Below are 59047 nucleotides of genomic sequence, written 5' to 3' on the forward strand. Positions count from 1 at the left end.
GGGGATGCCAGGGCTGAGCAATGATCACACGGAGCAGAGACGACACCCAACAATGGAGAAGAGATGTCTGCAGCACCGACCCAGCTCTCAAAACCCACCTGGCATTACCCTGGAACACAGGAACATTTTGTCATCCTCCTGGCACAGGGGAGGGGGTTCTCTGCTGCCAGGCCTCTTGGAGCTGAGGCAAGAGGGTCAGCAAGAGAGAGTCCAGCACAGCCAGACCCTCCCAGGAACACCGAAGACCCCTGGAAAACCAAGAGGCCTGAAGGTGACTACTTCATCTTACCAATTTCAAGCCCATCCCCCAGCAGGGCTGAGCTCCCAGCACCCACAGGTCCCTCCTTACCAGTCAGTCTTTCTCACTTCTCCTGGGTCTGTGGAGAGCTGTAGTCAGGGCTCCCTGGGATGCCTCAGCCCCCTCTGCCCGGCACCCCCCAACATACCTGTGATCCAGCTGCAGTAGGCCCCGCTCCAGCAGCTCCTGCACTTCTTTGTTCGCTCCAAACATGTCCCACAGGGTCAGCTGGGGCTCAAACTGCTGCCAGTGCTGGGGAAGCCAGAGGGTCAGAGGTTGGGAGCTGGCCTGGCTACTCTGGGCCACGTAGTTGGGGTGTGGTGAGAGGTGGGGGAGGGTCCAGTCCAGCATGGAGATCTCAGCAGCTGACACGCATGAAAGCAGAACCAGGCCAATGGGCCAGCAGGGAGGAGGGCACCTTCACTCCTATTCCACTGAGACTGGAACCCAGCTTCCAGCCAAGCCAAGCCTTCCTCTATGCCTCCTCTCTTCCCTCCCCTCTCAGCCAGCTCTAGCCAGGGCTTTATGGCTCTGCTTTATCCAGAGCAGCTCTGGGTTTGCTTGATTGTTATCTACTGTGCTTCCTATGAGAGATTTCAGTGCTCCCTAAAAACAAGTGAAAACCCTTTATCTATCTATTGCTTCACAGAGCTCAGAAAATTGAGGTTGAGAGAGGTGAAAGGATTTGTGTCCAAGGTTGCAGTAAAATGAGGGCTGGAACTTGGGTCTCTGCAGCCCTGGTCTAGGGTTCTTAGCTATGCACCACTGCTCACTGCTTCTGCCCAACAGGCCTCAGCTGGACCTGGGCCCCACTTCTAGCTGCCAATCTCACAGAAATTGGAGGTATATGTGTGTGGGGGGTGGGGTGGCAGGGAGGGGGCATTGATTCTGCAAGATTAGGAGGGAGTGGTGTGCAAGAATCCCAACTCCTTACCTGGTGAGTGATCCCCACATCGGTGCGTAGCCCCAGGGCCAAAACTTCCTCCAGCCTCAAAGAAAAATGATCAAGGGGTCTTAGAGAGGAGGCCTGTGCTCCTCCCATTCTCCAAATTCTACACTGGGATGCATTTAGAGGAGGCTAACAGGGACCACACAGTATGTGGCAAGGCAGGGGCCAGGGCAAGACAGGAAATAAAAGATGTACAAATAGATATGGTCTTGGGGTGTGGGAACCCTGGGGGAGAGCCCTGTGTCCTTGGATGCTCACAGCTCCAGCCTGCCCAGGGGGACACGCTTCCGGGTGCCATGGCCAAACAGCATCACCTCCTTCATCCAGTTGTCAGGCTCCAGTGTCTGGATCCGAGCCTCCCGGGTGTGGCCTCCAGCCCCCTGGGGCATAAATCGCCCATGGGCCCCTGACAACATCAACAACCATCCCCACATTAATGGCTGTTAATACTATGTGCTTACCAGATTTAAATCATGTGGTCCCTGGAGCAACTGCCTCTAACACACTGGAAATGTAAATTCTTTTTCTTTTCTTTTCTTTCTTTCTTTTTTGTTTTTGTTTTTTAGGTGGTGTCTCACTTATGCTGCCCAGGCTGGTCTTGGACGCCTGGGGTCAAACGATCTTCCCACCCCAGCTTCCCAAGTAGCTCAGATTAGAGGCACGTGACACCAGGCCCTTTTTTCTTTTTTTTTAATCATCTATCCCAAAATGCCAAGACATATAAATTCTTGGGCTCTCCTCTAGCCCTGTCCAATTGGGAATTCTGAGGGTGGGGCCCAGCAGCCTGGGTTTTAACAAGCCCTCCAGGAGATTCTCATACACACTAAAGGCTGAGAACCCTAGTGCAAGGTGCAACATTAAGCCCCTTATAATTCATGCTCAACAGTTCTATAGGGAGGTATTATTTTTTGCCACATTTTACGTATGAGAAAATAGAGGCTTGGAGAGGTTAATGTGGCCCAAGTTCACATAGCCACGACATTCCTCTCCTGAGTCATCCTTTCTGTAGTTCACGGGACTCACCAGGCCCAATGCCAAGGTACTGACCACACTGCCAGTAAGTCCAATTGTGGGTACTGAGCGCCCCCTGCGGGGAGGGAGGAAATAGTGCAGAGTGAAGAAGGCGGGCCTCGTTTTTGACTCAGGTAAGGGGCCCCAGGTTAGAATGTCCCACCATCTCAGCCAGGATCCTTCTCTTCAGAAGGTCACAATGCCCCGGTCACACTGCAGTCTGCCCATCCTCCACCTCCAGCCATCAGCCCCAGAACTTACATTCCGGGCAAAGTTGGAGACCTCATACTGGTGGAAGCCAGCCTCCCGAAGGAGGGCCCGGCCCCTTTGGTACATCTCAGCTGCGAGCTCCGGGTCAGGGGCTGGAAGGGCACCCCGCTGCACCTGGGCGAAGAGTGCGGTGCCCCGCTCCAGGGACAGCTGGTAGAGGGAGACGTGGTCATCACAGTGGTGCAGCAGTTCCTGCAGCTGCCCAAGCCACGGCCCCACCTGCTGTGCCGGCAGCCCCAGCATCAAGTCCACAGACACGCGCCCGGGAAAGAGGCGCCGGGCCTCTGCCAGCGTCCGCAGAGCATCGCAGGCCGAGTGCGTCCGTCCCAACAGCCGGAGCTCAGTGTCATCTAGGGACTGGGAAAAGAGGGTGGGTGTAAGCATACCAGCAGCTCAGAGAGAGACAAGAACGCTCCACCCCATTGTAGACACAGATACAGGGAGAACGCAGCATGTGGCAGGCAGCTGGAAGGCAGGAGGGGGAAGGTCAAGCTGGCACCAAGAGCTGCCGTTCACAGAAGGGTCGCTATGTGCCAAGCACCTTTATGTAGTGTCTAGTTTAATCTTTGTAACCCTCCAATATTAGTTCTACTTTACAGATGAGAAAACTGAGGTTCAGAGGTGTTAAGTAACTTGCCCAAGGCCATACAGTTGCAAAGTTCGACCTGGAGTTTAGGACTGTCTGACTCCAAAATCAACAGTTTTTATTTACTTTACTTTTCAATTTTAAATAATTCTAACCTATAGAAAAGTTGAAAGAAAATCACAAAAAAAACCCTTCATTTGGATTCACCATTTCTCCATATTTGTTTCTCTTTAAACATACATACTTGTTATTATGCTGAATCATTTAACAATAAATTATAAACCGGCACTGTCCAAAAGAACTTTCTGCAATGGTGAAAATGTTCATATCTGTACTGTCCAATATGATAGGTAGTAGCCACATGTGGTTATTTAAATTTAAGTGAATTAAACTTAACTTACCACATTTCAAATGCTCACTAGTCTGTGGCTAGTGGCCACTATATTGAATAGCAGTTATAGATATTATACTCCCTAACCTCTAAATACTTAGGTGTGTATTTCCTAAAGAACAAGGACATTTTCTTACATAACTGCAATTCAATTACAGAGCTCAGGAAATGCAACACTGACACAACACCATTACATAATACATTGTCATATTCAAATTTGGCTAATGGTCCCAATAACATCTACTGTGGTAATTTCCTCCTTCCTCCCCAGTCAGGGGCCACACATTGTATTCAGCTGTTTCTTTTGTCTCCTTTAGATTCTCAGCCTTTCTTTGTCTCTCATGACACTGGCATTTTTGAAGAATACATGCCAGTTGTTTAAAATGAATAATTTAATGAATTTAATAAATTATTATTATTTATGAATTATAATTATTATTTAAATGAATTATTTAAAATGAATAATTTCTAGAGATTGGCTGTATAACATTGTGCTTATAGTTAACAGTGCTGTACATTTAAAAACTTGTTAAGATGGCAGATCTCATGCTGTCCGTTCTTACCACAATAATTTTGTAAAAGTTTCTTAATTCAGGGTTTCCTGACAATTAGATTCAAGATATGCACTTTGGGGTAAGAATATCTTAGAAGTGATGTGTTTCTGTCAGCATATTCCATCAGAACAAAGCCCACAACCTGGAAGTCCTACGGAAATGTCAGAGGTCAACCTGAGAGGACTAGGTTTCTCCCTACTTAAAAACTTTCAATGGCTCCCTATCATTACTAGGACAAAACCCACACTCCTTAGTAGGCACCAAAGGTTTTGGACCCTACCTTGCAGCCTTGTCTCCAGCCTCTCCAGTCACAAGGAATGACTCACAGCTCTCCCAAAAACATGCCAGGCTCTTCCATGTCCTGTGTTGTTTCCCCCACACCCCCTCAACCTGGTGAACTCCTCCTCTTCATTCAAACATCATATCCTCCAGAGAAGTTTCAGTGATTTCATCAGAAATCACTGAATCTAGATCAGAAATCTAGAAGCCTTTTATAGAGACCCCCCTTACAGGTGACATTTACCATGCTGCAATAATCTGGCTACATGTCTGCGTCTCCCGTGTCTCCAGTCATGTAGCATATCTTTTTTGACCACCTACTATGTGCCAGGCACTATGGTAAGTGCTTGAAATAGAAAAGCCACACCTGATCCCTTTCTCATAAAGTTTGTGGTCTATGACAGCAGCAGACAATTAAGGAGTTACAAAAGTGTCGCACTAGGCCCTGCTGTGTCCCTGGCACCCAGAAGGTGCTCAATCAATGTTTGCCCAATGAATGAATGTGACCAAAGAGAAGATGGCACTGAAGGGCGGGCTGCACTGGGATGGGGTGGGTGCCATGGGTTACCTGGAGGCCTATAGACAACCTGTTGACCCCTGCTGCCCCGAACTCTGCCAGTCTGGAGCCCGGAGCTGAAGTAGGATTAGCCTCCAATGTGACTTCCGAGTCTGCAGGCAGGTGGGCTGTCTGTGCCACAGCCTCCAGGACAGCAGCCACCGTGTGGGGACTGGCTAGACTGGGGGTCCCCCCACCAAAGAACACAGACTCCACTCTGGGGAAAGAGGATGGAGAAATGAGACCTGGGGGAGCCCTCTGGGATGCCTGCACCTATCCTCCACCACTCCTCCAAATATTTCCCAAAACGCTGCCTACAGCCCCCACTACCCACCGTTGCACCCCGCTGAGCCGCAGCAGCGTCTGCGCTTCGGTCACCAGACACTTCTGCATGGCAGCCTCCTCCACGCGGCGAGGGATGTACTTGTTGAAGTTGCAGTAACTGCAGCGCTTCTCGCAGTAAGGCCACTGGGGGCAGTGAGTGCACGTCCGCGGTGAGAGCTGCACTGGCCACTTCCAGGGTTCAGTCGCACACATCCCCAACCCCACCCTCACCCCTATCCCGAGGTCCTTCCACAGTAGCTAGGACATCTAAGCCACACAACTCCCCAAGGCAGGTCGCAGTGGGGTTATTACATCCACTTCAATGTGAGAAAACTGAGGCTCACTCCTTTGTTACGCTGCCTCTTCCAACCAGCAGACGTCAGAAAGGAACTCAACCCAAGCTCTTTCTGGGATCATAGAATTTTCATACAATTTTCCTATGGGCCATTTTCCCAGCTACCGAATCAGAACACTGCTCTTAAAAAAATTTGTCTTGCTAAGAGGAAAACTGTCATGAAATTTGAACCATTTGCTCAGTCACCGAGCCGGTGAGTAGCAGAGACTTCAGGTTTCTGGACCAAGTCATTTCCCTGCCAAGGCACAGGCTCCCATCCCAGACCTCGTACGGGGGCACGGAAACACGGCAGGCGGGTTCATAGAGTGACAAGCCGCCACCTGGGTTTTGGACCGCCACGGTCACGGCCACGGCCACGGCTGCGGCCACACACCGTGGGCTCCGCCCCCGCCCCCGCCCCTACTCACGTGTACGTAAAGCGCCGCGCGCCGGCCCGCAGGCTCAGGACTCGGGGACCCTCTTACGTTCTCCACGCGGCGGCGCCTCTGGGCCGCTCTGGCTGCTGCCGCCCATACGCGGGCCCGGGCTCCGGGGAGCGCCATGGCGCCCAGCGCAGCGCGTGGAACTGACCCGAGCAGGAGACGCGCGCAGGGATCACTGTGAGTGCGCAGCCGGCGGAAGGAAGAGGGGCTGCGTGACCGCGCGACGAGAGGGCCCGGGCCCGGGGCTGCGGCGCCACCTGCCGGGCGCCCGGGCGCTCACCGCGGCCGCCTGTCGGTTCTTTCCCCAGGCCGCGGGGCGGGCTGCCTGCCTTTTGGCACCTTGTGCCCGGGCGAGTTCCCGGACCCATCCAGGAGCTCTTAGTTCGTTAATTCCTTGACATTTGATGTGCCTGGCTCAGAACTGGGCGCTGGGGACATCTAGGTGCATAAAGCCAGGTTGCATTCTGACAGGAGAGAGGCAAGCCAACCGGCCAGGGCAGGCAAGGCGTATTAATTCCGTGCCTGCTGGACACCGGAGCCGTCCGCCTCAGTGCTGTGAGGTCATCTGTTTTAAGAGTGTGGGAGTCAGTAGGGCAGAAGAGACACTTGGGCTGGATCTTTCTTTTAATTTCATTTACAAATATTTGGGAGAGGGGAGGTCTTGAACTCCTCGGCCTCAAGCGATCCTCCTGCCTCAGCATCCAGAGTAACTAAGGATTACAGGCATGAGCCACCACCAGGGCTATGCGCGGGATCTTGGAGGAGCAGAAAATCCCAGGGGCAATTGGCTTGGCCGGGAGAGTAGACTGTTTTGGGTCAGGCCAATCCAAGCATCTGGAGGTGTACGTGCTGGAAGGACAATCAGATGGTATGTGCAGGAGAAAGGGGGAAGGCGCAGGGGAAGGCCTGGGGAAGCAGGCACCTGAACAACTGTCCCACAAAGCAGAAACATCATGAGCTTCAGAGGCAGGCGGTGCAGGACAGTTCTCCCAGTGGCCTTGAACTGACCTGGTTCTCCCCTCCTTTCTTGCTTGTAGTTCTCAAGAATAACGGTAGAAGCCTGTAATCCCAGCACTTTGGGAGGCCGAGGCGGGCAGATCGCTCGAGATCAGAAGTTCAAGACCAGCCTAGCCAACATGCTGAAACCCCGTCTCTACCAAAAATACAAAAATTATCCAGGCGTGGTGGTGGGCATCTGTAATCCCAGCTACACGGGAGGCTGAGCAGGGAGAATCCCTCGAATCTGGGAGGCGGAGGTTGCAGTGAGCTGAGACAGTGCCACTGCACTCCAGCCTGGGTGATGGAGCAAGACTCTGTCTCAATAAATAAATAAATAAAACTGTAGAGTGTGCAGAGAATGCAACATCCTGAGGGAAGGAAGGACTGGCCAGCACAGCCATGCTCTGTTCCTGTCCCCCTAGAAAAAGCATATCCTTCAGCACTTCAGCCCAACATGCCACATGGCCCCAGGGTATAAAACCCAGGGCAGAAGCCGGGCGCGGTGGCTTACTCCTGTAATCCCAGCACTTTGGGAGGCTGATGCGGGTGGATCACAAGGTCAGGAGATTGAGACCATCCTGGCTAACACGGTGAAACCCCGTCTTTACTAAAAATACAAAAAACTAGCCAGGTGTGGTGGTGCGTGCCCGTAGTCCCAGCTACCCGGGAGGCTGAGGCAGGAGAATTGCTTGAACCTGGGAGGCGGAAGTTGCAGTGAGCCCAGATGGCGCCACTGCACTCCAGCCTGGGAGACAGAGTGCGACTCAGTATCAAACAAACAAACAAACAAAAAACAGGGCGGGCTGGTTTCTGGGGTCTCTCAGCTCCAGTACAAGTCCAGCTGGCTGGGCGTGGTGGCCCACGCCTGTTATCACAACACTTTGGGAGGCCGAGGCGGGTGGATCACCTGAGGTCAGAAGTTCAAGACCAGCCTGGCCAACATGGCAAAACTCTGTTTCTACTAAAAAAAAAAAAAAAATAGCTGGACATGGTAGTGCACGCCTGTAATCCCAGCTACCAGGGAGGCTGAGGCAGGAAAATTGCTTGAATCCCGGGGTTCACACCACTGCACTCCAGCCCAGGTGAAAGAGTGAGACTCCATCTCAAAACAAACAAACCAACAAAAAAAAAGTCGGGCATGCGCAGACAACAGTCCATCCCCCATCTGCCTCAACAGCTTTCCTGAGCCTTAGGGGTCCAGCTCCAAATGAATCCCAGCCTTCTGTTGTCCCTTAGTGCCTACCTATAGGTAATAAACACGTTGCATGTCACTTGTGTTTGCCTCACTGGACTCAGCGTTATGTAACTTGTGGGTGTTTGCCTCACTGGACTCTGACAAGTTGGTAACCAGTGTGCAGTGAACCTGCCTAACAGACAGCTGGGTTCTGATCCAGCTGTGTGACCTTGAGCAAGATACGGAACCTCCCTGAGTTTCTGTTGGGTCATTCGTGAAGTGGGACCAATGGCTACTTGAAAGGATTATTGGGAAGATTTGGAGAGAAAATAATGTGAAAGTACCTAGCGTAGAGCCTGGTACTGAAAATACCTTAAACCTATGTTCATTTCTTAAAAAGTCAAGAGGAGGCTGCTGCTGCCTTGGGCAGGCACGCTGGGAGGTAAGGGGGCAGGCACGCTGGGAGGTTAAGGGGGCAGGCACGCTGGGAGGTAAGGGGGCAGGCACGCTGGGAGGTAAGGGGGCAGGCACGCTGGGAGGTAAGGGGGCAGGCACGCTGGGAGGTAAGGGGGCAGGCACGCTGGGAGGTTAAGGGGGCAGGCACGCTGGGAGGTAAGGGGGCAGGCAGGAGTCAAGTTTCCATTCCCGTGAACTGGGAATCTATGCGCCTTTTGGAACCCAGCTGTTTTTATTTCTTGGGTCAAGGTACAACCTGCTTTATCTGGCCCTGCCTACTAGGGATGCCCCAGGTTCACCATTCAAAACAAATAAAAAATAAAAATGAGGTTGGTTGGGGAGGAAGGGGGCTGGGGGATGGGAGATGATAGTTAAAGAGTATGGAGTTTCTTTCTTAGGTGATGACAATATTTAAAATTGACTGTGGTGATAGTTATACATATTTGTGAATATACCAAAGACCACTGAATTCTATACTTTAAATGGTGGATTGCCCCAGCACTTTGAGAGACTGAGGAAGGAGGATGGCTTGAGTCCATGAGTTCTAGACCAGCCTAGGCAACATAGCAAGATCCTGTCTCTATGTTTAAAAATTAGTTAAGACATGGTGGCACATTCCTACAGTCCCAGCTACTCAGGAGGCTGAGGTGGGAGGACTGCTTGAGCCCAGGAGTTCGAGGCTGCAGTGAGCTATGATCATGTCACTGCACTCCAGCACGGGTGACAGAATGAGATCCTGTCTCTAGAAAATGGGGGAGGGGGGGGTGAATGGATAGTATGTGAATTACATCTCAATCAAGCTGTTACATATATATAAAAAAAATACTTCTTGCTAGACTAATCTGGCAACAATGTGAAAAAGAATTAAATTAGAGTAGCTTAAAAATAAAAAATTGGGGGTAGGCGCAGTGGTTCATGGCTGTAATCCCAGCACTTTGGTAGGCCGAGGCAGGCGGATTGCTTGAGGTCAGGAGTTTGAGGACCAGCCTGGCCAACATGGTGAAACCTCGCCTCTACTAAAAATACAAAAATTAGTTGGGTGTGGTGGTGGGTACCTGCAATCCCAGCTACTTGGGAGGGTGAGGCAGGAGAATCACTTGAATTAGGGAGGCAGAGGTTGCAGTGAGCTGAGATCGCACCACTACACTCCAGCCTGGGTGACAGGGCAAGACTCCATCTCAAAAAACAAGAACAACCACAAAAATGGGTTGGTATCTCAAAGGGATACCAAGGGTGAGGGTTAAATTAAGTAGATAATCCACATCAAGGTGCTCTGCACTCTCAATGACAAGGAATAGGAGGAGGTCTGAAAATGCTAGTTTCCCTCAGTGTCTTCCCTTCTCCAACCCGTAGTAGCTGCCAAGAGAGCCCACCAGCAAGAGGCCAAAGAAAACAGAAGCTCTTTATGCGAAATCACAAGGACAGACAGGGGAATGTGGGGGATGGACAGGAGGAGGGCCTGGGCGGGCTGCCTGCCTTTTGGCACCTCGTGCCCAGGCGAGTTCCCGGACCCATCCAGGAGCTCTTAGTTCGTTCAGTCAATTCCTTGACATTTGATGTGCCTGGCTCAGAACTGGGCGCTGGGGACATCTAGGTGCATAAAGCCAGGTTGCATTCTGACAGGAGAGAGGCAAGCCAACTGGCCAGGACAGGCCTCCCGCTTTATTCACAGATTTAGATGCCGTTCCATCTGCTCTCGAAGTTTGAATTTCTGGATCTGGAGGAAAGAAAAAGGAGTTAGGGTGACCAGCTGTCTTGGTTCACCCAAGAATAAGGGGTTTCTCAGGCTCTTAGTGCCAAAACAGGGAAAGTCCCCAGGCAAACCAGGATTAGGTGACCTGGTCACCCTACTGCCAGCATCTCCACACCCATTGCTGAAGGAAATAGAGGTGGGGCCCCATGGGTCCCCAGAGCCCAGGCTGCCCTCCCCAGTCTCCTCTACCTTACACACCTTTCCTGAGATGGTGAGGGGGTAGTTTGTGACAAACACGATGTACCTCGGAATCTTGAAGTGAGAGATCTGCAGACCAGAGGGAGGGAGGTAAGGCGTGAGGCTGGGCAAGCTCACAGGGGTATGGGTAGGCGACCAGGGGCTGGCCTGGCCGGGAGTCAGCTTCATCAAGGGCAGAGCAATCCCCGCCCCGGGCTGGTTGGCAAAGGAGTGGGTGAGCAAAGAACCGAGCAGCATCAGCTTGGTTGGGCGGAGGCTCCCACCTTCCCTTTGCAGAAAGCTTTGATCTCCTCCACCGTGGTCTCCTCCCCCTCCTTCAGCCGAATGCAGGCACAAATCTCTTCCCCCATCCGATCGTCCTTCACTCCCACCACCTTCCAGGGCCAGAGAAAAATATCAGACATCACCGTGTTCATGTGTGTTTCTTGTTTCTGGGGGTTCACCTGAGCCAGGTGCCTCACCTGCACTTCCTGCACCTTCGGGTGTGTGTGAAAGAAGTCCTCGAGCTCTGCGGGGTAGATGTTCTCACCACCCCGGATGATCATATCCTTAGAGCGGCCCACGATCTTGCAGAAGCCCTGCTCGTTCATTGTGGCGACATCTCTGTAAGGAAAGCCCAGGGGCAACCTGTCATCTCTGCCTTGTTCACTCACTTGCTTGCTCACTCGTGAAACATTTATTGACCAGCCTACTATATGTCTTCCACTGCTCTAGACTCTGGGAGACATAGCAGGAACAAGACACAGTCTCTGGAATTAATAGTCTAGTAAGGGGAGGGGAGGCAGACAAAAACAAAACAATACCTATAACATATTCTCTCTCTCTCAACATATCTACACATAGCTTTTCACGACTGGCTTCTTTCCAGGTCTCAGCTCAAATGTCTCCAGACATCTTCTCTGTCCACTCAATCTAAGGGAAGCTCCCCTCCCCACCACAGCCACTTTCTCTCCTATAACCCTATTTCATTTTCTTGGTGTTTTTTGTTTGTTCGTTTGTTTGTTTGCTTTTGAGATGGAGTCCTGCTCTGTCGCCCAGGCTGGAGTGCAGGGGCACGATCTCGGTTCACTGCAACCTCCATCTCCCGGGTTACAGCGATTCTCCTGCCTCAGCCTCCCGAGTAGCTGGGACTACAGGCACACGCCGCCACCACGTCTGGCTAATCTTTGTATTTTTAGTAGAGGTGAGGTTTCACTGTGCTGGTCAGGCTGGTCTCAAACTTCTGACCTCAGGTGATCCACCCGCCTTGGCCTCCCAAAGTGCTGAGATTACAGGTGTGAGCCACCGCGCCTGGCCTATTTTCTTGGTGTTATTTATCGATGTTGGGCATCATAAGTCTTCCTCCAAAAAGCAGGATCCTTCTCATCTTACTTTCCTCTGGACCTCCAGCAGCGAGAACGGTGCTAGCACATAAGGAATTCTAATAAGAATTTGCTGAGCTGACAAATGAGTGACTGAATCTGGACTCAGATTTTGCAGCTGCTGGTGTAGGGTGATGACCCAGTTACTTTCTTCTGTGCTACGTATGATCATCCCCACCATGTACATTTTGGAAAATAAGACTCCAGCATGTGAGGGGTCATCTTGATACCCACATCCTCACGGTGCCAGGTTAATGTTCCCGGCTCAGCCTCAAGATCTCCAGTCTCCCCTGAGCAGCCAGAGCCTCCACCCTGCCCTGCCTTCTCACCCTGTCCGATACCACTTGTCCTGATCCACTGCTTCCTCCGTCTTCTGAGGCTCGCCCCAGTAGCCCAGCATGACGCAGTACCCTCGGATGCACAGCTCCCCGGGTGTGTTCAGCTCTGCCAGCGTCCCCGCCTCCATGTTCATGATCCGGGCCTGGGACAGGATGGCCTCAGGTTGGGGCTTCCTATCCTCTTGCTTCAGGATAGGTGGTCCTTGGAAATGGAGAGAGCTTTGCCTGCCCCCAACCCCCCAACCCAACTGCCTGGAATGAGGCCCCCTGGCTCTGCTTATCCCCATCCAGAGAAGGGAGACAAAGGCTAGAGTCAACCCAAAGCCAGTCAGAGACCTGAGCTGGGCATGAAAGAAGAGCTGAGTCCCAGGCTGGGAGTGCTGAGGAAACAGAGCGGGCAGGCAGCTGCTGCAAAGAAAGAGGTTTGTGGACTGCAGAGCCAGCTGAAGAATTATAAACCGTGCAGAGGAGAAGGGAGTCTCCTCTTACTTCCCATTAAGGAGCAAATAAGCCAAAGAGGGTGGCATGGCAACACCATGTGAATAGGAGAGGCAGAGTCTGAAAGCCTGGTAGAGAAAAGAGCCATGGCCACCGTGCCAAGGAAAGCTGAGCCTCTGTGTGCCTCAGTGTCTGCGTCCGTGAAATGGGGTGAGTAATGCCTGCCCCTGTTTCCCTTCCATGTGGGCATCCTAGTGAGAGTGGCAGTGCAGCTGTAGCACACACGGGAGGGGGCTCACATCCCTACTCAATCCCTGGGTACACGGCTGCTCTGGTGGGAGGGCAGGGCAGATTCACGCCAGGACAGCGGTCAGCCCCAGGGGAAGCAGCTGCTTGTGCACAGGGGCAGCGATCCCCCAGGGGCGGGAGCAGAAGGGTGCAGGGGAAATCAGGAGCCAGCTGGCACAGCCCCAGTGTTGGAGCAGGAAAGGAGGCATGGCTGGGCATTTGAGATTGAGATGTACTCTGGGGCAACCTTTGAGGGGCAAAGAGACCCCCCCAAAGGGATAGGCTGCTTGGGAAATGAAGTGTTTACGCCAAGCAAGAAGAGGAACTCTGCTGAAGTGAGAGGCGAGGACCACTGGAGGAAAAGAAGCTGTGTAGGAAAACTCTCTGTGCTCTGGCTCCTCTTTGAGGCTACCCTGACTGCCCTGAAACAGACAGTGGGCTTGGCAAAAACACACCTCAGACAGGAAGGGAGGCCGCGGAGAAGTTCAGCTGGCAGCCGCTCACAGCCACTGTTCCAGCTCTTCCCCTTTCATGCTTAGCCCACAGAGAACACTCCGGGCCAGGCTTAGCACACCCCTGCTGCTGGGGGCCTCTAGGCATCCTGAGTGAGCCATTTGACTCTCTCACTGAAAGCAACAGATGTCCCAGCGGGGTGCACCCCAGTTGGGTGACGAGAGGTGGGACTTCCGAGTCTTGGTCGGGGGCTCACCTCCGTGTGAGGCATAATTCTGCCCACGCTTTCTGCCTTCTGCTCCACAGTGTCCTCAGGGAAGTGGGCAAATGTCACGGGACTGTTCTCTGTGGTTCCATAAGCAACCTAGAGGGTCCAGAAAGGGTGTGTGAAGAGGGCTCAGCACGTGCAGAGGGATCAGGTGAGCTATCTGAGGAAATGGGAAGGAATTCATAAAAGAAAAGGAAGTGGAGGGCAGCTGAATGGTGGAAACAGAGACATCATTGGTAGGGGCCTGGGGTCAGGAGGCAGAGGTGCTGGGAGTGAGCAGACTAGATCTCTGCAGGGCCCCAGATCTGAAAGAAAATTGAGAGCAGGGACACCATTCTCTTCCAGCTGGAGCTCTCTCAGTGTCCCGTTTCCCTGGAGCAGCCACCTGTCTGTGCCTGTGGCTCCGGTATTACCAACACCCCACACTTCTTCCCCCATCCCCTGGCTGCCTTAATCCCACCTTCCTGATTTCAGGCCACATCCCCTGCTCCTCCCTTCCAAGCTGAAGGCCCCATAAACTTGATGAGAAAGCCAGCCCGCCTTGGCCCAGCTAGGAGTGGCACAGACACAACCCCACCCCTGCATTCTGCAAACCCTGAACAAGTGCCTGGCCTTGGAGCAGGCGTCCCCCAAGCTCTGGAGAGTTTCCCGTGAATGTATTTCCATCAAAATAAAAAAACAACCTAAGCAGTGATTTTAAAAACCAGTGGTACCCCCGCCCCACCTCCCCCATTTCCAGTGGTTGGAAAGCCTGAGCAACAGAAAAACCAGAAGCCAGCCTTGGAGAAGCCTAAATACCATCAAGGAATGGTCTAGGCCAAGTATGACCCCCCTATCCTAGAGGCAAGGGGCAGAGAGGTTTGGGAAAAGGGCAGGCCCTGGAAACCAGGCCCCAACACGGGGGTACTGGGTAAGGGAAGAGAGGCTAGTTACCCCGTATCCTAGGTCCCCTTTAATCAACGGACACCAGATCTCATCCATCCTCCTCCCTGCACCAAGCTTCCCCCATATCAGCTGCTCTGGCTCTGGCACGGCTGGGGTTTGGTTCAATGTGGGTTCTGGTTTCTCCTTCCACCCCTCATCACAGACAATATCCTGTGCCAGGCAGCTTGCAGCTCACCCTGAGGCCAGAGCTGTGACCCTGCCTGCTCACCCTCCCCTTTCCACAGGAATCCGGACATCGTGGCTGGCAAATGGGCACACAGAAATCTGGCGGGCTGGGGCGGGACTGCCCACAGAACTTAGGGTCTGGCAGCCAGAGCCGTCCAGGGCTGGTCCCTCGACCTGCCCCACCCCCTCCCGCACCCTTCCTCACAGTCCTGGGGCCACTGCCCGAATGTGGCCTCTGCCAAGTACACCTCGGCGCCACTCAGCCGCCACCCTGAGACCCCTCAGGGGCGGGTCCTGACCACTAGGGTTGGGGATGAGGGATGGAGATATTTCGGGGCGATGAAGGAGGGGGGATGGTGCGACTGTGCTTGTGGCCTGTGGTTTCCAGGTGTGTTTGCCATTCCTGTGGGCCACTCTCCCCCACTTCCCACTTTTCTGCTTAGCCTTCAGCGGTGGAAAAAGGGGATGAGAGCGCCGGGGACAGAAACGCAAGCGGGGTTGGGAGAGAGGGGTGGGGGCGCGCCCGAGGGTGGGGAAGGAGCTCGGGTCTCCCCAGGGCCAGCTTTGGCCCGTCGAGTCCGAAGTGGGTGCCCGTCGAGTCCGAAGTGGGAGCTCGACGCTCTCACGCTCGGCCAGCGCCGCACAAGCGCCCCTTTAAAGCGCCGCCAGCTGGCCCACCGCAGGGAGACGCGTCCGGCTGTCCGGCCCCGCTTCCTCCGGCCTCGCATCCAGGGCACCCAGCCGAGCGCGTGTGGATGGCCCCGCGTAGAGGCTCAAACCTGAGCAAACAAATAAGTTCAGGGAACGCCTCCCTCTCTCCGATGTAAACTCGGGGCTCCAGACATAACCATTCCCCCTTCCCAGAAAAGCCCCGGGAAAGGCGGTAGGCAGAGGAGCACATAGGAGAGCAGGGGGCTAGAGCCGGGGCTCGGGGGCCACGGTTCCATCCCCTCATGCACGGTCGCCGGCTGGGGGAAGGGCCCCGCCCCCTTCCCCGTGGAGGGCGGGGGCGCATCTTTGGGCGCGAGCGAGTTAAGCCCAGTGGCCTCGATGCTCCACGTAGGAGCTGGCTCGGCTGCCGGCTGCGGTCAGGGCCACCGTATAAAGAGGGCGGCAGACCCGAGCGCCCAGGACTCGCCGCTGCCCGCGCCCCGCCGCCGCTGCTGCCCCCAGCCCCGGCCCCAGGCGTCCCAGCCATGGTCCGCCCAATGCTCTTGCTCATCCTCGGCCTCCTGGCTGGTCTGCTGCCGGCGCTGGCCGCCTGCCCCCAGAACTGCCACTGCCACGGCGACCTGCAGCACGTCATCTGCGACAAGGTGGGGCTGCAGAAGATCCCCAAGGTGTCAGAGAAGACCAAGCTGCTCAACCTACAGCGCAACAACTTCCCAGTGCTGGCTGCCAATTCGTTTCGGGCCATGCCGAACCTCGTGTCGTTGCACCTGCAGCACTGCCAGATCCGCGAGGTGGCCGCCGGTGCCTTCCGCGGCCTCAAGCAGCTCATCTACTTGTACCTGTCCCATAACGACATCCGCGTGCTGCGCGCAGGCGCCTTCGACGACCTGACCGAGCTGACCTACCTCTACCTGGACCACAACAAGGTCACTGAGCTGCCCCGGGGGTTGCTCTCCCCGCTGGTCAACCTCTTCATCTTGCAGCTCAACAACAACAAGATCCGTGAGCTGCGCGCAGGCGCCTTCCAGGGAGCCAAGGACCTGCGCTGGCTCTACCTGTCGGAAAACGCGCTGAGCTCCCTGCAACCCGGGGCCCTGGACGACGTGGAGAACCTCGCCAAATTCCACGTGGACAGGAACCAGCTGTCCAGCTACCCCTCGGCTGCCCTGAGCAAGCTACGGGTGGTGGAGGAGCTGAAGCTGTCCCACAACCCCCTGAAAAGCATCCCGGACAATGCCTTCCAGTCCTTTGGCAGATACCTGGAGACCCTCTTGCTAGACAACACCAACCTGGAGAAGGTGAGCTCCTGGCTGTGGGCTCTGCCCCGGTTCCTTCTTCCCTTCCTGGAGGCCCCAGGAGCCAGGGCCACAGCTGGCACCATCCCCTGTCCCCAGGTTCCCTGTCCCTCTGGCTATCTCCAAGGTGAGCATCTCTGCCCTCTCCCTTCCTCACCTTGTCACATCCCTACCCTAATCCCTGTCTGCTGCCAGTCTCGGCCACTGCCCTCCTAGGATTCTTACATATAAAAGGAGTGGGGCTGCCCTGGCCCCACAAATGGCCCCCTAGTGCCATCTCCAGTGCTCCCAAACCCCCAACTGTGAGCAGCAGCCACCTCTTCCTGTTGGGCCTTCCACCCCTCCTCTGCTGTTTTTCCCCGTCTCCAGTAAACCTACCACCCCATAAAGGAAGGTTTGTTTATTGAGGAGCCTTCCAGAGGAGCTGGGCAGATCAGGCCCACAAAGAGACCCTGTTCCTGGTGGGGGCTGTGCATGTGTGCTAAGGGATAGTGGGGGACTGGGGAGTGAGGCGAAGCAAATGCCTGAGAAAGACGTTCTCCATGCCCCATAGAGGCCCCGGTGGATGGCCCTGCCCAATCCACACAGACACAATTCACTGCATTCTCAAGTCCATTTGCAGCTCAGTAGGCATGGGACCAAGGGCTCCCCCAGGATGCAAGCATCGTGCCCATGGGCTCCCTGAAGGGGCAAAGGCAAGACCACTATTGTCAGTCCTTGGCACAAGACCCCAGGTGTCTCTCCACAGAGAAGACTGGTGTGACTCACTGTCTCCAGACTGCTAACTGCCCTTTGCCCTCCCCTGTCACTAGACCCATCTCCTGTCTGCATCCTCACTCATTCCTTTCTCCCCTGGGGTGCTCAGTGTCTGGCCAGGTGGGACTACCTTGGATCAGAGCAGAATCCCTTCTCTGGGACTGGAAAAATCACCCTGGTACAGAAGCTTCAGCCAGGAGGTTTGGGTGGGGACCAACAAGGTAGAGGAGAGTCTGGTTACTGGAGACCTTCATACCTCAACGTGGGCCACAGGAAAGGGTACGGGCGTGGAGATGTGGGCAGAATCTCACTTGGGCAGCAGCCAACCTTTGTCTGGGTGGAAGGAGCCTGCTCAAGCCTGCCCTTCTTCAGCCCTGCCTCTCCCCAGCTGAAGTTGGAGTCCCCTGTGGCCCACCAGTGCCAGAGTGGTCTTTCAGTGGGCAGCAGAGCAGCGAATCAGGGGCTGGTTTGGGGCAGGGGAGGCCAGACAGGAATTGTGGCGCCTGGGCAAAGGTGTGGGCACCAATATAACATTTCCTCTGGAGCCGTCCAACCTGGCCAAAGGCTCCACCAAGGTGGCTTCACAAATAGCGTCTGACTGGCAGTGGGGGAGCAGTGAGGACAGAGCTGGGGGAAGTCCTGGGACCCTGGGACTGTGGGGAGCCTGGGCCCACTGCCCACTCCACCAAGCACAGACCAAGTTCACCGTGTACCAGTTTGGGTTGCTGGGGCCAAACTCTGGCAGCCCCACAGTCCCAGTGTTTGTGCAGGGATTGTGGTGCCAGGGGAAGAGGAGCTGGGTGTGGTCCTGTGGCTACTGTTTACCCACTGCTGTGACCCAGGGCAAAGGACTGCGCTTTTTCCGTTTCCCCATTTGCATATTGAAAATAACACCACCTGGCCGGGCGTGGTGGCTCACACCTGTAATCCCAGCACTTTGGGAGGCTGAGGCGGGCAGATCACGAGGTCAGGAGATCGAGACCATCGTGGCTAACACGGTGAAACCCCGTCTCTACTAAAAAAATACAAAAAAAATTAGCCAGGCATGGTGGCAGGCACCTGTAGTCCCAGCTACTCAGGAGACTGAAGCCAGAGAATGGCATGAACCCAGGAGGCGAGGCGGAGCTTGCAGTGAGCCGAGATCGCGCCACTGTGCTCCAGCCTGGGCAACAGAGTGAGACTCCGTCTCAAAAAAAAAAAAAACAGAAAAGAAAAGAACACCATCTGTCTCAAAGGGGGTTGTGTAGATTGGATTATCTGAGACTACTTGGTCATACTGCTTTGAAAACTGGGAAACTCCTTAAAGTGCTATGGCTCAGGTTCAGGGAAGGATCTTGCCCCTCTGGCGCTCGGGTGCTTACTCATTCACTTATGACCACCTTGCTCCCCAGTTCTCAGATGGTGCCTTCCTGGGTGTAACCACGCTGAAACACGTCCATTTGGAGAACAACCGCCTGAACCAGCTACCCTCCAACTTCCCCTTCGACAGCCTGGAGACCCTCACCCTTACCAACAACCCCTGGAAGTGTACCTGCCAGCTCCGGGGCCTTCGGCAGTAAGAACAACCCCACGTCACTCCCAGAGCCCACCCATATGTGATAGAGGCACATTAGCCCTGCATTAAGACATGTTGGACATGCATCCTAGATTTGCTACCTAATAAGCATGGGACCCTGGGAACCTCAGTTTCCCCATTTGTAAAATGAAGATGACAGCTTCAGACTATCCTGTGGCCAACTCAATGCTGGCCCCATAGTTCACTGCCCTTCCCCCCAGCACTCCCACCTTCTTCCCCAGCCCCAGCAAATTTCTGTCTCTCCAGGTGGCTGGAAGCCAAGGCCTCCCGCCCAGATGCCACCTGTGCCTCACCTGCCAAGTTCAAGGGCCAGCACATCCGTGACACGGACGCCTTCCGCAGCTGCAAGTTCCCCACCAAGAGGTCCAAGAAAGCTGGTCGCCATTAAACAGGTAGGGGCTGAGTAAACAGGTCCCCTATGTCCCTCTTTGGCGATTCCAGCAAGTGAGCTGGTATCTTCCAGGATACCCCCTGCCCCTGGATGGTCAGGCAGACCCTCCATTTTTCCAGAGAGAGGAGGGGAGGACTGGGTCCCCTTTCGAAGGGAGGAAAAGGTCCTGCCCAGGACTTCTACCATTTTCTCCAAGCATCATCTGGGTTGTTGGAGTACTGACATCGATCCTTGCCTCCTTGCAGGTTCTGACCCAGCCAGTCCTGGTGACTGGCCTCTGCCTTCCACCGGAGAGACTACTGACCTTCCCACCTCCACCCCTACCTTCTCCCCACAGCCTCTGCTGATGCACAGAGCTGCCTACACCTAGACACGTCCTGGCAGGGGGCCTCGCGCACTCCACTACCAACCCAGCTCCACCCAGCAGTGTCCTGGGGAGAAGGAAGGCTGAGCCTCTCCCCAGGCTTCATGCCTTCCCCACCCTCCAGCTCCTCTCAGAGAAGCTGTTGCTGAGACCCCCGCAAGTCAATCAGAACCACAACGGGTTGGTCATCAGGATGGCCACCCTCCCAGGATCATCCTTCCTCCGTTCCTCTTTCCCTGCCACGTGGAAACAATCATCAGGTCCTTGCCCCACCCCTTGCTTCCAGAAAGGGTTTTAAGGCCCATGCCCCAACTCTGCCAGCCCCCACCTGCCAGGACGTTCTAGCAGAACATCGGTGCTTTGCTGCCCGTCTTCCCATGCTACAATTTCTTCCTGAGATTTCTATAAATATAAATGTATGTATGTATTATATTCACTCCCCTGCCACCTATCTCCTTCACCCACCAGGTGCTGATGAGGTCAGACTATCTTTTCTCACATCTGCTTTCTGGAAGGAGGGCTGGCTGAGAGGGTCTCCTTTGAACATCTGGCCTGGGCTCATCCCCATGTCTGTCAATCTGTTGTCATCCCAGGCCTGGCCTGCCCACAGCCCGGGCCCCGGTCACCACTCACCACCAGGTCCTTCATATTTATCTTGTTGATGATGGCTCGGATCAACTCTGGAGGTGCAGGGGACCCAGCAATGACACCTGAATCAGAGAGAGGGCTGACACAGCTCCCCAATTCTCCAGGCCCAGTGGAGTCCTTTCACCTACAGCTCATCCAAGGGAGGAACATTCCCTTTTCTCCCCTGACCCCGAGCCTTTCCTACACCTGGCAGCTGGCCCTGGGCTGGTGTCCAGGGACACTGGGGATCTCCCTCCCTCCCACCCACATTTTTACAGTGTCCTTCTTGCCCCCTAAATAAAAGACTGGGAGCATAGCTAACTCACCCGGGCCATTCCTGTTGGGGAAGCAGCCCCCTCCCCAAGCCTGGCTGCCCTTGGCCCCACCCCACCTCCACACATGGTCGAGATGTCATAACTGGAGAAGTCTGGCTGGTTCAGAATGTCCACGAACATCGTGGGGGTACCATACAGGAAGGAGCCTCTGTATAGGAGGAGGTCTCGAAATTAGGCTTGGAAGTGGAAGGGAACTCCCTGTTCTCACCCACCCCGCCATGAAACTGCAGCAAAGGGAACAGGCAGGAGAAGCTCCTGAGGCAGGAACTGGTCCTCTCCTGGGGTCCTCCACTGTCCCCATCCTCAGTCTCCTGGCTGGAGGGAGAAGGCAGCTTGGAAAGGTGTCAGGGCCCAGGAGTGAGGAACAAGAGGGTTTTATCAGCCCACAAGTAGCCTGTCCACCAGTGCCCACCTCTCTCTGCTGATGGCCTCCAGTGCCTTCTTGCCATTGAAAACGGGAGAGGCCAGGATGAGGGTGGCACCGTACATCAGACACATCATTGTGCCTCCCACGGAACCCAGGCAATGGTACAGGGGGCTGGGCAGGATCATCCGCAACTGCTCTGGTGTCTGGTGATGGAGACAGGAGGCTGGGTCTGTCTTGGAGCCAGAAGCCAGTTCCTCCAGCTGGCAAGGGGAGCCCAGCCAGCCCCCCACCCCTGCCTGAGCCACCCCTCCTGCAGCCTTACCCTGGGCCTAGTGCTGCCTTACCTTCTCATGCAGTTTCAGGCGCTCTCCTAACATGTTGGAGTTGTTGACAATGTTGTAGTGGGAGAGGGTGGCCCCCTTGGGGCTGCCTGTTGTCCCCTGACAAGGCAAACAGGGCATGGCTTGGCCTCCTTCTCATCTCCTTCCCACCCTGGGCCACTGCCTTGAAGAGTACTGGACTGGGAATCAGGAGACAGGGATTGTTGCCCCAGATCCATCTGTTCAGTATATTTGCAAAAGGTCTACCACGATGCCAGGTGTCAGGGTCCAGCAATGCAGAAGGTAAGGTCTCCGTTCTCGTGCCACTTACATGGCCCAGAGAACTCTGCCACCCACAAGCTGGCTTGGGCAAATTCTCTCTCTGGGTCTCTGATTCCTCATCAGCTAAATGAGGGGCAGCCTGTAGCAGTTCTAACCTGTGTTGGTTCAGTGAATCTGCCACTGCACCAGGAACAAGAGGGCTGGAGTGGAGAGGGCGGGGAGCTAGGGGAGGAAATGTGACAAGGACACCAGGTGCTGATATTTTCCGGGGCACAGAGGACAGCTGAAGGCCAGTCTCAGTAAAGAATGCATGCTCTCCTCTGCTGTCTCCCCATTCCCACGGAAGTGTCACAGGGGCAGGGGGCATGTGTCCATCTGGGCTTGGGGCCTGGAGACCTCTGCCCTACCGAGGTGAACTGGATGTTGATGGGGTCATGGCAGGACAGGAACTGCTGGTTGTACTGGAGCTGGTCCAGATGCTGCCGTGTGCTGCCAGCCGCCACCACTTCATCCAGGAGCAGGGTCCCCGGCAAAGGGGCATCCACCGAGATGACTGTGGTCAGATCTGGGAGCCTGGGGGTGCGGACGATGGTGAGAGACGGGCTGAGGGAGGGGGCAGGGTGGATAGGAAGTGAAGGAATCAGGGATGCTGAATGATGCACCACCCACTAACCCGGGACACACCCACCTCTGACTCTTCAAGCCCCCTGGCTGGGCATTGTCCACCTCTGGACAGATCTGCTTCAGGATGTTGTAGTATTGCTGGGTCTTGAATTGCTTGGGGAACACAAGGGCCTTACAGCCCACCTGTGGAAGGGGAGTCCCCCACCTGCAGTCAGCAGGGAGCCCCAGACTAGAGCTCTGGGGGAGTCCTCACTAATCAGCTGCTCTCATACAGATGCACCTGCTTCTGACACACACACCTCCAGCACACTCACAGGCACCACACTCCAAGACAAATGCACACATGTACCAGCCCCAAGACACACACACCACACCCTGAGACACATATGCATCACGTATGAGGATGGACACACACACACACACACACACACACCTCTGCCCTGACACACACATGCCCCCGTCCCCGCACACTCACGCCAGGTTTGTGTCTGACCAACCACCCTCTCCATGGAGTTGGGGCCACCTTCCAACCACACATGGCGTAAGGAAGGACACTGTGCATGCCACCCATCCATGCGTGCCCTAGCTCACACCGCCAGACTCTGACAAGCAGAGCCTGTGCAGCCCCCTGTGCCAGACCCCAGCCGGGCCCCTCACCGACGAATGAACTGTACCTTCTTGAGGACATACTCCAGTTCCATAGCCTGGTAGGCTGGGTTCACAGACACCTGGTGGAAGCGGCGAGGGCATATCAGTATTCTGGGCAGACCCTGTCCCTCCTGCTGCCCCTCCGCCACCAGGAGGCATAGAGGCAGCACTCTACACCCGCCTAACTCCCAGAGGCCTCCTTGGTGGGCCTCAGGAGAAAGCACTACCTGGTTTGAAACCAACAAGGCACTGGTTTGATCCTGGGGCTGAGGGTCTGAGGGGCTCCCCTTGAATGATGTTCCCCCACGCACACCAAGCTGTGCCAAGCAAGCCCCTCCTCACCAGAATGATGCCCGCCTGGGCGGTGGCCAACTGCATGAGCACCCATGCATAGGAGTTAGGTCCCCACATGCCCAGCCGGTCACCTTTGCAGAGGCCAATGCTCAGGAGGCCAGAAGCAGCTTTGTCCACCTAGTGTAAAAGATGGGGCACAAGGGGTGAGAGGGGCAAGCAGGAAGGGGCCCAAGACTCCCACCCTCAGCCCTTAGCCCAGGAGTTCTCATCACAGTCACTGGGGACAAAGGGACAGGCAGATTCCCAGCCTCAGTGGGTCTGCCCTGGAGCCTGCAGTTAAGAAGTGCCCCAGGAGCTGCTGATACAGGAGGCGTTGGACCCCTTGTGCCTCAGTCCTGTCTCCTTCTCCTGCCATCCCTTGGGGTTCTCTGGCAGCCCTAGCACATTGCCCCATAGCCAGGTGCCCACGCTCCTGGTTCTGCCCAGCTAGGGCAGCTTGGGAGCTAGTACTTGCCCACTTTGAGGTTTCCAGGTCAGGACCCACCTCTTCCTTTAGTTGGCCAAAGGTCAACCTGACGTCTTCATGGAGGACGACCAAGGCCTCTCGTTCTGGGACCCTCTGTGCTGTGGTGTCCAGGCACTGGCCCACGGTCTTGCTGTTAAGATGCTTTTTGGTGCACCCCTGAACGTAGCTGAGGCCTCCGATGGGCAGGGAGACCATGCGATCCACCTCTCTGGAACTGTAGGGAGAGGAGCTATGGGTTTGACTGTCCCAGATCAGCCTCCCTGGAACCAAGGGCATGGCACACCCAGCCAAGCCAGAAGGTAGGCTGCTGACAACTTGTTAGAGACCACTAGGTTTTCTCCAGATCTTCTTGTAAGCCTAAAATCCCCCAGACCCTTTTCCCAACCTCAAGCCTAATCCCAAGGCAGCAGGACAGGGACAAGGTTACACCAAGCTGGAGCAAAGGGCCCTACTTCACCTTCCCGGGAAAGGTGAGATGCCCTAGTGAAGCCTGGGAGAGCCTGCCTGTGCAGACAGACAGATCTTACAAAGCAGGATCATGCCTTCACCCCCAGCCCCTGCCTCCTGGAGAATAAACAGGTCACTGGGGTCCTTCCTGAGGAACCAGGGAAGCGTGCCTGGACCCTGGGCTTGAATCCAAGGCCTTAGGATTTTAGACTCCTTGGTGGGCCAGTTTTTCTCCTGAGGGCCTGAAAGCCAAAGACAGAATAGGAAAGGGATAAAGGAGAGAGCAGATGGAGGCCCTAAGAGAGGCAGCTGGGAGGCCCCTGTTATTCCACAGGCTTGTAGGTGTCCAGTGCCAGGTGCTAAAGATCCTGGGCACCTGCAGATGAAGAAGAAAGCCCCTATACGCCAAATGGCACCTGGGCTCCAGCTCCCACTCTCAGATGATGTCACAAGGCAGGCAGTTTCTATCTCCAGGGAATTAAGAAGCTGGCTGAAAGCAGCCAGTTAAGGCAAAGGGGCCAGATGTCAGAAGAGCAAGGGGCACCAAGATCCTGAGATTTCTGAGCTGGGGATGTTGAGTGGAGGAAGCAGCCAGCTCGGGACCTGGCTCAGGTTCTAGTCTGGGGCCGGGACTCTTCACTTCTCACATGTGGCTGCCTATCCATCTCAGGGCACAGGTGGAAGCAGGTCTGGGTAGAGGCCTGGGTGGTCACGGGAGCAGTAACCTACTCCCCACTTTTTTCCATCGGCCTTTCAGGAACTACCCATCTCCTCCCAGCCCTGCCAGGTAAGAGACGACCCCTAAGTAAGGGCACGTCAAGCTGGAGGAGAACCTGCACTTCCATTACTGCTCCACTGAACTTTCCCCACCTTTTATTAACTGTGGCACCTGAGCCAGGCACAGCGGCTCACACCTGTAAAGTCATGCCAGCACTTTGGGAGGCTGCAGCAGGAGGACTGCTTGAGCCCAGGAGTTCGAGACCAGCCTGGGCAATATAGGGAAACCCTGTCTCTATGAAACATTTTAAACAATTAACCAGGTATGGCGGCGCATGCCTGTAGTCCCAGCTACTCTGGGGGTTGAAGGGGGAGGATCACTTGAGCCTGGGAGGCAGAGGTTGCAGTGAGTCATGGTTGCGCCACTGCACTTGAGCCTGGGTGACAGAGAGAGGCCCTGTCTCAAACAACAAACCAATAAAACCCAGTGGGACCTGGCAAGTTATCTGTTTACTCTTTGGCTAGAAGGGGATGAAGAAACTGCCTTGCCTATTACACAGCGGGGCCATGAGGTTTAAGTGTGAACAGGCCTGCAAAGGTGCTTTGGGAATGGTGAAGTGCTCTGTAGTCGACAGGCATTTTACCGTCCATTCATGGCATTTATTGACCACGCATTCAACACACATTCAGTGAGCACCCGTATGTGCCAAGTACTATGCTAGGACTAGAGATAGAACAAGCCACAGTCCTTCCTCTAAGAAGCTCCCTGTCTCTGGGGGAATTAGACATATTAGCTCTTCGTGGGTGGGAACAGCCTAGAAAATCAGGAAATGGGAGCCATGAGGCAGACTGTGGGGGGAATCCCAGCCCATCTGAGGCCCATTCTCTGTCCCCTCAAAGCTGGGTTAAGGTAGCCTCTCTTAGACCTGGGCCCTGGGGCCCCCCACACTATGGCCTCCTCAGCCCTACAGAGTAATTAGCCAACATTTATTCCTCCAACAAATATTTAGGAAACACCCACCACAGAGAAGGCCCAATGGTAAAAAATGAACAAAACCAAATACAGTCCCTGTCCTTGCAGAGATAACGGTCTGGTGGGAAAGAGAGGAGTGCAGTCAACCTTAGTAATGATGAATGTATGTTTAGAAAGCTGAGATAAGGAAGGGGCCATGGTCCTAGGAGCACCTGTAAGAGGGAACCTGGGATCACCTGGGGCTCCAAGGAAAACTCCCTTAAGAAATTTATGCCTAAGCTGAGAGCTGAAGGGTGAGGAAGTATTAATCATCAGAGAAGGGAGAGGAGGGCTTTTCCAGCAGAGGAGAGCTTGTCTCTGTGGCTGGGGCACGGAAAATGAGAGGGAGTGCTGTGAGAATGGGAGGGTGACTGGAACTTGAACCCAGCTGAAATCAAAGGGTCCAGAGCAGAGGACATTGGGCCTTGAAGAATGAGGAGAGCCCCCAAACTCCAGGTTCTGGGGTTGGAGTTTTCTCCACCCATGGGCCCAAGTGGACCCACATCATTTATGAAGTGAAGAGGGATGGATGGATGTTGGAACCAGGATCTGTGTTTATGGGCTGATCCCTCCCTTGTCCCTCCAGGGACATCAGAAGGAACCTTCTCAACCAGTGTCACTCCCTCCTCCAAGTGACAGTTTTTCAAGATGTGGTCCATGGACAGCTGCTTCGGAATCATCTCAGGATCTCACAAAGAATGCAAATTCCTGGGCCCCTGCAGTGCCTACTCATTGCAGAGCTTCTGGGGAGTGGACCAGGGGAATCTGAATTTTTAACAGAATCCCATGTGATTCTGATGTGGGACTGGGTGAGAAGGATTCTATGAATCACACTTTGACAACCACTCTCTTGGCCATCTAAGCCACCCCAACCGCCTTTGACTCATCTATTCAAGCAAGCTTTAGTGAGCACCTACTATGTGCCAGCCCTGTGCCAGGTGCTAGGGATACAGGGATGGATAAGATACTGCTCCCAGCCCTCTAAGTAGTCACAGTGTGGTAGGAAGAGAAATGTATGTAAACAAATCATTTCAACTCTCGGATTAAGACTATTCGGTAAAGAAGAGAACCAAAGGAAGATAACCTACTCTCTCCTAGGGGTACATGGGACAGAAGTGGGGTTTCTTTCCCTACACTCCCCACATCTCAGCTACCAACCTTAGCTCCTCCTGCTTCTCCCCCTTGTAATTTCACTCAATTCCATATGTCTATGAAATCTGTGGGCCCTCAGGGTCTACGGAAATCTGCCAAAGTCTAGAGTGGAAAACTGGTCCTCTTCCCATCCCACTAGTGATGAAGGAAGATGCTGCATGTCCCTCCAAACCTCCACACCCTCCTGGCCAGAGATGGCTACCAATGGTGTGGTCCTCAGCCTAGGGGGCCCAGGGAGCTTCTACCTGGAGTCCACCAGGGACTGCCTAGCACATATCCAGTGATGGCCTGGAAGGTCTGGAAGCCAGAGCACACCTTCTCCTATGGGAACAGAATTTGCTCTGTTCACATTCCCACCTAGGTCTGAGTAAGAGCTCAGAAACTGTCACCTAGAGCAGGCCAGCAAGGACACGCAGTTCTAGGAATAGGGTGTGACACCTGGACTTCCCAGAGGTCTTTTTTTCATTTTTTTTTCTTTGTTTGTCTGTTTGTCTTTGAGAAAGGATCCCACTCTGTCATCTGGGCTAGAGTGCAGTGGTGCAACCACAGCTCACTGAAGCCTCGACCTCCCAAACTCAAGCAATCCTCCCATCTCAGCCTCCCAAGTAGCTGGGACTACAGGTGTGTGCCACCACACCCAGTTAATTTTAATTTTTATTTTTTGGTAGAGATGGAGTCTTACTATGTTGCCAGAACTGGTCTCGAACTCCTGGGCTCAAGTGATTCTCCCACCTTGGCATCCCAAAGTCCTGGGATTACAGGTGTGAGCCACCGCACCTGGCCACCGGGCACCTTTTTTATTTTATTTTATTTTTATTATTATTTTTTAAGGCAGAGTTTCGCTCTCGTTGTCAGGCTGGAGTGCAATGGCGTGATCTCGGCTCACCACAACCTCCGCCTCCTGGGTTCAAACGATTCTCCTGCCTCAGCCTCCCGAGTACCTGGGATTACAGGCATGCGCCACCATGCCCGGCTAATTTTGTATTTTTAGTAGAGACAGAGTTTCTCCAGGTTGGTCAGGCTGTTCTCAAACTCCCGACCTCAGGTGATCCGCCTGCCTTGGCCTCCCAAAGTGCTAGGATTACAGGCGTGAGCCACCGCGCCAGGCCACCAGGTACCTTTTCATCAGAGGGTGCAGTGTTAAGGATGAGGCTGTTCCCACCTCTTGCAGATCACCTGTCTGCTTGGCCAAAGCAGTGTGATTTATCTCAGCTTCTCTCTTCAGGGTTTCTGTGCCAAGGCTCCAGGTCATTGGCCCTGAGTAGAAACTGAGGAGTACACTGTGGACAAGAGCCTTCTCCTCCATGAAAGACAGGAAGTCAGCCTAAGGGTTTGGATCTCCCAAGGGTGAGGCAACCCCTAAATTAAATGCATGATGATTACTGGGGTTGGGGCGTGTCAGGCAGTTTCTAAAGGGGAAAAGTTTGAAGCTGTTCAGGACTCCTGATGGGGCACTCCACAGCTCATTCTGCAGCTGTTGTGCTAGGAAGACCACGTATATCTTCCATTGATTGTTCATGCCTTGTGAGGGACAGTTTCTGGGAGGAACAAATTTCAGGGCAGAAGTAGCAAAACTGGGTTGCCCTGTAAATGGGCGAGGCAGCCACTACCATCCCACTGGAGGGTCTGTCACGACAGGGGCTGATGGAAAGGCTGTTTTCTTAGACTCCTCACCTGGGAGGTGAGGACAAGCGTCACAGTGAAAGAGGAACACTGCTGATGCTCTGAAGCTCGGGGTACAGGGGGAGAATGCACCAGGCCAGGGACTCGAGGACCCGAGGTCTCATTGCAGGTGTGCCACTGGCTGGGTGGGTGATGGGTGTCTCATGTCACAGCTCCTCCGCCCACCCTTGATTTTAGCTACAGCTGCTGGGGTGGTTCCTTGGGCGTCTGCTGCCTGCTCAGGAACTTCCTCAATGTGGGAGTCCCTAGTTCTGCAGCCCAGCCTGGAAGAGGAGCTCATGCCTCCAGGGACAGCACTCAACCCCGTGGGGCTGGAGCTCCAAGTCTCCCCTTTTCTGGGAGGTATCTGTACCTTCTCAGAGGTCCAGGTGAATGAAGCTCTTGTTGCCTAGGGTGATGATGTTAATAACATCCCCTTATCAGCTTCCCCACTCCCTATTTGCTCTCTCTACTTCCTATCCCCACTTCCTGGGATCACTCTCCAAAATAAACTACCTGCACCCAAGTCCTTGTTCTCAGGAGAATTCAAATTAAGACACAGGATTTCTCCTTTCTAAAGCTCACCTTCCCCACCTATAAAGTCTGGGAACTGGCCAGGCATGATGGCTCACACCTGTAATCCCAGCACTTTGGGAGGCTGAGGCGGGTGGATCACCTGAGGTCAGGAGTTTGAGACCAGCCAGGCCAACATGGTGAAACCCCATCTCTACTAAAAATACAAAAATAAAACAGGCATGGTGGATCACACCTCTAGTCCCAGCTACCCGGGAGGCTGAGGCAGGAAAATCTCTTGAATCCGGGAGGCAGAGGTTGCAGTGAGCCAAGATGGTGCCACTGCACTCCAGCCTGGATGGCAGGTGTTCAGCCTCACAACAAGCATCCTCCTATTCTCACAATGACCGGGAGTCCCATTTAGTTTGGAACTTTGTTTTCCATTATTCACCATGGTTTTCAGACCAAACAGTGGTCTCCTGGAAATTCTAGTTGGGAAATCAGCAGGCTGATTTATGGGGGAAAAAAAATCCAGTTCAATTGGCATGTGTTTTCTCCTGTGTCTTCACAGCAGCTCTGACAGGTGGTGTGACAGAAACCCCAATAGGTCCTTCTTCTCTCATGACATACCCTCAGACATCTAGCTGGCCACGTTGTGTGGAATAAAGACCAGGTTTCCATGCTTCCCCGGCAGCCGGTCTGGCCAGATGGTGAGGTCCTGGCCAGTGGGGTTTAAAGAGGGGTAGTGTGTGCAACTTCAGAGAAGAAACTTTCAAAGGAAGGGACATCTTCTCTTTTTTTTCTTCCTCAGGCTGGAATGCTGCTTGTGACGGGAAAAGAATGGTAGCATTTTGGACCACATAGTGATTTGGGGCACCACAGAGCAACAAGAGAGGAGCCTGGCGCCTAGACAGCAGGAGCTACCACACCAGTCACAGACTGGCTGTCTCCTAGATAAAGAAACTCCCATCTCCTTTCTTTTTTCTTTGCTTTTGAAAATTAAATTATTTATTTTGAGATATTTGTAGATTAATATGCAGATATAAGAAATAATATTGAGGCCAGGTTCGGTGGCTTATGCCTGTAATCCCAGCACTTTGGAAGGCCAAGGCAGGGGAATTGCTCAAGCCCAGGAGTTTGAGACCAGCCTGGGTGACAGAGCAAGACCCTGTCTCTAAAAAAAAAAAAAAAAAATTTCGAGACAGTCTTACTCTGTCGCTCAGGCTTGAGTGCAGTGGTGTAGTCGTGGCTCACTGACTGCAGCCTGGACCTCCTGGGCTCACATGATTCTCCCACCTCAGCCTCCTGTGTAGCTGGGACTACAAGTGTATGACCCCATGGCTGGCTATTTTTTTGTATGTTTTGTAGAGATGGGGTTTTGCCATGTTGCCCAGGCTGGCAATTTTTTTTTTTTTTTAATTAGCTGGGCATAGTAGCATGCACCTGTACTCCTAGCTACTTGGGACGCTGAGGCAGGAGGATCTCTTGAGCCTAGGAGTTCAAGGTTGATTACACCCACTGCACTCCAGCCTGGGCAACAGAGCAAGAGCCTGTCTCAAACAACAACAACAACAACAACACACACACACACACAAACCCAAAACAACAATAACCACAAAAAACTACAAAAAAGAAACAATACAGAAATATCTCATGCACTCTTCAGCATCAATATTCAAATTTTCCCAATGTTAACATCTTGCAAAACTATAGTACAATATTATAGCCAGGATATTGATATTGATAATAGTCAAGACACACAACCATTCCCTTACCTCCATCTTCTTTCAGTCACTCTCAGTTTGGGTTTCTTTGAGACACACTAATATAATCCTAGAAAAATGCAGGTGAGGCCGGGCGCGGTGGCTCACACCTGTAATCCCAACATTTTGAGAGGCCGAGGTGGGTGGATCACCTGAGGTCAGGAGTTTGAGACCAGCCTGGCCAACATGGCGCAACCCCGTCTCTACTAAAAATACAAAAAATTAGCGGGATGTGGTGGTGTGTGCCTGTAATCCCAGCTACTCAGGAAGCCAAGGCAGGAGAAGCTTGAACCCAAGAGGTAGAGGTTGCAGTGAGCCGAGATTGCGTCACTGCACTCCAGCCAGGGCCACAGAGTGAAACTCCGTCTCAAATTTTAAAAAAATGTTTTAAAAAATGCAGGTGAGTATCATGAACTCCCATTCCACCGGTAAAGAAGCTGAAGTACAAAGAGATCAAGTGGCTCACATGGCTGATGAACACCCGAGCCAGGAGCAGAGGACCCGGTGCAACTGCCTCAACATTACAGCCATGCCTGCCCACGCCCCACCCTCAGATCTGGGAGAAAGGAGTGCGCATAGGTGATTCCTGTTCCTTCTGGTTTGGAATTTATCTCCTATCTGATCATCAGAGATAATATAACCTCAATTTTATTATTCCACAATTTCTACTAACTGATCTCAAGAAACTGGGACCAGGGTAGGGCAGGGTTGAGTTGGAAACAGGCGGCTCTTCCAAGGAATTAAAAGAGTTCTACAAACTCATATCAATGCAATGTGCTCATAAACATAGGAACCACCCATCATTTCGAAAGAGGAAGCATAAACAAACCAATTCTCCTTCCTTGCCCACACCACAAATGCCTGGGGCATAAAGGGTGGCCACTTCTTTTTCTTTCTGTCTTTTATTTTATTTTAAGTTCTGGGATACATGTGTAGAACATGCAGGTTTGTTACACAGGTAAACGTTTGCCATGGTGGTTTGCTGCACCTATCAACCTGTCACCTAGGTATTAAGCCCTGCATGCATTAGCTATTTACCCTGATGCTCTCCTTCCCCCGGCCCCATCCCTCGACCCGACACTTCTTTTTCTATTTTTTCGTTTTGTTTTGAGACTTACTATGTCACCCAGGCTGTAGTGCAGTGACACAATTACTGCTCACTGAAGCCTCAAGCTCTCAGACTTAAGAGATCTTCCCATCTTAGCCTCCCAAGTAGCTGGGACTATAGGTATGAGCCACGGTGCCCCAACTTCTATTCTTAAAGGGATTTGGTTTTAGGAATTTTTTTTTTTTCAGTGTGACATGGGAAGCTTAAGGAGTTAGAGGAAAAACAGCAGTGCCAGTTGTTCTCAACTCAGAACTAAAGTAACTACTTGGAGAGGCATCAGCTAGTTAGCATGGGTGTTGTAAAATCCAAGGCTCTCGGGGCCCAGGTGGGACTGAGGCCAGATAGGAGCCTTGAAGAAACAAAGCACAGCCCCGCCTTAAAGGTGCCAGCAGAGGGCTGGCTCCTGACAACTCAGGCCCAGATCTGAGTAGAGAAGTCAGGAACAAGAAATTTTATTTTTTAAGAATTCTCTTGACTTTTCAGTGTCGGCAACTAACGTGTTCACTGTTTTATCCCAAGTGCCTGAGTGCCAGGAACATAAGAGGTGCTCAGATGAATGATCAAAGGAATGAATTAAAAATAATGCACATAACGACTTAATTAAAAAATAGTAGACATCTTGCTGAAGGTAATCTATGAATGGCTAACAAGCAGATGAAACGCAAATTAAAACCACAATGAGGTACCACATCATGCTCACTCGGAAGGCAAAAAAATAAAATAAAATCAAGTGCCAGGCACGGTGGCTCATGCCTATAATCCCAGCACTTTGGGAGGCCAAGGCGAACAGATCACCAGAGGTCAGGAGTTCGAGGTCAGCCTGGCCAATACGATGAAACCTTGTCTCTACTAAAAATACAAAAATTAGCCGGGTGTGGTCATGGGTGCCTGTAATCCCAGCTACTTGGGAGGCTGAGGCAGGAGAATCGTTTGAACTCGAAAGGCGGAGTTTGCAATGAGCCAAGATTGTGCCATTGCACTCCAGCCTGGGTGACAAGAGCAAAACTGTCTCAAAAAAAAAAAAAAAAAAAAAAAAATCAAAAAACAAAATAACAAGTGTTGGCAAGCATGTGAGGAAATTGTAATCCTTGTATATTGCTAGTGGGAATGTAAAATGATTCAGCTGCTTGGAAAACAGTGTGGTGGCTCTTCAAAAAGTTAAATATAGAATTAGCATATAACCCAGCAATTCCACTCCTAGTTATAATATATGCCCAAAAGAACTGAAAACATGTGTTCAAACAAAAACTTGGGCCAGGCACAGTGGCTCATGCCTGTAAGCCCAGTACTCTCTGAGGCCAAGGTGGGACGATCGCTTGAGCCCAGGAGTTTGAGACTAGACTGGGCAACATAGTGAGATTCCATCTCTACATAAAAAATTTAAAAATTAGCTGGGCATGGTGGTGCACACCTGTAGTCCCAGCTACTCTGGAGGCCTAGCTACTCTGAAGGATCACTTGAGCCTGAGAGGTCGAGGCTACAGCGAGCTACCATCACACCACTACACACCGGCCTGGGTGACAGAATGAAACTCTGTCTCAAACAAAACAAACAAAAACCCATACATGAATGTTTACAGCAGCGCTATTCACAATACCCAAAAGGCGGAAACAAACCAAATGTCCAGCAACAGATGAATGGATAAACAAAATGTGGCATATCCATCCATACAATGGAATCTACTATTTGGATTACAGGGGTCATCTGGGTATGGAATGTCAGGTTTGGCAGAGTGGAGACTTAGATTCAAGCTCATGGATTTAAAACCTGAAGTTCATTGCCAGGACTATGATGGCACAGGAAGGGAATGTGGAAGGCACATACAGGACCCTAAAGAGAGTCCTCACCGTGGATGAACTCATTAAGGTCATTAAGCGTCGGTAGTACTATAAGAAGCTATGCCGACAGTGACAGCAGGAGAGTTCTGAAACCTGCCAGCAAATCCACAACATGGAAATGGCTCGTAGGATCACTTTTTTTTTTTTTTTTTTTTTTGAGACAAAGTGTCACTGTATCTCCCAGGCTAGAGTGCAGTGGCATGATCTTGGCTCACTGCAGCCTCCGCCTCCTGGGTTCAAGCGACTCTCCCACCTCAGCCTCCTGAGTAGCTGGGATTACAAGCGTGTGCCACCACACCTGGCTAATTTTTGTATTTTTTGGTAGAGATGGGGTTTCACCATGTTGGCCAGGCTGGTGTCAAACTCTTGACCTCAAGTGATCCACCTGCCTCGGCCTCCCAATGTGCTGGGATTACAGGTGTGAGCTGGATCAACTTCTTGATGCCAAAGAATCGGGCAGATCTGCGGCGGGGCTGCTGTGGCCTGTGGATAGGACACTCAGTATGAAAACCCTTGGCCAGTTTGTTTTTCCACCTCTTGTCTTTCTACAACCACATTTTCTGTTACCCGTTTTTAGGATAAACTCAATCGCATATATGCAAGAAGGCCTCCACTTAGAAAAGGCCTCCACTTAGAGAAGCAATCCCGTTAGTCAGCAACGGACCCTCTCATTTATTAAGTGAAAGAAGACACTGAAGGTAAAAGCTGTCTAGCAGTAGAGGGGGCTGGGGAGGGGGCAATGGGAACTTATCGTTTAATGGGTACAGAATTTCAGTTGGGAAAGATGAAAAAGTTCTGGAGGTGGGTGGTACTGATGCTTGCACAAAAGTGTGAGTGTACTGTACTTAATTCCACTAAACTGCAAACTTCAATAGTTAAGATGGTAAATTGTATGTTATGTGTATTTTACTATAATAAAGCAATTTTTAAAAAGGAAATGAAGTAGCCAGGAGTGGTGGCTCACGCCTGTAATCCCAGCACTTTGGGAGGCCGAGGTGGGCGGATCATGAGGTCAGGAGATCGAAACCATCCTGGCTAACACGGTGAAACCTCGTTTCTACTAAAAAAAAAACACAAAAAATTAGCCAGGCATGGTGGTGGGTGCCTGTAGTCCCAGCTACTTGGGAGGCTGAGGCAGGAGAATGGCGTGAACCCGGGAGGCAGAGCTTGCAGTGAGCCAAGATCGCGCCACTGCACTCCAGCCTGGGTGACAGAGCAAGACTCAGTCTCAAAAAAAAAAAAAAAAGGAAATGAAGTACTGATACATATTACAACATGGTGGAACATTGAAAACATTTATAAGTGAAAGAAGCCAGTAACAAAAGAATATATATTGGGCCGGGCGTGGTGGCTCATGCCTGTAATCCTAGCACTTTGAGGGGCCGAGGCAGGCAGATTGCCTGAGCTCAGGAGTTCGAGAACACCCTGGGCAACATGATGAAACCCTTTCTCTACTAAAAACACAAAAATTATCCGGGCATTGTGGTGGGTGCTGGTAGTCCCAGCTACTCGGGAGGCTGAAGCAGAAGAATTGCTTGAACCCAGGAGGCAGAAGTTGCAGCAGGCCCAGATCGCACCACTGCACTCCAGCCTGGGTAACAGAGCGAGACTCCATCTCCAAAAAAAAAAAAAAAAAAAAAAAAGACTACATATTGTATATGTTATACAACTTTGAAATAATTCCAAATACATACAAAGTTTGTGAAAAAGTTGTTAGAATAAAAATGGAGTCACTTGTGTCAAACCCTGACAAAATGGAGCCAGGTAAGAACATGCAGGGAGGTTCTGGTGCATGACTACCTGATAACAAAAGATATCACAAGAGACTTTGCCAAAACCACAACCTTGCACAAAGGCCACCTCAATCTTACACACACACAAAAAATGCTTCTGTGAGGACATTTGCCCAGCAACTGCCTGTGCAGCCCTGGACTGATGCCACCCTTGTTTTTGATCCTTGTAGCCGAGGATAATTGTTTCAAGACGACATATGTAACCCTCATTTTACCTTTAAAAATCCTTGTCTTCGTTTACCCCCGTGAATATGCCTATAGTTTACTGTGGCGTACGTATTCCTCATTGCAATGCTTATTCCCAATTAAACTCGTTATAGTTGAAGACTTTTTTTCTGTTTGTTATTTATGTTGACATTTGCTATGGGAGTGACAAGTTTTGCTGTGACAAGAACATGGAGTGCACTCCCCTCCCCTTGAGAATGTGACACCATCACACCTTATCAGACCCCATTTGTGAACTATTGACCTCAACTACTGGACTCTAAAATACAGTCATGCACTGCAAAATGACATTTTGGCTTATGATGGATGGCATATACGACAGCGGTCCCATAAGATTATACTGTAATATTGTATTTTGACTATACCTTTTCTATGTTTAGATATGTTCAGATACACGAATACTTACCCTTGTGTTACAATTGCCTACAGTCTTCAGGACAGTAACATGCTGTACAGGTTTGCAGCCTGGGAGCACAGGCTCTACCACATAGCTTAGGTGTGTAATAGGCTCTACCATCTAGATTTGTGTAAGTGCCCTTGATGATGTTTGCACAACGACAAAATTGTCTGATGTATTTCTCAGAATGTGTTCCCGTTGTTAAGCAACGCCGGACTGTACATATAAACCCAAGAGTTTGACAGACAGTTTGAGACCTTAGGCTGTGGCAGGGCTACACTCTGTCTGAGCGCTTCTCTGAAGAGTGAAAGCTCAGGCTGAGCTAAGGCCACACCCTATTAGCCTTTGAGCTAATTTCCAAAGCTTCACCCAACTCCGGTACACCCTCTAGCATGGTCAAGCCATCTAGCCGAGAATCTCTCTATAAAGGTACGCCTCAAGCTTCAGTCAGACTACTTTCCACAGAGGCTTGCTTTCATCCTAAGTGAGCAATTAGACTTTAATAATTGGATTCTATCAGACTGGAACTCACTCACTATGTGGCTAAGGGACCTCCTCTATTGAGTGTATTCCCTGTGAGATTTGTTTTCTTATTCTCCCCGCTTTAAGCACTGTGAACAAAAAAAGAAAAAAAATCTCTTTGTATGGCAATAAACTGTGTGACTCGTGAAATCATACTTTGATCATTTCATTATTATTATTATTATTTTGAGACAGAGTCTCACTCTGTGGCCCAGGCTGGAGTGCAGTGACGCGATCTCGGCTCACTACAACCTCTGCCTCTGGGGCTCAAGAGATCCTCCTGTCCCAGCACCCCCCGAGTAGCTGGGACTCTAAGCGCGCACCACCACATCAGGCTAATTTTTGTATTTTTGGTAGAGACTGGGTTTCGCCATGTTGCCCAGGCTGTTCTCGAACTCCTGAGCTCAAGTGATCTACCTGTCTCAACCTCCCAAAGTGCTGGGATTACAAGAGTGAGCCACCACGCCTGGCCATCCTTATTTTAATCATACGAGACAGTAGGATTCCATATATATGTCCAGAATAGGTAATTCTATAGGGACAGAAAACAGATTAAGTGGTTGCTTAGTGCTGGGAGGGATGGGAAGACAGAGAGATAATAGCTACAAGGGCATAGGGTAACTCTGTGAGGTGATGAAAATGTTCTAAAATTGGCTATAGTGATGGTTACACATATCTATGAATATACTATAAGCCATTGAATGTACACTTAAAAAATAATGTGCATAATCTACTCCTAGGTATATATCCAATAGAAATCAAACATGTGCTCACCAAAAGACAGGTACTAGGATATTTGTATTATTTCCAATATTTAAAATACCCAAATGTCCATCAACAATGGAATAGATAAATAAGTGGTGACTTATTTGTAATTATACAATAATGAGAGCAAAGGAACTATGATTATGCCCAGTGATCTGAATGAATCTCATAAAACAATGTTCAATGAAAGAAGCCAGATTTTAAAAGGTATACTGTCTAATTCCATTTATACATACAAAATAGGCAAAACTAATCTATGCTGTTAGAAGTCAGGAGAATGGTCAGTTGGTGAGGGTCAGTGACTTAAGGTCACGAGGGAACTCCTGGTTTCTGGTCATGTTCTGTGTCTTGATTTGAGTGTTGGTTACAAATGGGTGTGTTCAGTTTATCAAAAGTGCATCAAGTGGGCCTTAAAATATGTGTACTTTTCTGGCTGGGTGTGGTGGCTTTGGGATGCCGAGGTGGGTGGGTCACTTGAGGTCAGGAGTTCGAGATCAGCCTGACCAACATGGTGAAACCCCGTCTCTACTAAAAATACAAAAATTAACCAGGCATAGTGACACGTGCCTGTAATCCCCGCTACTCAGGAGGCTGAAGCAGGAGAATCGCTTAAATCTGGGAGGCGGAGATTGCAGTGAGCCAAGATTGCCTCCAAAAAAAAAAGTGTACTTTTCTGAATCTGTCATATATTTCAACACGAAGTTTTAAAAAAAAAACCTTCTAGGGCTTAAGCTACTGCCAATGTAGTCATAATTAATAAACTAAATTTAGCAACATTGCAGTACCTATTTAACATTCCGTCAGAAAAATAAAAGCAGCACATAGCACGTCTGTGCAAAATATATACATTAATAAATAAAGCTGGGCAAGCCAAGAAAACACATCTGTTCATGATCTGTCTTAGAAATTACTCAAGAAAATAAACAGTCCCAATGTTGAATGTCATAGGCTTTTCCTTCCTGAGGCTGTGTTTTCTGGACAGTCATGGTACAATGTGACTGTTAGCCCTGCCAATCTGTTTCAGATGTGGATGCATGTTCTATAGGTTCAGGAGCACAGAGCAGCTGATGACACATAGTTGTTCATTTAGAATATGGCTTACTGAATGCAAGGCTCCAGCAAGATCCAGAGGGCAGCTTTACAATTTTTTTTTTTTAAAGATAGGATGGGGTCTTGCTCTGAAGCCTAGGCTGGAGTGCAGTGGCATGATCACAGCTCACTGCAGACTTGACCTCCCAATTTCAAGCGATCCTCCTATCCTAGCCTCCTGAGTAGCTGGGAACACAGGCATGTACCAGCAGACCTAGATAATTAAAAAAATTTTTTTTTGTAGAGTCAGAATGTCTCCCTATGTTGCCCAGGCTAGTCTTGACCTCCTGAGCTCAAGCATTCTTCCTGCCTTGGCCTCCCAAAGTGTTGGGATTACAGACGTGAGCCACCATGTCCAGCCTGTAGACACTTTTGATGACATGCTGGGAATGTAATGATTCTGCTTTATGAAAAAGATAAGCACTCTCAGAGGGGAAGGCAGAGATGGGTAAATCTGCAGGGTATCTGAACAGAAGAGAAAAGGAACACTGAGTATCTCCTCTGTAATGCAATCATACAGGTTTTCGAGGCAAATCGTCCCAGCAATTTGTGGGAGATAAGGACTTTTATTCCTGTTTTAAAGATGGAGAATATTGAGATGAAAAAGTTAAGCAACTGGTCCAAGATGCTGCTAAAAAGGTTGATTGACAGCCTCATGTAAGTCAGGCATGGTAGCTCATGCCTATAATCCCAACACTTTGGGAGGGTGAGGCAGGAGGATTCCTGAGTCCAGGAGTTCAAGACCAGCCTGGGCAATGCAGTAAGATCCTGTCTCCATAAAAAATTTAAAAATTAGCCAGGGATAGTGGCATGCATCTGTGGTCTCAACTATTCAGGAGGCTGAGGCAGGAGGATAACTTGAGCCCAGGACTTAAAGGTTGCAGTGAGCTACGATTATGCCACAGCACTCCAGCCTGGGCAACAGAGTGAGCACCAGTCTCTCAAAAAAAAGCCACATTATCTAATTGCAAACATTTTTCCACTAAAGCAGACCAAGTGACACTTACACACAGAAGATAATAATGACCAAATCTGCCACAAAGTCATAGAAGATGGAAGACAAATGGCCAGTAAGCACAGGAAGAGGTACCCACGTCACAGATCAAAGAAAAACAACCATGAGGCATTTGTTCCCCAGGAGATAAGCAAAGATGAAAAATATGGACATTATGATGCCTGCAAACTTATTTTCTAATGGTGGCAAAAGTGTGTGCGTGTGTGTGTGTGTGTGTGTGTGTGTGTGTTTGCAAAGAGAGAAACTCGGGGGCTGGGGAAGATATCTAGTCTCTGATCCTTTAGCAGCTGATATTTGATATTTCTTTTTCTTTTCTGTTTTATTTTTGAGCCGGAGTCTCGCACTATCGCCAGGCTGGAGTGCAGTGGTGCGATCTCAGCTCACTTCAACTTCTGCCTCCCTGGTTCAAATGATTCTCCTGCCTCACTCTCTGGAGTAGCTGGGACTACAGGCACGCACCACCATGCCCAACTAATTTTTTTGTATTTTTAGTAGAGATAGGGTTTTGCCATGTTGGCCAGGCTAGTCTCAAACTCCTGACCTCAAGTGATCCGTCCATCTCAGCCTCCCAAAGTGCTGGGATTACAGGTGTAAGCCACTGCGCCCAGCCAGTGGCTGATATTTCAAACTCAATTCCTTTTGATCATTTATCTAGATTATTATACCACCGGGGCCAAAAAGCTGCTATTCCAAAAATTATATATAGATATAAAATAATTCAATCTGTCTGATACTGTAATAAATGAAATATTACAAGAAGAGAAAATAGAACAAATCAGTAATCCTCTACCCAAACCAAAGATTGCTGTCTTTCTAGAGGAGTCTGTGTTTAATTTCAAATTTCCATGATAGGCACTTTTGTCAAAGAATATTCATAAGCAGTACTAGAAAGCAGTTGCAGCTAAATAAGAGTTAATCCTTGTAACCCAAGTAGGTTCATGTTCTTGCTGGCTTTATGCAATCAGTGGGAGAGGTTATTTTAAGATAACTAGAGCACTAGATGATCACACTGCATTCAATAGGGCCTAAAAAAAACTCCCCAAGTAGAGAAGATTGATAAAATGGCTATGAATTTCAACATGAAAACAAGAGTTATTGATTATATGGAATGTTGGCAAGGATGTAGAGAAATATACCAGAGTGTAAACTGATATAAGATTTTTAGAAGATGGTAAGTATAGAGGCAGGAAGCCTAAGAAACTTACACTTTAGCATGTCCTCCAGCCTGGCCCCTCCCTACCATCCTAGTGCTGGGCGTGCCTGGCAATTGGAGAGGGAAGGCTGGCTGCAAATCAAGAAGCATTTATCTGTCAGCATTTCTGACAAATTGCTTAAAGAGAGCTCAAAAGAGAATCTTCAAGCTCGCAGCAACTGGTAGCAAATTCTTTTCTTATTCTAAATCGATCTTCAGTTTGCACAAAATCTGATACTTAAGAGCTTTTTATTTGTGTTTAGAAAGAGGGCATCCCAAACTGTGTTAGCTTCAAAACCTATAAATCTGGATTCCTTCTGATTTGGTAATATCTATTAACATTCTGAATATGCATACCTTTTGAAACAGGTCTGCCATGGAGAATCTAAGGGGAGAAGCTGTTTGGCCTCCTGGCAATTCTACTTTTAGGGATCTATTCTAAAAAACAACAACAAACAAACAAACAAAAACCTGGCCGGGCGCGGTGGCTCACGCCTGTAATCCCAGCACTTTGGGAGGCTGAGGCGGACAGATGACGAGGTCAGGAGATCGAGACCATCCTGGCCAACATGGTGAAACCCTGTCTGTACTAAAAATACAAAAATTAGCCGGGCATGGTGGTGTGCACCTATAGTCCCAGCTATTTGGGAAGCTGAGGCATGAGAATCAGTTGAACCCAGGAGGCGGAGGTTGTAGTGAGCCAAGATCCGCCACTGCACTCCAGTCTGGGAACAGAGCGAGACTCCGTCTCAAAAAAAAAAAGAAAAAAAGAAAAAAAAAAGAAAGAAAACCTAAAAAATGCCTAAAGGTATGAATAGAGACATTAATTGCTGCTTAGCAAAGAACTGGGAAAAAAAATTATTCCTATGAGTAAGAGATTAGATAACTAAATTAGAGAGCATATACAATGCAACACTATGCCATTAAAAAATGAAGACATGGTCAGACAAAATGGCTCACGACCTATAATCCCAACACTTTGGGATGCCAAGGCAGGAAAATCGCTTGAATTCAGGAGCTCAGGCCAGCCTGAGCAACATATTGAGACCCCATCTCTACAAAAAAATTAAAAATTAGCCAGGTGTGGTGGTGTGCACCTGTGGTCCCAGCTACTTGGGAGGCTAAGTCAGGAGGTTCGCTTGAGCCTAGTAGGTCAAGGCTGCAGTGAGCCATGAATGTGTCACTGCATGCCAGCCTGGGTGACCGACAAAGACCCTGTCTCTAAAACAAAACTAACTAAAAGGCCAGGCGTAGTGGCTCATGGCTGTAATCCCAGCACTTTGGGAGGCCAAGGCGGGAGGATCACTTGATTCCAGGAGTTTGAGATCAGCCTGGGCAATATGGCAGACCTTGTCTCTACAAAAAAAAAAAAAAATTGTTTTGTTTTGTTTTTTTTTTTGGGACGGAGTTTCACTCTTGTCACCCAGGCTGGAGTGCAGTGGTACAATCTTGGCTCACTGCAACCTCTGCCTCCAGGGTTCAAGCGATTCTCCTGCCTCAGCCTCCCAAATAGCTGCGACTACAGGCATGCACCACCACGCCCGGCTAATTTTTGTAATTTTAGTAGAAATGGGGTTTCACCATGTTGGCCAGGCTGGTCTTGAACTTCTGACCTCAGGTGATCCACCCATCTGGGCCTCCCAAAGTCCTGGGATTACAGGTGTGAGCCACCGTGCCCAGCCAAAAAAAATGTTTTTAATTATCCAGGCATGCTGGTGTGTGTCTGTGTCCCAGCTACTTGGGAGGCTAAGGTGGGACAATTGCTTGAGCCCACAAGGTCGAGGCTGCTGTAAGCCATGATTGTGCCATGCACTCCAGCCTGGGAGACAGAGTAAGATCCTGTCTCAAAATAAATAAATAAATAAATAAATAAATAAATAAATAAATAAATAAAGACACTATATTTAATGACATGGAAAATGTCTAATACACTGTGGGTGATAAAGCAGATTTCGGAAAAATGTGAGCTGATGTTTATTGCTGTGTCCTCATGCCAGCTCTCTTCTAAAGACTCTGCATGCCTGATCTGTGATCTTCATAACCACTGCCTGACCAAGATACATACCCATTTTACAGATGAAGGAATGAGGCGTCAAGAAATGCAGCACCTCACCCAGAGCCACAGAGCATGTAAACAGCCAACCTGGGATTCCAACCCAGGACTGCCTGGCTTCCAAGACCCCAATACAATACAACATGAATCTTTTCAGAGACCTGTGACTTAAAAAGGACCGCCAGGCCAGGCATGGTGGCTCACGCCTGTAATCTCACCACTTTGGGAAGCCAAGGTGGGCGGATCCCTTGAGCCCAGGAGTTCGAGACCAGCCTGGGCAACATGGTGAAACCCCATCCCTACAAAAAACACCAAAAAAACTTAGCTGGGTGTGGTCGTGCACACCTGTGGTCCCAGCTACTGGGGAGGCTGAGGTGGGAGGATCACCTGAGCCTGGGGAGATCGAGGCTGCAGTGAGCCGACATCGTGCCACTGCACAGCCTGGGTGTCTCATACGATTCTCACATTACTCTCAGATCATTTCTTTTTAAGGATGAAGAAGCAAGGAGTTCATTTTCTTAAGGTTCTGACCCTGATGGGTGGCAAATCTGGACCCTTTTCCAAGAGTACTGCTCTTTACTCTGCAGCCCATCCACATCCTGCCCTGGGGGCCCTGCAGGCTGACGGGGAGCCCTCTGAGTGCCTCCAGCCCATGGGGAGCCCCTCCCGGGATGGCCCCTTCAGCAGCTGCCCCCACCAGGCCTCCCACTTGGCAGTCCTTGAGCACACACTGACTTTTCCATCTCCTTGTGGTGTCTGATTCTTTTTCTTTGCTGCCTCTTCTCTCATTGTTCTGCTCTTGTGAGCCAGCTCACCTCTCCTGACACCAACCCATAGTGGCTCTGCACCCTACCTGTGCAGCCACCTGGTCGGACCCACCTGGAAAGCCTTCTGCCCCAGCATTAGCCCTGCCCAGCCCAGCCTTGCCTACCAGCAGGAACTGGACAGAAAACATGAGCCAGCTGGTTCAGGGCAATGCAGGTGAAATAGCTGTGGCATTCTGTGACACTCAGGGCTGGCAACTAAAGTTGGGGGCTAGAGGTCACTGGGCACAAAGGATTGCACGGTTCTGACACGGTCATATAGAGACCACAGGCAGAGCTGGGCTCTGAGGGAGCCACACTTGGCAGGGAGGATTGCAAATGCCTGGGCAAACAGGTCTGCCATGGAGAACATAAGAGGAGAAGCTGTTTGTTTTGCCTCCTGTTACACATTACCTGCTGGGTAGAGGTTCTTGGAACCTGGGCCAGAGGTTTACAGGTGGACCCTGCCCCTGTCGGGGGGTAGAAATGCCTCAGGCCCTGGATAAGGCCTCTGCAGAAGCCACTGCGGAGGGAGGTTGAAGGACTCAGAACCTTGATTTGTGAGGGGCCCAGAGACTGCAGGAACAGTCCCCATGCTGAGGCCACCCCCTGCTTCCCGGGGAGGGTGCCATACTAGCTAGCCACCAGTGAGGCTTTCAAAATGAAATTGAAAGCAATATCCTGTTTTGTTCCAAGCCATGGACTGGCCTCTGCTCCTTACCCCCAATGCGAGGCCGGTCCCTAGGTCCACAGAGAAACATACATCATCAACAAGGCTAAAAGACAAGCAATGGCCTGGATTTATAAATTTCATTTTATATATAAGAGACAAAGGATTAATATTTAGCCTGTGTTTTAAAAAACACAAATCAATAAGGACAAATGATCTCACACAATAAATGGGCAATGAATAGGAACAGAACAGACACAGAAGACATTACCAATAAACATTTTAAAAGATGCCCAACCTCACTGGTAATCAGGGAAGTATAAATTAAAACCACAACAAGATACTCTTTCACCCCCACCAGAGCGGCAAACTCTTTTTTTTTTTTTTTTAGCAATAGTGTCTATGTTGCCCAGGCTGGCCTCGAACTCCTGGCCTCAAGTGATCCTTCCACCTCAGCTTCCAAAGTAGTTAGGACTACAGGGTCGTGCCACTGAGCCCAGCAGCAAACACTTTAAAGTCCAGCAATGCTAAATATTTGCAAGGTTGTGGGAAAATAGCAAAACTTGGTTGCTGCTAGTGGTCACAGTAGCAGTCTCGCCAGGGCAATACCTAAAAAAGAACTCTTCAGCACAGCAATTTCACTGCTAGAGATATAGTAATAGGATGGACTGCTATACAGCAGGTAAAACCAATAACTTAGATCTACAGGTCTCAACTTATGTCAATCTGAGATGAATAGATCTGTAAAACACATATTACTGTATGAAAGAAGAAGAGAACTATGATACTATTTTTGCTGAAATTATAAAAGCATACTAATGCTGGACACGGTGGCTCATGCCTGTGATCCCAGCACTTTGGGAGGTCAAAGTGGGAGGCCTGCTTGTGCTCAGGAGTTTGAGACCAGCCTGGGCAACATAGCAAGACCATCTCTTAAAAAAAAAAAAAAAATAGCTGTGTGGTAGCATGCACCTGTAGTTCCAGCTGCTCGGGAGGTTGAGATGGGAGGATCACCTAAGCCCAGGAGGTTGAGGCTGCAGTGAGCTATGATGGCGTCATTGCACTCCAGCAGCCTGGGAGACAGCAAGATCCTGTTTCTTGAAAAAAAAAAAAAAGCATAAAATATGTATTGTTTATTGATACACAAAAAAATCCAAGACTAAGAGCACTTATTACTCACATAACATGATTCTAAGTACTTTCCATGTTTAAACAAATATAAACTTTAAAAACAGATCAAATGATACAAGATATAGTCAGCCCTCTGCATCCACAGTTTCTGCATCTGTGGATTCAATCAACCTTAGATTGAAAAATACTGGGGCTGGGCATGGTGACTCAGGCCTGTAATCCTAGCACTTTGGGAGGCAGAGACAGGTGGATCACCTGAGATCAGGAGTTTGAGACCAGTCTGGCCAATATGGTGAAACTCCGTATCCACTAAAAATACAAAAATTAGCCAGGTGTGGTGGCAGACGCCTGTAATCCCAGCTACTCATGAGGCTGAGGCAGGAGTATCTCTTGAACCTGGGAAGCAGAGGTTGCAGTGAGCCTAGACCGCGCTGTTGTACTCCAGCCTGGGTGACAGAGCGAGACTCCATCTCCAAAAAAAAAAAAAAGAAAAGAAAAAAGAAAAATATTTGGAAAAAAAAATTCCACAAAGTTCCGAAAAGCAAACTGCCACTGAGCCCAGCAGCAGACACTTTAAACTCCAGCAATACTAAATATTTGCAAGGATGTGGGAAAACAGCAAAACTTGGTTGCTGCTGGTGGTCACAGTAGCACAGTCTCACCAGAGCAATATGTAAAAAAGCTGAAAATGTCAACTCTTCAGCACAGCAATTTCACTGCTAGAGATATAGTCATAGGATGGACTGCTATACAGCAGGCAAAACTAATAACTTAGATCTTGAACTTGCTGCTCACTAAGTACTATGTTGAATCCACACAAATGAAGTGATGTGTAGATACTGTATTAGGTATTGTAAGTAGTCTAGAGATTATCTAAAGTACGTGGGAGGATGCACATAGGTTATATGACACCATTTTATATCACAGGCTTGAGCATCCAAGGATTTTGGTATACAAGGGAGGTCCTGGAACCAACCCCCCATAGATACTGGGGGACAACTGTACTATTTATGGATTCAGAGACATGCTAAAAGTATAAAATGTGCTTCAGCACAACATATATTAAATTTATGATGGGGGCTCTCTGGTGGGGGCCGGCTGCAGGAGGGACAGAAAAGGGACTTCAACTTGATCTGTAGTGTTTTCTTTCATTTATAATTTTCTGAAAACAAGAAAGGTTAAATTTTTATTCTCTGTTAGACACACAGGTGTTTGTTGTTTTTCCATGTAACTGTGTTTCAAATTTTTTTTCACATGAAAGTTTTAAGAGGGAAAATACAAGGGGCTTGATGATCTCCTACGAAGGGTGTCTACAACATCCAAAAGATGAAGCAACTTCTGGCATGGGCAGGAGACCCACAGCACCTGTCATGTAAAGGGTCAAGGTCAAGACCAACTTTTTTTTTTTTTATTGAGACAGGGTCTCGCTCTGTTGTCCAGGCTGGAGTGCAATGGCATGATCATGGCCCACTGCAGCCTGAAACTTCTAGGCCCAAGGGATCCTCCTGTCTCAACCTCCTAGTAGCTAGAACTACAGGCAGGAGCCACACGCTCAAGCTGGGATTTATTTATTTATTTATTTATTTATTTAGTAGAGACAGGGTCTTGCTGTGTTGCCCAGGCTGGTCTCAAACTCCTGGCCTCAAGCAACCCTGGCGCTCCAGCCTCCTAAAGTGTAGGGATTACAGGCGTAAGCCACTGTGCCCAGCCAAGACCAACATTTTGCAATAAGCAAGAGCCCTGATCTGTCCATGAAATTCACATGCTGTACTCATAGCATGAGTCCTCAGTCCTCATTCAACATATTCACTCTTGTGTTCTAGCTCATTGGTCCAATGTATCTCCTAGCTCATGGCAGTCGAAAGGCAGGCTCTCCCTTCCCATCTCCCCTGCACACCACCCAAAGTTTCGTGATCTCATTCTTCTAGTCCATGTGCCACTCGCCAAGCCATGTGCCATGGGGCTGCATCCTCTTGGGGGGCTTCTTTGCCTAATTTGCACAGACACTAGGCTAGTGGTTGACCTTCCAGTGGTCGTTGATATGGGAGTAGAGATGGCCAATGCTTGTGCAGGAAGGACAATGCTGAACTGCTGAGTCTGAACCTGTAATAGCTGTTTTATCCTGAAATAAAGTTATAATTTTTATGTACCTGAATAAATAGGTGATATATTTATACTAGTTACAATGTGCAACTATTGTTCAAGATGAAGGTGTTGTGACAAATAAAATCCCAAAAAGATCACTACTAAATGGTCATTTTCTTAATTGATGGCCATTTTAATGCATGCTGGCCATTAAAAGCACAAAGAGCCTCAGGAAAAAAAAAAAAAAGAACTGGCTGGGCATGGTGGCTTACACCTGTAATCCCAGCACTTTGGGAGGCCGAGGCAGGTGGATCACCTGAGGTCAGGAGTTCAAGATCAGCCTAACCAACGTTGCGAAACCCTGTCTCTACTAAAAATACAAAAAATAGCCGGGCGTAGTGGCACACGCCTGTAATCCCAGCTACTCGGGAGGCTGAGGCAGGAGAATTTACTTGAAATCGGGAGGTGGAGGTTGCAGTGATCTGAGATTGCACCATTGCACTCCAGCCTGGGCAACAAGAGTGAAACTCTGTCGCAGGAAAATAATAACAACAACAGGCTGGACGCCGTGGCTCACGCCTGTAATCCCAGCACTTTGGGAGGCCAAGGCAGGTGGATCACAAGGTCAGGAGATCGAGACCATCCTGGCTAACACGGTGAAACCCCATCTCTACTAAAAATACAAAAAATTAGCTGGGTGTGGTGGCGGGCGCCTGTAGTCCCAGCTACTCGGGAGGCTGAGGCAGGAGAATGGCGTGAACCCAGTAGGCGGAGGTTGCAGTGAGCCGAGATCGCGCCACTATACTCCAGCCTGGGTGACAGAGCGAGACTCCGTCTCGAAAAATAAAAAATAACAACAACAACAAGAAAAATGAACTTTGACTAAGTCTCACATTCTATGTAAGCAAAAATAAAATGAATCAGACTTCAGTGTAAAATGTAAAACTTAAAAAATTTATAAAATCTCCTGGATCTAGAGCTAGGCAAAAAGTTATTAGGCTTGACACCAAAAGCATGATCCATTAAAAACAAACAAACAACAACAACAAAAAACTCACTGCGAGCTGGGTGCAGTGGCATGCACCTGTAGTCCCAGCTACTTGGGAGGCTGAGGAAGGAGAATTGCTTGAACCCAGGAGTTGGAGACCAGCCTGGGCAACATAATGAGACCCCATCTAAAAAAAAAAACTCACTAAACTAGACTTTATAAACTAGACTTAAAAACTAGATTTAATAAACTAGATTTTATAAAAATTTTTTTTAAATTGCTGTATGGGCTGGGCATAGTGGCTCACATCTGTAAAGTAATCTTAGCACTTTGGGAGGCTGAGGTGGGAAAATCACTTGAGCACAGGAGTTGGAGATCAGCCTAGGCAACACAGTGCAATCCCATCTCTATGAAAAATTTTTTAAAATTAGCTGGGCTTTGTGGCGTGTACCCATAGTCCTAGGTACTTGGAACGCTGAGGCAGGAGGATCACTTGAGCCCGGGAGGTTGAGGCTGCACTGAGCCGTGGTTGCACCACTGTGCTCCACCCAGGGTGACAGAGTGAGGCCTTTCTCAAAAAATTAAAAAAAAAAAAAAGGATTAAAAAATTTTGCTCTGCAAAAGACCCTTTTAAGAGGATGAAAAAAAGCTACAAAGTGGGGAAAAATATTTGTAAGCCACATGTCTGACAAAGGAATAATACTAGAATACATACAGAACTCTGAAACATTGAGCTGTTTAATACGTAAAACTCACTTTTGTGAGTTTTTGTCAAGGTTAATGAGCTGCTCCTCCCAAAAGCACTCCTTGGCTTCTGAGCAAAAAAAGCCAGACACAGGCTGGGCACAGTGGCTCACGCCTGTAATCCCAGCACTTTGGGAGGCCGAGGCGGGCAAATCACCTGAGGTCGGGAGTTCGAGACCAGCCTGACCAACATGGAGAAACCCCATCTCTACTAAAAATACAAAATAAGTCGGGCGTGGTGGCATGTGCCGGTAATCCCAGCTACTTGGGAGGCTGAGGCGGGAGAATCGCATGAACCCAGGAGGCGGAGGTTGCGATGAGCCAAGATTGCACCATTGCACTCCAGCCTGGGCAACAGGAGTGAAACTCTGTCTCAAAAGAAAAAAAAAAGATCTGTGCAGTTTACTGTATGTAATTATATCATAAAGCCCCATGATCTTTCTACCACTTGACATAACCTCCCTGAGGAGTATGTGACCTATGAAAAACACCGACTACAAAGAACAAACTACAAATGACTACAAAGAGCAGTAAGGACTACAGTAAAAAAAAAAAAAAAATTTTTTTGGGGGACAGAGTTTTGCTCTTTCACCCAGGCTGGAGTGAAGTGGTGCTATCTCAGATCACTGCAACCTCCACCCACTGGGTTCAAGAGATTCTCCCACCTCAGCCTCCCGAGTAGCTGGGATTACGGGTGCATGCCACCATGCCCAGCTAATTTTGTATTTTTAGTAGAGATGGGTTTTCGTCATGTTGGCCAGGCTGGTCTCGAACTCCTGACCTCAGGTGATCCACCTGCCTCAGCCTCCCAAAGTGCTGGGATTGCAGGCATGAGCCACTGCGCCTAGCCTAGTAAAGATTTTGAACAACATACTCTATATTGGTGGAAGCTTCCATTCTCAGCATCTTGTTTTGTTATTATTATTATTATTATTTGAGACATGCTCTCACTCTGTCACCGAGGCTAGAGTGTGGTGGCACGATCACGGCTCACTGCAGCCTCGACCTCCTGGGCTCAAGCAATCCTCCTGCCTCAGCCTCCCAGGAAGCTGGAACCACAGGCACATGCCACCACACCCAACTAATTTGTAATAAGTATTATCTGTAGAGATGGGGTCTCCCTATATTGCCCAGGCTGGTCTCAAACTTCTGGGATCAAGCGATCCTCCCACATCAGCCTCCCAAAATGCTGAGTTATAGGTGTGAGCCACTGCGCCTGGCCCATTTTCAGCATCTTGAATGGAACCACTGGTATCTGTTTGTAAGTATGTACAGAAAATACATAAGAAGTGATAATTTGGGTTCAGAAAACTCTCTCAAGAAGACATAGAAGGGCCAGTGTGGTGGGTCACACCTGTAATCCCAGCACTTTGGGATTACAGGAGGGAGGATCGCTTGAGCCCAGCAGTTTGAGACCAGCTGGGGCAACAAAGTGGAAATCTGTCTCTACCAAAACAAAATACAAAAAATTTAGCCAGGCATGGTGGTGCACATCTGTAATCCCAGCTATTTGGGAGGCAGAGGTGGGCACATCACCTGAGACTGGGAGGTCAAGGCTACAGTGAGCCGTGATCATGCCACTGCACTCCAGTCCAGGCGACAGAGTAGCCTGAAATACTTGGAGTCAGGAGGCATCCATGCTGCAGGTTTTCTTTTGGAATAGCTGGACAGAGACCCCAGGAGAAGAGTGCCTAGGAGTCAGGGATGGGGGCTGAGTCAAGACACTTGTCCCTTGATAGGATTACTAAAATACATGCAAAGCTAGATATTAGTTTTCTAGGAGGAAAACCTTTGAGGTAGCCAGGTGCACATGGTGGTTTGTACCTGTAATCCCAGCTACTCAAGAGGCTGAGGAAGTAGGATTGTTTGAGTCCAGTAATCCCAGCATTTTGGGAGGCCAAGGCGGGCGGATCACAAGGTCAGGAGTTTGAGACCAGCCTGGCCAACATAGTGAAACCCCATCTCTACTAAAAATACAAAAAATTAGCTGGGCGTGGTGGCAGGTGTCTGTAATCCCAGCTACTTGGAAGGCTGAGGCAGGAGAACTGCTGAACCCAGGAGGCAGAGATTGCAGTGAGCCCAGATCGCGCCACTGTACTCCAGCCTGGTGATAGTGCGAGACTCCATCTCAAAAAAAAAAAAAGAAAGAAAAAGAAAAACATATTTAAGTGTGTGTGTGCGTGTGTGTGTATAAAACAAAACTTGATGCTTCTCTTTGCTCAGGGGACTACAGAATTACAGAATGTCAGGTTAGGAAGCTGCATACTCAGGGTTCATAAGAGACCAAGTGAAATTTCACACACGTATGAAGGCTGCATACTTCAAATCACAGCCTTATTGGGTTTAGGGATCAGGCTCAAACTCCAGCCTCTTAAGGAATCACAGAATGTTCTCCCAAAGGTAGAGCACATCTTGTCCAAACAGCCTATTTTACAAACAAACTAAGGTCTGCAGAGGTTGAGTAACTTGCCTAAAGCCACACTAAGTTAGGACTGGTAAGACTGGGATTTGCTTTCCTGTCAACTAACTCCCAGATGGAGGAATACATGCATGCCACTGAGGTTTATAAAGCATGATTTGTAAGCTAGAAATACAACATGTTTAGTTCTAAAGGGAGAGGCACTGGCAGAATTGTTCCTACCCTTTGTTATTAGGACACTCCCATAGCAAGGCCAACCCAGAAGATGAAATTACAGCCTGCAGGTTGGCCTGTTGAATGTATGACCAGCTTTATCTTCAGCCTAAGCTCAGGCCTGTCCACCCATCTCCAGCAGCCCCACCTTTGCTTAGGTAGTTTACCCTGCTGGAACTTTCTCCCTCCTACTCCCCAGACACAGTTACTATACTGTGGGCCTTGGGGTCACTTTAAGAATGGGCCAAGCCATCATTACACAAGCATTCCTGTAAAATAGCTCACCACTAGGACAGGTTGTTCACTGACCCATGCGATGGGTTGAACATGTCCTTGGCGTCAAACTGTGTGTTAAGCATTTTCTTATGGGACCTCATTTAACCCTCACAACATATTATTTATACACAAGAAAAGTCAAGGCCAGGCGTGGTGGCTCACACCTGTAATCCCTGCACTTTGGGAGGTGGCTGAGGTAGGCAGGTAACTTGAGCTCAGGAGTTCAAGACCAGCCTGGGCAACATGGCAAAACACCATCTCTACAAAAAAATACAAAAATTAGTTGGGTGTAGTGATGCAGGCCTGCAGTCCCAGCTACTGGGGAGGCTGAGATAGGAGGATCACTCAAGAGTTTGAGGCTGTAGTGAGCTGTGATCGTGCCACTGCACTCAGCCTAGGTGACAGAGCGAGACCTTGTCTCCACAAAAAAAAAAAGAAAGAAAAAAAAAGTCAAGTTCAACGTAAGTGAAAAAACTACTCAGCTAGAAAGTGGTTCATTTGAATCCAGATCTGCCTGGCTCCAAAGTTTCATCTGTAGATTGAAGTAAAATAGAGGCTGGGATCAGCAGCTCACCCCTATAATCCCAGCACTTGAGGCCAAGGCAGGAAGATGGCTTGAGGCAGGGGTTTGAGACCAACCTGGGCAATACTTCATAACCCCATCTCTACAAAAAATTTTAAAGTGATCTGGATATGGTGGCACTTGCCTGTAGTCCTAGCTACTTGGGAGGTTGAGATGGGAGGATCGCTTGAGCCCAGAAGTCTGAGATTATAGACTTGGTGAGCTATGATCTCACCAAGGTTCATAACGATTGAAGCACAAGTGAGATTTCACAGAAGTACAAAGGCTTCAAGCTGTAGACCTATCCTTTCAGGGATCAGGTTCTAACCCCAGGCTCTTTGGGAAGTCTCCCCCTCGCATTTCCACAAACCAGATTCCTCCTGCTTTGATTGACATCTTTAATGGTACTACAAACTTTCTGCCTTCAATCAGTGTGTCTACGGACTTCCCCAGTAGACTCCTTCTAGAAAAATAGCTCTGTCAATTAAAACAAACTCATTCATCTTTTTATTACCTTTACACGCTTCACAGTAGACTGCAGCAATGTACAGCATTCAAAGCAGAGGAGGGTAACTAAAACAGATGTGCACCATTCACTGATTCCAGCAGCCAAGTTCATGGTTATTTTCTACTGTTACATTTAGACTGGAGGATCCCCAGTGGAATGCATAGGGATATCGTTACCAAATCATTCATAAATCATGTTTTGGAAATTATGGGAAGAGTCTATTTCTTGTAACTATTTATGGTTACCACCCAAAACACTTCCAGGCTTAATACAAGGCGCTCGTATAAAACAGCATTTTGTAGTTTTCCATGTGTGTGTAAATTGTTGGTCACAAGAACAGAAAAATAGCTCAGCAGCTGTCTGAGCTATGTGATGTATGCAAAATGTATCAAGCCCAGAGAGACATGAGACTTCAGTCATGCTCCTTCCTTCCCAGGGACAATTGTTTAAAGGCATTTTGCTCCTAACTAGCTGCTTTACCCATTACTTTCATGTTAACAAAATTTGTGATACAAAGAACAAAGTATAATGAATCAATAGCTTATATCATTTTAATGTACATTCTTGATAAATCACTTAGGAACTGTCTCTTCTTTTCATTTATTTATTTATTTAGAGACACAGTCTCACTCTGTCGCCCAGGTTGGAGTGCAGTGGCACGATCTCGGCTCACTGCAACCTTCTCCTCCCAGGTTTAAGCGATTCTCCTGCCTCAGCCTCCCGAGTAGCTGAAACTACAGGCGCCCGCCACCATGCCCAGCTAATTTTGTATTTTTAGTAGAGACAGGGTTTCACCATATTGGCCAGGCTGGTCTCGAACTCCTGACCTTGTGATCCGCCCGCCTCAGCCTCCCAAAGTGCCGGGATTACAGGTGTGAGCCACTGCGCCCAGCCTTCTTTTCTTTTAAAAACCCACTTGTAACTGCTGCTCATCAGATCATATATTAAGGGCAACTTGAGTCTATGCTCCTGGTTGCAGTCTGCAAACATGGCCCAAATAAACTCTCTACTTATATTACTTTTGCCTCAGATTTTTCCCTTAGGTCCACAGTCTTACATGATCATAGCCATCCCCATGGAGGGTGGTCCACAAAGCCCACTTACCCCTCTGTCCCTACCATCAGCACTAAGTCACTGGATCCCCAGCTCTGAGCACCACACCTAATTCTGAGAGGCTTTAGCCACTGATCTCTCTGCCTTCCCAGCTCTGAGTGTCCCCAACACCCTGGATGCAGCTGCCTCATAGGCAGCCCCAGGCCAGCTTTAGGGGAGGTCTGGAGGAAGCCTGCTCAGCCCAGGTTTCTCCTTGAATTCCTTCCTTGGAGGTTTGCTGAAGTCCCAGACTAACTCATTCACCTTCCTTGGGGAAGGAGGCACGTGGACAGCGGGAAGGAGTTGGTCATGAGGAGTTCTGGAGAGCAAAGGACAGCTTTTTCTTTCCTTGTGGGGAGAAAGACTCTGGGCCGGGCATGGTGGCTCACGCCTGTAATCCCAGCACTTTGGGAGGCTGAGGCGGGTGGATTACTTGAGGTCAGGAGTTTGAGACTAGTCTGACCAACATGGTGAAACCCCATCTCCACTAAAAATACAAAATTAGCTGGGCAGGTGGCACACACCGGTAATCCCAGCTACTTGGGAGGCTGAGGCAGGAGAATTGCTTGAACCCAGGAGGCAGAGGTTACAGTGACCTGAGATCACACCATTGCACTCCAGCCTGGGGCAACAAGAGCGAAATTCCACCTCAAAAAAAAAGAAAAAGAAAAAGAAAAAGACTCTGAACAGCCCTGCGTCAAATGGAGAGGAGGACGTCCAGCAGACCCAAGGACTGGACACGTAGCTGGGTGGAAGTCACCATCTTGGCAATCAGCTAGGAGAAATAATTGGGTTCCAGAAAGAGGGCACCAAGGAGGGGATCCTCTCCTACTTTCAAATCAGTCAGAATTCCCACCCAGACACCAGTCAAGGGTTTCCAGGGAACAGCCCTGCCTCAAAGGAAAGGCTGAGAACAAGAGCAAGCTTTTTTTATTCATCAGCCCAACAACACAGCAAGAAGGTAGTAAGTAATGAACTAACCAGCTCAGAGGTTAGATAACATGCCCGAGGTCATACAACCAACAGGGAGAGGAGCCAGGGCTGTCATCCAGGATAGTCTAACTTCAAAGCCCTTGCTCTTTTCTCTCAGGCAAAACCAGGGTCTGATAAGTAATAGGCCTGGGTGTTGGGCAACAGGAAAGCAGGCTGTGTGTGAGCAGATCGGAGAAAACAGAGGACAAAAGTCCAGGCGCATTCCTCACCATGGCACTTGCAACACCGAATAGTGCTCACCTTGATTTATTTCTCCTCCTACGAGGCTGCAAGTTCCTGGCAGGGTGAGGACTGAGTTCTGTGGCCTCTATATCCACAGCATGCGCTAGCATGACACGGAATCTGTTCTCAGGAATGTTTGCTGATGGTTTCAGCCCTGAGGCTTCTTTTCTCATTTTTATTTTTATTTTTTTGAGATGAGGTCTTTCTCTGTCACCCAGACTGGAGTGCAGTGGTGCAATCTCAGCTCAGTGCAACCTCCGCTTCCCAGGTTCAAGCAATTCTCCTGCCTCAGCCTCCCAAGTAGCTGGGATTACAGGCATGCGCCACCACGCCAGGCTAATTTTGTATTTTTAGTAGAGATGGGGTTTCTCCATGTTGGCCAGGCTGGTCTAACTCCTGACCTCAAGTGATCCGCCCACCTCAGCCTCCCAAAGTGCTGGGATTACAGGCATAAGCCACCATGCTTGGCCTTTATTTTTATTTGTATTTATTTATTTTTGACATGGAGTCTCGCTGTGTCACCCAGGCTGGAGTGCAGTGGTGCAGTCTTGGCTCACTACAACCACCGCCTCCCAGGTTGGAGCAATTCTCCTGCCTCAGACACCCTAGTAGCTGGTATTACAGGCACATGCCACCACGCCCGGTTGATTTTTGTATTTTTAGTAGAAACGGGGTTTCACCATGTTGGCCAAACCGGTCTCCTGACTTCAAGTGATCTGCCTGCCTGGGCCTCCCAAAGTGCTGGGATTACAGGCATGAGCCACCCACCCAGCCTTTATTTTTATTTTTTGAGTCTAGGTATTGCTCTGCTGCTCAGGCTAGAGTGCAGTGGCATGATCATGGCTCAATGCAGCCTTGAACTCCTGGGCTCAAGTGATCCTACCACTTCTGCTTTCCAAAGTGCTGAGATTACAGGCATAAACCACCATGCCTGGCCTGAGCCCTGAGGCTTCTGAAGGGGAAAGTAGGAGAGAAATCAGGTAAAACCACCACAGTCAGACAATAAGGGTGCAAGCACAGGGGAGTGGAAGGGACAGAAAGGAAGTAGGCCAAACACTCAGAAAATCATCTATCTGGATAAATGAGTCTCCTCCTGACACAGCAATAAGAATTTCTCTGAAGCTTGGTGTTCTCAGAGGTCCCGGGGCTGTAGCAGGTAAGTGACCTGTTTTGTTTATAGATAAAAAAAGTCAAAGGTCAGAAATGTTACCATGTGGCCTGATTTATTATTTATTTATTGGTTTGTTTGTTTGTTTTGTATTGCGCAGCCTCCTGAGCCAGAGTAGGCTGAGAGACTCCCCTGTAGCCTGATTTAGTGTGATAAAATATGTACACTTTGGGGAGTAACTTTCCTTAGAGTCCTCCCAGCCTGAGGGGGCACCCATGAGTCCAGAGGAGAGGCTTAAGAGACTAGCGGGTCAGGAGAGGGCTGAACTTGTCTAGGGAGACCCTGGGAAGTAGTGAGTGACTTCCCAGAGTCACTGGGAAGAGGACCCCACTATCCTCATCTCAATCCCATCTACTGACCAGCCTTGATCCACTTAGTTTTCTCAGCAAATTAGGCAGAGTGATGTTAAGGCATTGCATGCTTTCTAGCATTCAGGAATCAGCAAGTTCAGAAAGTGTGATCTTGGAGTTCTAGCCAAAAAGGAGTCTGCATGTCCCTCCAACTCTTCCTGCTTAGCCTTTTTAAAAACAAAAACAAATCTAGTTCTCTGAGACCCAGCTTTGTTCTGACTTCTTCTCCCTTTTCCATGTCCAGGCCCACACCCCATCTGATGTTGTTGAAAGTGCTGTCCTGACCATAGACTTAGTATCTGGCCGAGTTGAGTGGTAGGACAGGCTCAGTGGTGCACAGGGCTCCCCAGTGGTCCTGCTGAAGCTAACAGCGCTGATAACATGAGTGGCAGCCTGCTCTCTGTGTCTCAAGCACTTTCACATTTGCCATCTCACGGGGTCCTCCCAGGGACTGGTCACACCGGGAAGGCAGCTTTACTTACTGTGCTGCTGCAGAGTCAGTGAAGCTACTGGGAACTGAAATCCTCTGTCTGCCAGCTTCCATCCCACCCCTTGCACTGAGGACAGAAGGAAATAGGCCCAGGAGTAGGCAGCAAAGAATGAAAGCCATGTTAGTGAGCAGCTGATGAGGAGACAGGAGACTGCTAAGTTTAGTGGCCTGGGTCGGGGAGACTGGGGCTGATCCCCAAGTTTGCCCATGAAGGGGTTCCAACTCAGAGGCAGTGTCCTGGGGGTACAGCCCAGGCCTTGGCCCTTGCCCCTCTCTATGGGAATATTCTCCTTAAAGCCCACACTCCTTGCCCTCTGTGCCCATAAAGGAGAAGGAATCGAGAGTCTTGGACCAGAACTCGAAGTCACTGCAGCCACCAACCAACGCCCCCCCGCAACCCAAGTACACCAGGCCAAGCCAGCTTTTCCTATTGCCTAGGTGCTGGTGGGGGGCGGGGGAGGGGCGGGTACCTTCCCCCCAGTGCACTCGTCCAGAGGTGGGGCTTCCGAAGCTCGCCGGGACCTCCAAGTTCCTCTCCCGGGGAACTGCCCCGTCCCCTCTCTTCCCGCGGGGGGCCAGTACCTGAGGAAGCGGACACCCTGCAACCTGGCTTCCTGCCAACTCCGAGAGAGGGCGGCCCGGGCCCCCAGCACCCCAGAGCTCCCGGCGCACAGCCTCCCCAGGCGCAGCATCCCGACGTAGACAGCCATGGCTCGCTTTGCCCTGCGTCCCGGCCCGAGTAAACTTTTAAAGTGAGCCGGGGCGGGGCGGGCGCAGAGCAGGCGGGGAGGCGGGGAGGGTGGCCTCTGCCTATGGGGTGCGGCGGATTCGGTCTCCGCCGGCGGGGCGGGGCGAGGCGCGGCGGCGACTTCGCGCGGGGCCACCTTCCCCTCCGACCCCGCGGCCCTCCCCCTCCCACCCTCGAAGAATAGCCCTGGTTTCCTCTGGATCCGAAGGCCCCAGCTGCAGTCCGAAACAGATCTTCCTCGCGACCATCCTCAGGGGCCTGGATGTTAGAGGCGCAAAAATTTGTTGATTTCCTAGAGGGAGAGCCAGCCGCACATCCGTGAGGGGCCAGATGGCAAGGTCAAGCTCCATCCATCCCCTGCGCCCTTTAGCGCTCGGGTCACGTGCTGGCCCCGCTGCTTGCGAGCCAGGGGCC

The 59047-nt window shown here is 50.2% G+C and overlaps 3 protein-coding genes across 5 annotated transcripts in view; 1 reads left to right on the forward strand and 2 right to left on the reverse strand.

Moving 5' to 3' along the window:
• The window catches only part of RSAD1 (radical S-adenosyl methionine domain containing 1), a 7172-nt gene extending 1006 nt beyond the window's left edge, over positions 1-6166 (reverse strand). The window contains exons 1-9 of one of the 3 annotated variants that reach the window (XM_054460156.2): positions 5981-6166; positions 5229-5362; positions 4907-5111; positions 2520-2885; positions 2271-2334; positions 1506-1653; positions 1233-1287; positions 447-550; positions 1-109 (exon numbers count right to left, since the gene is read on the reverse strand). The exon at positions 1-109 is cut by the window's left edge and continues 1006 nt beyond it. In XM_054460156.2, the coding sequence (XP_054316131.1) occupies positions 88-109; positions 447-550; positions 1233-1287; positions 1506-1653; positions 2271-2334; positions 2520-2885; positions 4907-5111; positions 5229-5362; positions 5981-6115 (1233 nt within the window). In that variant the 5' untranslated portion in view covers positions 6116-6166 and the 3' untranslated portion in view covers positions 1-87. Of the gene's footprint in view, positions 249-446; positions 551-1232; positions 1288-1505; positions 1654-2270; positions 2335-2519; positions 2886-4906; positions 5112-5228; positions 5363-5980 lie in introns of all 3 variants that reach the window. The other 2 variants (XM_054460153.2, XM_063657008.1) reach the window with 2 other exon arrangements.
• Positions 6167-10005: 3839 nt separating this feature from the next.
• On the reverse strand, positions 10006-58663 carry ACSF2 (acyl-CoA synthetase family member 2). Its single transcript, XM_054460157.2, has 16 exons — positions 58468-58663; positions 23927-24122; positions 23431-23559; positions 23115-23168; positions 22505-22623; positions 22224-22389; positions 21559-21654; positions 21260-21417; positions 20904-20995; positions 20519-20595; positions 13710-13817; positions 12266-12417; positions 11037-11178; positions 10839-10949; positions 10576-10644; positions 10006-10341 (listed from the first exon to the last, which is right to left on the reverse strand). The coding sequence occupies exons 1-16, from the start codon at positions 58593-58595 to the stop codon at positions 10291-10293; spliced, it is 1848 nt and encodes a 615-aa protein (XP_054316132.1). The 5' UTR covers positions 58596-58663; the 3' UTR covers positions 10006-10290.
• Positions 15864-20317, forward strand: CHAD (chondroadherin). The gene is made up of 4 exons (XM_054460158.2): positions 15864-16801; positions 18946-19109; positions 19377-19522; positions 19767-20317. Exons 1-3 carry the CDS (start codon positions 16028-16030, stop codon positions 19516-19518), a joined length of 1080 nt encoding a protein of 359 aa, XP_054316133.1. The 5' UTR covers positions 15864-16027; the 3' UTR covers positions 19519-19522; positions 19767-20317.
• Positions 58664-59047: the final 384 nt, after the last annotated feature.

Source organism: Pongo pygmaeus, chromosome 19 (genome assembly GCF_028885625.2).
Source record: "Pongo pygmaeus isolate AG05252 chromosome 19, NHGRI_mPonPyg2-v2.0_pri, whole genome shotgun sequence".
NCBI classification, from domain to species: domain Eukaryota; kingdom Metazoa; phylum Chordata; class Mammalia; order Primates; family Hominidae; genus Pongo; species Pongo pygmaeus.

Bases quoted from the DNA above. Each gene is read 5' to 3' on its own strand.
- ACSF2 (XM_054460157.2), bottom strand. From the start codon at position 58,595: ATGGCTGTCTACGTCGGGATGCTGCGCCTGGGGAGGCTGTGCGCCGGG. The intron at 23,560-23,926 runs GTGGGTCCTGAC...CTTTTACACTAG, and splicing joins TTGGCCAACTAAAGGAAGAG to GTGGACAAAGCTGCTTCTGG. The intron at 10,342-10,575 runs GTGTGTAAGGTA...TCTTTCCTCCAG, and splicing joins CCCTCACCATCTCAGGAAAG to ATCCAGAAATTCAAACTTCG.
- CHAD (XM_054460158.2), top strand. From the start codon at position 16,028: ATGGTCCGCCCAATGCTCTTGCTCATCCTCGGCCTCCTGGCTGGTCTG. The intron at 16,802-18,945 runs GTGAGCTCCTGG...CTTGCTCCCCAG, and splicing joins ACAACACCAACCTGGAGAAG to TTCTCAGATGGTGCCTTCCT. The intron at 19,110-19,376 runs GTAAGAACAACC...CTGTCTCTCCAG, and splicing joins CAGCTCCGGGGCCTTCGGCA to GTGGCTGGAAGCCAAGGCCT.